The 72,089-nt window shown below is 47.2% G+C and overlaps 1 long non-coding RNA gene across 2 annotated transcripts; it reads right to left on the bottom strand.

Moving 5' to 3' along the window:
- Positions 1-14,030: 14,030 nt before the first annotated feature.
- LOC137347532 (uncharacterized) lies at positions 14,031-36,557 on the bottom strand. Of its 2 annotated transcripts, none has more exons than XR_010968973.1 (3): positions 36,452-36,557; positions 14,961-15,134; positions 14,031-14,335 (listed from the first exon to the last, which is right to left on the bottom strand). It is a non-coding gene; the product is annotated as an uncharacterized lncRNA (long non-coding RNA). The 2 variants fall into 2 exon arrangements; XR_010968972.1 differs by lacking the exon at positions 14,031-14,335 and adding an exon at positions 14,385-14,623.
- Positions 36,558-72,089: the final 35,532 nt, after the last annotated feature.

The raw sequence follows: 72,089 nt of genomic DNA, 5'->3' as shown, positions 1-72,089 counted from the left end.
TACTTTTGCGCCAGACAGGAATAAACAATGATTGCAGTTCATCCATGCGCACTTTGAATGTTTGCCATTGCCTATCCACCGTCATCCTTTAAGTAACATTTCCCACTCCATCATAGCCAACTCGCGCCTCACATCTTTGTAGTTTCCTTTAATAAGATTCAGGACCCTAGTCTCAGAATCAACTACGTCACTCTCCATCCTGATGAAGAATTCTATCATATTATGGTTGCTCATCCCCAAGGGGTCTCACACAACTAGATTGTCAATTATTCCTCTCTCATTGCACAATACCCAGTCTAGGGTAGTTTCACAATATCCATTCCCTGGGTCTTCTAACTTTCCAAAGAAAGTCTCAAACAGACAGACCTCATGATCATCTGTCTGCAGTGCCAATTCAGTCTCCTCTGGGGGAGCTAGTTTGGTCATGGCCCAATTCACCACACGTTTAGGGGAACTGCAGGGGACCGTCTCCTGCCACTTCCCTGTATCTCTGACCGCCTGCATTCTCCCTGTCACTGCTGGGGAAGCTACCACCTTCGCCCCTGCCAGATCATTACCTCGGAGCAGGTCAACCCCGTCTACAGGCAAACTAGGGACAATCCCTGCCGTCACCAGTCCTGAAACTAGGTCGCACTCCAGGTGCACCGGTACAGGCATACACTGCCCTCCAATACCGTTCCCCACCATTCTAGTATTTACTGAACTCTCGGGGGGAATATCAGGCCTTTCCCAATCAAAGAGATCTGGTGATCCCTTTATCCCTGAGTATGACTATGGGCTTGCTTGCCCCACTAGAGGGGTGTGGGGTTACTCTCCCTTCAAATACAAAATCCTGATAACCTTCAGGGATCCTATTAAATTTTCTTGCACCCACAGCAGTATTTTTTCTGCTACTGCTGCTGCAATTAAAGCCACAGCCTGCTTGGCTGTGCTTTCCTTCGGGGTCCCTTCTCCTGCACTGAGCGGGTGTGCCCTGATTAACTATACAGGCTTTCCCCATAGTTTCCAGCAGTCAGCTCTGAGGTGACCTGCCTTATTCAATGGAAGCACACAGGCCTCCGGGTCTCACTCCTACTTTCAGCACTATCTCTTTTGGCTTGAGGAGGGCCCCCTGTGTGTCCTGCTTTTCTTTCTCTCCCAGGACTGCTCGGGCTCCTATCACCATCCCACCGTTTGTCCTTTTCGGGTTTGTGGGGGTGACTAGGAAACATTTTCCCCTGGGGAACTGACTTGTATGTTAGAGCAAACTCATCAGCCAGAACTGCGGCTTGCCTGGCTCTATGTGCTTTTTGTTCCTCAACATGGGTCTTTATAGAGAGTGGAAGAGAGTTTTTAAATTCTCCTAGCAAAATCACCTCTCTGAGGTTTTCATACGTGGGCTGTACTTTAACAGCCCTCAACCACTGGTCAAAAGCCAGCTGCTCACTTCTCTCAAACTCCAAGTAAGTTTGATCAGCTTGTTTCCGGAGGGTTTGGAACTTCTGGCAGTAAGATTCCAGTACTTGCTCATCTGTCCAGAGGATAGCATTTTCAGTCTGTTCATAATTTGATGAACTATCATCTGGCAACAGGGAATAAACCTCATCGGCTTTTCCTGTTAACTTGCTTTGCAGCAGGAAGGTCCAGCTTTCGGCCAACCATTTTAACTGCCTTGCAAGTTTCTCAAAAGTTACAAAAAATGTTTCCATGTCTCCCTCATTGAACTTTGGGATCAATTGGGAAAATTTCAAAAGCTCAGCACACGGCCCCAAATTACTTGTACTCTCTGCACTGGCCATGTTTTCACTGGGGTTACTCTGTCACCCCCTAGCTAACACAAGCCGTTGTAGCTCCGTTTCTGCCTCTTCCTTCTGGAAAATTCTTTCTCTCTCTCTCTCTCTCTCTCTCTCCTGTCTCTCTTTCTCTCTCTCTTGTTGCTCCCTTTTCCTGTCTTCTGATTCAGGTTTTTTCTGTTTCAGTTGTATCTTTGATAATGTTACCCTGTCTGGCTCTAATTCTAACCCTGCCTCTGATTCTTCAGGTTTGAGGAAAAAATGGTTGGTCACTAGTCTTAGGAGTTCCAATTTACTAGCTTTGGCATGTACAGTGATCCCACACTGCTCAGCCATATTCCTCAACTCCTCCATAGATAGTGCCTTTAACTTATCCCAAGTTACTTCACCCTGGCTTGGGAAGGTACTGGCTTCAGTCGCGGACATGTTAGTATTCTAGCAACACAAACCACGCGAAAACCTGTATTGCAGTCTTTTCTCTTTTTGATTGGTATCAATTTAATTTCCCACTTCCAATTTCTCATATGTCCATGGTCCACTGTCAGATGAGAGCTGCCAAATTTCTGTTATGACCGGGTGAGGAAGAGGTCTCAGGCTCCCCTTTTGCCCCTTTCCTGGTTTGGCCGTAACAGGGTTTATCTTTTAAAACACAATGATTTTAGCTTACCCCCTCAGTGAGCCCTTTCTCACTGCACTCTCATTGCAATTGCAAATGAACCAATCAGACAGGTTTTCTTGAGCTTAAACAAGCTGTAAGTTTATTAGACTTACCACTCTAACCCGGTAAGAATTTCTAAAATACGTGACACAACCATGCTCACATGCATACAAGAGGCACACAAACACAAAAGGATACTGAGGGGAAGAAAGAATTAGGGGGGTTGAAGTAGAGTTTGTAATAAATGCAATACAGATATGGTTCTTAGTGTCCTTGCGGTAGTGTCCTTGATTGAAGTGAAGGTCTTGTCGTCCTTTCTGGGACCAGGTGCACAGTTTCAGGCTTGCTTCTCTGGTACCACAAGGCCAAAGAGGGGCTTTGTCTGTAGTCTTCATGTTAAGCTGCCACCATAGGTTCCCTGGGACATTGTTGCAGAGAGAGACTTGTTCTTGAGATTCAGAATTTCAGTCTCTTTCCTTTCTGTGAGGCACAATTCAAAAGCCCCAGTCTTACCAGCAGGTAGGTCATGTGACCATCTCATTGAAACAGCAGCTTCTTGGAGGGTTGATGTATTTCAAAGTCTTTCATCCATACTTGGTGGGGTGGGGAGGGGTGGGGTTTTGGAACTTACAAAGTCAACGGGCATTGATCACCACTATTGCCCAGAACAATCTTGCTAATTGAATCAAGTAGCAGCCCCATTGTCTCTCTATTCATGTCTCTCAGTCAGGCCTTGTCTTCTCAGAATGCAAATGTGCAACCATGTTTTCAGCTGTTCAGTTCTGCTTTTTTAAACAAGTTATTTGCAATGTCCAGGAAAAAAAGTTTCAAGCAGTGCCCCATATGACATAATTAATCTGTTTCCATTTGGCAGGTGTGATTTCCATCACAATTTTTGAAAATTTTGATGAATAAAATAGATTTTGGAAAAAAAATGGTCAGGAAGCACACAGCATGGACATTACATTGCGGCTGGGATATGTGAGGAATAGGTCATTCAGCCTCTTGAGCCTGCTCTGCCATTCAATAAGTTCATGGCTGAGCTGATTACTCCACATACCCACCTACTCCTGATAACCTTTCACCCACTTGCTTATCAAGAATCTATTTACCTCTGTCTTAAAAATATTCAAAGACTCTATTTCCACTGTCTTTTGATGAAGAGAGTTCCAAAGACTCACAACACTCTGAGAAAAAAATTTCTCCTCAACACTGTCTCAAATGGGCATCAGGTTGAGAGAGCAGTTAATAATGCATACACAATATCCTGGGATTTATTAATAAGAGCAAGGAGGTTCTGTTAATCTTATATAAGACACTAGTTCAGCCTCAGCTGACGTATTACATCCAGTTCTGGGCACCTCACTTTTGGAAAGAAGTGAAGGTCTTGGACAGAGTGCAGAAAAGATTCACAAGAATGGTTCCAGGGATGAGGACCTTTAGGTATGAAGACAGATTGGAGAAGCTGGGTCTGTTTTCCTTGAAGAAGAGAAGGCTGAGAGGAAATTTGATAGTGATATTCAAAATCATGAGGGGTCTGGACAGAGTGGATAGGGAAAAAACTTCCCACTAGAGAAAGGATTGTGAATGAGAGGGCACAGATTTACAGTGATTGACAAAAGAAGCAATAGTGATATCAGGAAAAACTTCTTCACATAGCGAGTGGTTATGATCTGGAATGCACTGGCTCAGAGTGTGGTGGAGGCAGGTTCAATCGAAGCATTCAAAAGGGAATTAGACTGTTAAATGAAAAGGAAGAATGTGCAGCGTTACAGGAAGAAGATGATGGAATGGCATTAGGTGAATTGCTTATTCAGAGAGCCAGTGCAGACACGATGGGCCAAATGGCCTCATTCTACACTGTAACAATTCTGTGATTCTGTGAATCGCCCTTGAGAAGGTGGTGGTGAGCTGCCTTTTAGTTTTTAGGTTTTTTTTTAGTTTTAGAGATACAGCACTGAAACAGGCCCTTCGGCCCACTGAGTCTGTGCCGACCATCAACCACCCATTTATACTAATCCTACACTAATCCCATATTCCTACAACATCCCCACCTGTCCCTATGTATTTCCCTACCACCTACCTATACTAGGGGCAATTTATAATGGCCAATTAACCTATCAACCTGCAAGTCTTTGGCATATGGGAGGAAACCGGAGCACCTGGAGGAAACCCACGCAGACACAGGGAGAACTTGCAAACTCCACACAGGCAGTACCCAGAATTGAACCTGGGTCGCTGGAGCTGTGAGGCTGCGGTGCTAACCACTGCGCCACTGTGCCGCCTTCTTGAACTGCTACAGTCCATGTGGGGTAGGTACACAAAAAATGCTATTAGGAAGGGAGTTCCAGGGTTTTGACCAAATGGCAGTGAAGGAAAGATGATATAGTTCCAAGTCAGGATGGTGTGTGACTTGGAGGGGAACTTGCAGGTGGTGGTGTTCCCATGCAATTGCTGCCCTTGTCCTTCTAGGTGGTAGAGGTTGCAGGTTTGGAAGGTGCTGTCGAAGGAGCCTTGGTGAGTTGCTGCATTGCATCTTGTAGATGGTATACACTGCTGCCACTGTGCGTCGGTGGTGGAGCGAGTAAATGTTGAAGGTTGTGGATGGGGTGCCAATCAAATGGACTGTTTTGTCCTGGGTGGTGTTGAGCTTCTTGAGTGTTGTTGGAGCTGCACCCATCCAGGCAAGTGGAGAGTATTCCATCACACTCCTGACTTGTGCCTTGTTTTGGTGGACAGGTTTTGGAGAGTCAGGAGGTGAGTTACTCGCCGCAGGATTCCTAGCCTCTGACCTGCTCTTGTAGCTACGGTATTTATATGGCTACTCCAGTTCAGTTTCTGGTCAATGGTAACTCGCAGGATGTTGATAGTGGGGGAATTCAGTTATGGTAATGTCATTGAATGTCAAGGGAAGATGGCTGGATTCTCTTGATGCAAATGCAATGGGCTTGCCTTTCTGCAGGATACATGCTCTTAATCCTTTCTGGGATGTGTCCACTTCAGGAGTGGTCAGCTCTCTGGGGTCATAGAACTGTAACAACGATGCTTTCAATATTGACTTCTTCAGTTCCTGGAAAATAGGTTGGTGGTCTTCGTGACAATGAAAAGAATCATAAAATCATAGAAAGTTCATGACATTGAAAGAGGCCACTTGGTCCATCATGTATGCACCGACCAAAATAAAACAAAAAAAGCCACCCAGCCGAATCCCACTTTCCAGCTTTTGGTCTGTAGCCCTGCAGGTTACAATACTTCAGCTGCACATCCAGGCACCTTTTAAATGAGATGAGGTTTTCTGCCTCGAACACCCCTTCAGGCAGTGAATTCCAAGCACTTTGTACTTCAATAATTCTCATAGAGACAATGCTTTCTGCACAAAATTTGGGATATGCCAAGATATACGATCCATATACACCTGAAAGAGATCTTGGCTAATTGATAGCCCAAATGGAAGACATTGAAAACAATAACAACCGAATGAGGTGCAGAATCTAGTCAGCTCTGAGACCTCTCAGCCAAATGTGCCGACCAATTCTTCAAATCAAATTTTGAGAAATTTGGCTCCTGCAAACTTCAGGTTGAGCTCTTCCAGTCTGGGAATCTTGTGTGGACAATGCTTGAGTGCTTTGTTTAACCTTCTCAGGTCCAGGCAGACTCTAAGTCCGACTTTCTTGACTAGACTTGTGATTGGGCTGCATCAATCCATGTGTTCTTGCACTTTTCTGATGATCCCACCGGTTTCCATCTTGTCCATTTCGACTTTCAACTTGGACTGAATGTGATGCAGCATTTGCATTGTGGGTTGATGGGTGGCATGTTGCCCTCTGATACATGTACAGTTGCAGCTTCCTTGAAACTGCCAATTCTCTCAAAGCAATCTGGGTACTGTGCTGTTACATTACTGACTGAAGTGATGGGTGTATCTTCTGATACTGGTTTGCCCACGGCACCTGGTTGATGCCATGTATCGTCACCAAGGTTAAATCTCGGCATGCCAGTGGATCCACAATTACTGGGCCTTTTGTCTCTATGGTGTAGAATGTTTGCAGCGTCCAGGATGACTGGTTATATTTACATTCTATCACAATAGATAAGCATGGAATGGCTGATCCGTTGTATGCAAAGAATTTTACAGCAGTTGGTTTCACCATGACCTTCCATTTCTTTGGGCACATTTCTTGTAGAATCCACAGTGGGAGTACGTTTGTGCTGCTTCTTGTTCTGTGCCCCAATACTACTGCATGTCCTTGGCAGTGAGTTGGCATAATGGTTCACACTCCAATGACAAATTGGGCAAGAATTTTGCTGAATAGTTGACAAGTCCAACAAATCATTGCACTGCTTTTACAACTGTAAGTCACCGCATTGCTGCTACTGCTCTCACCTTTTCAGGATCTGGGCGAAGACCTTTTGCTGTCAGTACATCACCTCTGTACTTGACTTCAAGCATCTTTAATTGCAATTTTTTTCTTGTTCAGTTTCAGGTTCATCTGATGAGGTCTGTCCAGCAGTCGCACTAGATATTGATCATGATCAGCAATGGCTTCTTCCATTGAGTCTCCATAAACTATAGCAGATCATCCACTATAGCTTCCACTCCGGGAAGATCACTAACTATCTCATGCTGTCTGCATCGGTAATGTCGTGGAAATGTCAAACAGCATGCACAACCATCTGTATCTCCCGAACGGTAAACGGAATGTGGTTAGAAAGCTGCTGCTTTCGTCCAGCTTCACTTGCCAGTAACCATCCTTCACATCTCGGGTAGTGAAGATTTTTGGCTTTGGAAGTTGTGGCAAAATTCCTTCGATGGTTGGCCTGGGGTAGTGAGATCTCTTCAGAGCTTTATTTAGATCCTTTGAGTCGATACATACTCTCAGCTTTCCAGGTTGTTTCACTGCTACCATGCTGCTAATTCATTCTTTTGGGGTTGTCACTTTCTTGATCACTTTCTTCTTTTCCAGCTCTTCTATCTTGTCTTTCAGGTTAGTCTTGAGGCCAGCTGGAACTTTCCTTGGCAGATGCTGAATTGGTCTTACCCTCTCATCTACTTCAAAATGATATTCTCCAGGAAGACATCCTAAACCTGTAAACACATCGTTGTACTCCTCTGGGATCTGTTCTGTAGTCAATGGTTTAGTGTGCTGTGACATGTTGCAAATCTCTTTTTGCATGTTGAGGGATACCAGTCCAAGCTTTAAACTTTCTTCCACTGAGATGAGTGGCTTTTGCTTGCCAGCTATGATCTGGAACTCCAGATCTTTGTTCTTGTCATTGCATTGGGCTCTCAGAGTAACTTGTTCTCTTGGCACTAGTATGGTGCTGTCATATAGCCTCAACCTTACTTTCGAGGGCTTCATTTTTGGATCGCCATGTTGAGCCACTTCGCACAGGTCTGTGAAGGTCACGATGTTGCATGACACACTGGTGTCTATCTGACACTTTATGTTGACTTGATATTCTCCTTCTGCAGTCATCATTCCAACAGTCACAAACCATTTATCACCTGTACCAACCTGTTGTATGGTGTATAGTGATTCGACAGAATCTTCAGCTGATATCTCTCCAGTGGTCATCTGTACCTGCTTGTTGTACTTCCTTCTAGTCAAAAGCGTGTGTGCAAAATGATTTGGCTTTTTTTTCCTTTGTGTGATGTCCTCCGCAGTATTTGCATCCTGCCCTTTACCTGTGATCTTTCTGTCCTTTCGACCTGGAATGTCTATCAGCATAATGCAAGGCCTGGTCTGTTCTACCAGGAATATGATCTAGCTACTGATTTACAACCTCCACGCTTCTGCACATGTTGATTGCTTTCCTGAGAGTAGGTTTGTCCTTTCTCAGTAGATGTGCACTCACTGCAGGATCTCTTGTGCCTAATACAATCCTGTCTTTAATTAGATCATCTTATAGTTGTGCAAGTTCACAGGATTTTGCGAGCTGTGTTAATGCAGTCACATATCAGTGGACTGTTTTTTACCTTGGGCCCTAATATTGAGCACACACCTTCACATACGTTGTGGTCACTTGGAGTTTAAAGCATGCCTTCGAGTCTTTCAAAATATTTGTTGTCTTTTCTTTTGTTCTTCGGAGAGATTTGGGGTGGTATATATTTTGTAACAGTCTCTCCCCAACAGTGATAACAGTGTAGCTACTCGTAACTGCTCTGGTTTGTTTCATAAATCTGTTGCAATTTCATAATTTTGCCATTGTGAATGGAAAAACTGCCAATTCTGCTTCATATCACCTTTCATTTCAAATGGTGCAGGGAGAGAAAAATTTGCAGCCATTGTGTCTTACCCAATGTTTTCAGCTGTGGCCTGCTTCTTTGTTCCTTTTCTGCAGCTGCTTGTGGCTTTTAGCAGCTCTGAACATTTCTGTGTTCTTCTCTTAGTTCCTGTGCTTTTATACAGCTCTTCAACACTCAATCTCAACTCTAGTCTAACACCATGTTATGTGCTCACAGGACAACAATCTTGCTTGTACTCTAACTTTATTGAACTGAGCCTGTGATGGCTGCCTGTAGTGAGTGGCTCATGGTAGAAGTCACATGAGGAGAGCAAGTCAGGGGGCACATTAGTACAGTACTGCATTTCTACCCCAAACAGGGAGCAAGGAACCATCCTGCAAGAATACAGAGATGCTTCCATTGCCAACCTATACAAGCAGAAAGGAACTCACCAATCTTGTGACAATCACAGAAGAATCTCACTCCTCCACATCGTCAGCAAAATCTTCACCAGAATCACTCTGAACCATTTAGTGCAACATCTCGACCAGGACCTGTTACTCGAGAGACAGTACGGTTTCAGAACAGGTCGAGGAATCACTGATATGGTGTTTACAGGAGAAATGCCAAGAACAGAACATGGATCTCTGCCCCTGACCAAGGCCTTTGGCACAGCCAGTCATGACTGCCTTTGGAAGGTAATGGAGAAATTCAGCTCCCTGAGAAATACATCACAATGGATTGACAATTCCATGACGGCATGCTCGAGTATGTCCTGGATAATGGTGAGTCTTCTGACCCATTCGCAGTTAATAATGGAGTTAAACAGGGCTGTGTACCAGTGCCAACCCTCTTCAGCATGTTTTTCATCTCCATACTCTCCGGTGCCTTCCATGATGGTTTTCCTTGCATTGAAATCAGATATTGTATGGACAGGAAGCTGCTCGATCTGAGGCAAAATCCAAGGTCTCCAAGGACATACTTCACGATTTCCTGTTTTCTGATGACTGTGCACAAGTTGCTGGTTCAGAGCTGGACATACAATGTAGAATGGTCTTGTTCTCCAATGCATGAGACAATTTTGACCTTAATGAGCAGCATAAAGAAAACAGAAGTCATGTACCAGCCTGCTCCAGGAAAACCCTATCTCGAGTCCATGACCAGAACCTGACACCTCTCTCAGCAGCACACTCTCTCGAGCTGTCTATACCGCTGATGAGACACATGAAAGAATTACCAAAGCAAATGCCTTTGGCAGACTTCAATCATCAATCTGGGAATGCACAGGAGTAAATCTGCCTAAAACTGGAAGTCTATAGAGCAATAGTCCTGCCCACTGTGCTCTACGCATATGGAACTTAGACTGTGTACCAGCGTCATGCCAAGAGGCTCAACCACTTTCACCTGAGCTGCCTTCGGAAGCTTCTGAAGATCCAATGGCAGGACAAAATACCAGACAGTGAGGAGCTCACGCAAGCTGGCATACCAAGCATCCACACCATAGTGAGACAGTCACAGCTGAGCTGAGTTGTTCATGTCGCCAGAATGCTCGACACTCGCTCACCAAAGTGAATCTTCAGTGGAGAGCTAGAGTCTGGGGTACACTCTCATGGCAGTCAAAGGAAGCGCTACAAGGACACTCCGAAGGCTTCACTTAGGGATTTTGATATCGACCCCGAGTCCTGGGAGAAGCTCACCCAGGATCACTGCACCTGGCGCAAACAAGTAAAAATGAGTCTGGCCTCCTTTGAAAGCAGGCGCATATTCAGAGGCAGAGAGAAAACACAAAGAGAGGAAATCCCACGCCAGCAGCTCGTCTAAAACTCAGTTGTCTGCAGTATCCTGCCATATTTACAGTAGAACCTTCCGGGAGCAGATGGCCTTAGTAGTCATCTACATACCCACCGGAACCCTACCCAAACACCCCAGAAAATAGACATGGTTGTCTTCATTTCGAAGGACGATCAACTACAACCACATATTATTGGTGAGCTGTAAATCATATCTCTTTATTATCAGAGCTGTAAATCAGTGCCTGTATTATTAATGAGCTGTAAAACAGTTCTTATGTTATCAGTGTCCTATAGTTCAGTCCCTACATTATCCATGAGATGTAAATCAATCTCTATATTAGTGTGCTCTAAATCAGTCTTTATATCATCAGTGAGCAGAAAATCAATTCTTACATTATCAGTGAGCTTTCAATCCTTCTTTGTATTGCAAGTTTATTTCTTTCAAGTGCCCATCTAATTTCCTTTTCAAATCATTCATTGGTTCCGTTCCCACTACCGTCATAGACAGCAAGTTCCAGGTCATTAACACTCACTATTTAAAAATGTTCTTCCTCATATCCCCCTGTATCTCTTGTCCAAAACCTTAAATCTGTGTCCCCTGATCCTTGTACCATCAGCTAATGGGAGCAGCTTTTCTTTGTCTATCTTGTCTAAACCTGTCGTAATCTTGTACGTTTCTATCAGATCTCTCCTCAATCTCCTTTGCTCCAAGGAGAACAAATCCAGCTTCTCCAATTTAACCTTGTAGCTAAATCCCCTCATCCCTGGAACCATTCTGGTAAATCTCCTCTGCACCCTCTCAAGGACCCTCACATCTTTCCTAAAGTGTGGTGACCAGAACTGGACACAATACTTTATTTGTGGCCTAACCAGAGCTGTAAACAGGTTCAGCATAACTTCCTTGCTTTTGTACTCAATGCCTCTATCTACGAAGCCAAAGATCCCATATGTTTTGTGAACTATTCTCTCAATATGTCCAGTCACATTCAAAGATCTATGCACATGCATCCCCATCAATCTCTGTCACTGCACATTCTTTGCAACTGTGTAATTAAGTATATATTGCCTTTTCCTATCACTTCTGCCAAAATATATCACCTCAAACTTCTGTTACGATCCGGTATGAAAGGTACCTAGGGGTCTTTTGCTGTCTTTACCTCTTCTTATTTTGTGTTTTGAGCTCCCTTTTTGTGAATCCTTGTTCACAGTTTTCCAATGATAAGGCAAAGAAATTAGCACAAACAGGCTTTTCTGTGGTTTAAAAAAGAAAAGTGAGATTTATTAAACTTTAAACTTAAACTCTAATACAGTTCAGACCTACAGATATATGCCGTTCCCATGCTCGTATGCACATGTGATATATACATGCAGATAGGGACAGAAAAGAGAAGAAACAATAGTAGAACAGTTTGAGGTAATATCTTGTTACTGTTTCTCGAGCTTGCTGTAGTCCTTGCTTGATGATATGGTCTTGTGTTTCGTTGGGGCCCAGTAGTCTTCTTAATACCTTGTTCATGTAGAAAACCTTTCTTTTTTGAGTTTCATGTATTTTCACAAGATTTAGTTCCATGTTAAGAGATGAAGACAGGCAGACAGGAGGAGAGATGTTCTCAGTCCATGAGCACACAGTGTTGTCTGTTCAAAACTCTTTGTTGGGAGTTCAGATTTTTAAAAAAAACCCAAGTTGCTCAGCAAGTTAATCATGTGACTAGCTCCTTGTATGAAACAGTCTCTTCAACATCCTTTGTTGGAAGTTCAAATTCTCTGCAACAGCCAGTTAGTCATGTGACTAAAACTGGTCTGACCACTTCTGTGTATTGGGGAAGCAACTGCTGAGTCCCCATTGTTTCAACGTTGTCTGGTGCTATGCAAATGTCCTTCCAGTCAGGGCTTGCAATGTTAAGTTTTTGTTCATGTGGCAAAATAATGTGTGTCTCAATCTTGGGCAGGTTGGGACTTTCCCTGACACTTCTCTGTATTAAATTCTATGTGCTACTTGTCTGCCCATTCTGCTCACCTATTTACGTCCTGTTGCAGTTGATTGGTATTATCCTCACTGTCTGCTACACCTCCAAGCTTGGTATCATTGACACATTTTGAAATTTCACTCTGTATTCGAATATCCAACTCATTTGCATATATCTAAAAAAGCATTGATCCTAGCACTGACCCTTTGGAACACCACTGTATACCATCCTCCAGTCTGAAAAACAACCATTTACCATGTCTTGCTGTTTTCTGATCTTAAACCAATTTTTTTATCCAAGCTGACACTGATCCTCCTATTCCATGTGCCTCAATTTTGTGAACCAGCCTTTTGTGTGGTACTTCGTCAAACCATTGACAAGAAACATAACTGGAGCAGCCATATAAATACTGTGGTGACAAAAAAAGGTCAGAGGCTTGGAATTCTGCAGCAAGCAACTCACCTCCTGACTCCTCATAGCCTGTCCACGTGGAGTGTTATGAAATAATCTCCACTTGCCTGGATAAGTGCAGCTCCAACAAAACTCAAGTAGCTTGATGCCTTCCAGGATAAAGCTATCTACTTGATTGGCATCCCATCCACCACCTTAAACATTCACTCCCTCCTCCACCGGTGCACAGTGGCAGCAGTGTGTACCATCTACAAGATACACTGCAGCAACTCACCAAGGCTTTTTTCACAGCTCCTGTCAAGCCTACGACCTCTACCACCTCGAAGGACAAGGACAACAGGTGCATTGGAACACCACCATTTGCAAGTTCCTCTCCAAGTCACTCACCATCCCTGACTTGAAAATATTTCGCTGTTTCTTCACTGCCACTGGGTCAAAATCCCAGCGTTCACAGGAACTGTTCAAGGCGGCCGCTCACCTCCACCTTCTCAAGGGCAATGTGGAATAGGAAATGATTGCTGGCCATGAATAAAGAATAAAAAATAAAAGAATTAAAGAGTAGAAACTAAACAAAATATAAGGTGAAGTTGGGGTTGTTCTCCTTAGAGCAGAGAAGGTTAGGGGGAGATTTAATAGAGGCATTCAAAATTCTGAAGCTTTTTGATAGAGGAAATAGGGAGAAACTGTTTCATTGGCAGACACAGGTTTAAAATCATTGGCAAAAGAACCAGAGGGGACATAAGTTTTATTTTTTTACACAGCAAGTTGTTATGATCCAGAATGAACTGTCTGAAAGGGTAGTGCAAGCAGATTCAATAATAACTTTAGGAAGGAAATGGACAAATATTTGAAGGGAAATAATTGCAGGGTTACAGGAACAGAGCAGGAGAGTGGGACTAATTAGATTGCTCTGTCAAAGAGCTAGCACAGGCATGATGGGTTGAATGGCCTCCCTCTGTGCTGTAGGATTCCGTGGGGTAGAGTTTCTGCTTTGGGAAAGATCAGCAATTCCAGTGCAAAATGCGCCCAAAATGACATTTGTTTTTCCCTGGGATTCCACTCAAACTCATCTGCATTTTAAAATCACAGTCAGTTCAACACCTTGGAATAACCAAATTTAAATTGCTGAAAATGACTTTGAAGAAAATATACAAAACTATTTTCTAGTTAGATTAGGGTACAGTGGTCAGTTTCTCAGTAAGTTTAAAAGATAATTTCATTCAAAACCTTTCACAATGTTTTTATGAGTCTCCGTGTGTCCAGAAGATCCAACTTAATCTTTGGCGCCTCCTTGAAGGTCCACAAATGGGTGCAGTTTGTGAAAACTTGCCGTGGTGATTTATTCACAATGGGGTGTGGCCAGTTTGTGGGCAGGGTCTGCTTCCAGTGCTTAAAATTCCACATTCTTTTGCACTAATTATGCTGATATCAGGCAAATTGTTCCAGAACAATCGCGCAATCGAGCAGCAATTCCAGACCTATGAGTCTATGAGAGGGTCTGTGAATTCCTGTGCAGAATAGAGCATTGTACATTTAGTAATCTGGAGACTCAAGGCAAATGATTGATTTATGTAGTCTTATTGATCAATTTGTTTGAAAGCATCATCACAAAATTGAGTTGAATTTGTTAAACTCCCTCCCTTCTGCCCATTGTGTTTACAATCAGACCGATGTGATGTGTCTGACAGATTATTTTAAGCATCACTTCTAATGATTATTTCCATCGTTGCATTCAACTTTTTCTTCTTTCATTTTCGGCTACACTTTCTTTGCAACAGCCAGAAGGTCATCCTCTCCTGGAAAAAAAGAGTAAGATCAGTCACTTCACAACCCATTACAGGCTAGTGCCACAGTGCAACATCTTTCTGTCCTGTCCTGCCCTCTGTCTCTGTCCTTTTAACAATATTTAGCCCTCATCCCATGAAAGGCATGACCCCTCAGATTTCTACATCCATTTCTTCCTTTGAGCACCTGTGGTCTCACTTCAGCCACCAGCAGAGCTTTGGTTGGTGACTGAGAGTTCTACCATGTCCAACCCCATGAAACTGAAGTGATCAGGATGTAGAGCTACTCCCAGCTGTCATATACCAGGGGTTCAGCTGGGACAGAGATTCAAAGGAACATTTCCTGTACCTTCCGGGATGACATCACAGTACTCTTCACACTCCTTCCTGGTGTAGAACCTGTTTCCATTTCCTTGGCACCCACTGTACTTGAAGGCAACACATTTACCGATAACCGAGTCAAATGCCCAGAGATTAACAATGGATCTACATGGTCCAGCTTCTATGGGCAATCTACAGGCAGCTGCAACAGAGGAACAAAAGACATGGTGGAAAGAGGATCAGTAAGTCTAGTTAAACAGAGGTTGTGGGCAGCGAGACTGAGAATCTCCAACATTGGTTAAGTTCACGATTAGAATTGCTCTGAAACTTGCATGTTGGAATGGCCTGGCAACATTCACTGTTTAGACACAGATGTGAAACTGACCGAGGACCAGGTACCAGATGCCTATCAGCACAGTTAGAACCTGGAATTTCATGACCATGAGGAGCAACAGGGAAGAAATTGGAGGAAAATATTATCTGCCTCCCGAGCCAGGGTTAGTGTTGTGCAGCTTTTCTCCCCCATTTGTCTGGAGCAGTCACTGTGTCTATTGGCTCATAACGCACCTGTTCATAGGTGTATCCCATCTGAGAGTTTGCACAGACTAGCGTAACCGACCTAGATACTCATGGGCTGGTGTAGCCTGACTGTATTATAAGGATGTAAAGGGTTAATGCTGAAGACAGTGAGAGCAACCCCTCCACTGTTAGAGTGATAATATCATAGTCACACGAGGTTAGGCTGAAGAGGAGAGAGCAGCACGAAGGATGCTAGCTTAGGAGGCTTGATGAGAGTGTATATCATATAACATAAATAATAAACCGTTCTTAGTTGACCTTATCCCAAGTCTGAGACTTTCTCCAGAACATCCCTGTTAAGCTACTAAATACAACAACCACACAACACCGACCAACATGCAGACAAAGTGGTGTACCCAAACAAAGAGTATACACAGACTCATGTACCCCAACCAGTATATGCACAGACTGGATCACCCCAACCAAGATAAATACACATACTAGTTTACCCCAACTGATACATATGCAGACTGGTCTACCCCTACTGATGTAGCCTGACCAACAGACACACAGACTGGTGTACCAGGATCCAGATACACATAAACTCATGTACTCTGACTGACGTACACACAGATGGGTATACTCCACCCCAGATATACACACAGGCTGGTGTAACCCAACTGAAAGACACAGACTCTGCATCAAATTGAGAACTGGGACAGACTTATAGGAATATACACTCACTGCAGGAGCCCAGGTGTGCACGCCCACTGCAGGGGCACAGAAAGGTAAACTCACTGTAGGAAGAGGAATGTTCAATCACTGTAGGGGGAGAAAGCTACATTCATTGCAGGGAAGGAGTTTATGCTCATCTGGAAACAAAGGAATGCACAGTATGGGCAGAAATGTACACTCAATATGGGGACACATGTATGTTAACACAACACACACTGTAGGGATACAGAAATGTACACTCACTGTAGGGACAGTGGAACATCCACTTACTGTAGGGAAACAGGAATGCAAACGCACTGTGGGGATAGAGTAATGTACACTCTTTGTAGGAAGATGAATGTATACATTCTAGGGTCACAGGTATGTATACTACAGGGGCACAGCAATGTACGCTCAGTGTAGTGACAGAAATGTATACTCAGTGTAGGAACACAGGAATATGCCATTCTGGCCCCTCGAGCCTGCTCAACCATTTAATAAGATCACAGCTGATCTGATTGTGGCCTGAACTCCACTTTCCTGCTGGCCCCCCATAATCCTTGACTCCCTTGTGGATCAAAAATCTGTCTAACTCAGCCTTGAATATATTCAATGACCCAGCATCCACTGCTCTCTGGGGATGAGAATTCCAAAGATTAACGACACTCTGGGAGAAGAAATTCCTCCTCGTCTCTGTCTTAAATGGAAGACCCTTATTTTGAAACTGTGCCCCCTTAGTTCTAAATTCTCTGAAGGGAATCATCCTCTCAGCATCTACCCTGTCAAGTCCCTGCAGAATCTTATTGAAATATATAAGATCACCTCTCATTCTTCTAAAGTCCAATGAAAATAGGCCCAACCTGCTCAACCTTTCCTCATAAGACAACCCCTTCATCCCAGGAATCAATCCAGTGAACCTTCCCTGAACTGCCTCCAATGCAATATATCCCTCCTTAAATAAGGTGACCAAAACTGTACACAGTACTCGAGGTGCAGTCTCACCAATGTCCTGTACAATTGTAGCAAGACTTCCCCACATTTGTACTTTGAGCTCTTGTTTGTACTGTGCCTTTATTGAACTGCCCTCTAATGGATGCCTGCAGTGAGTGCCTCATGGTAGAGGTTACATGACTACAGCAATCCAGGAGGCACATTCGTACAGTATTGCATTTCTCTCCCAAACATCCCCCTTGATAGACCAAAAGAAAAATTTTCAAGCATTATCATTTGCACTGTGAGTTGCCCTAGTTACCCATTATGCACATTCATTCATTAGCAGTTTGTTATTTGTCAGTCTCTGCACATGCATTGCACACAGTGTTTAAATCATGCCAGTCTCTTAATAGTGTGCGTGCACATTGTCATTGGCTGTTCATCTGGTCGATTTTCCTTCTCCGGGCTGTCGTTCCCATGTCACATGTTGTTGCCGCAGTAACTGTTGTTGTTCCATTTCCGTTGTTGGGGTGCTGTGGACTCTGGGACTGATGGTTGATCTGTGGTCTGTGCAGATGGTGAGTTCACATCTTCCTGATCGGCCACCTGCAGTGAAGGAACAGCTTCTCCAGTTGTGTGTATGTGCCTGTGGTTGTGACGGTATATCTGGTTGTTCACTTCCAACGCATCCGGTTGAGGTGACAACTGCACTACGCAGGTCCCAAGTTACCACTTGGGCTGACTCTTCTTGTGAGCGTTGAAGGTTTGTACCCTGACTGGATCTCCAATGCTCAATTCTGATAATGGTTTGACAGTTTTGTCAAAATGAAATTTGGCTTTCTGCTGTTTCATCTTGATTTTGTCACTCACACCTGTTACTACTTCTGCCTTCAGTAGCTTTTTTGCTGTTGGAAGAGTAGTTTGGGGTGTAGTGTGACATTAGTCATTGTACTGGACTACTTTCCTTGCCTTCAGTTGATGTTTCTCCACTCAAGGATTGCCTTGTATATATCTGTGCTGGATTTGCTTGATTTCTTTAGGATTCCTTTGGTCACTGATACCTCAGCCTTCCCATTGGTCTGGGGATAGTGTGGCGATGAGGTATGGTGTTGAATTTCCCAATCCTTTATGAAGCGGCTAAATTCTTCACTTGTGAACTGAGGGCCATTGTCACTCATTACAATTAGATTAGATTCGATTAGAGATACAGCACTGAAACAGGCCCTTCGGCCCACCGAGTCTGTGCCGAACATCAACCACCCATTTATACTAATCCCATATTCCTACCAAACATCCCCACCTGTTCCTATATTTCCCTACCACCTACCTATACTAGTGACAATTTATAATGGCCAATTTACCTATTAACCTGCAAGTCTTTTGGCTTGTGGGAGGAAACCGGAGCACCCGGAGAAAACCCACGCAGACACAGGGAGAACTTGCAAACTCCACACAGGCAGTACCAGGAATCGAACCCGGGTCCCTGGAGCTGTGAGGCTGCGGTGCAATGTCTGGACCAACAGACCTCTATTGGTTACAAGTAGATAAAGCCATGAATGAGGACCCATGCAGACATAGGCATAGATTTTAGCAGGAATTAACAGTGTCTAATACAGGAGGGAAACGCTGGTCATCTTCAGTAAATAGGACTGACAGATACTGTTATGAGCTCACAGGACAACAGACTTGCTTGTACTGTGTCTTTATTGAACTGCCCTCTAATGGATGCCTGCAGTGAGTGCCTCATGGTAGAGGGCACATATCTATGGCAAGCCAGGAGGCACAATAGTACAGTATTGCATTTCTCTCCCAAACATACTCCATCCTCCTTGCAATAAAGGCCTACGTTCCATTTGCCTTCCAAATTACTTGCTGTAACTGCGTGCTAACTTTGCGATTCATGTACAAAGACACTCAGATCCTCTGTACCACAGAATTCTGCAGTCTCTCTCCAAGTAAATAATATTTAGCTTTTCTATTCTTTCCACCAGACAACCTCACATCTTTCGACATTATCGAACCATAGAACCATGGAAAAATTACAGCACAGAAGGAGGCCATTCAGCCAGTCGTGTCTGTGCCAGCCAAGAAGAAAAACAAATAGAATCCAGCCGTCCAATCTAATCCCACTTTCCGGCACCTGGTCCATAGCCTTCCAGCTTGCAGCACTTCAGATACATGTCCAGGTACCTTTTAAAAGAATTGAGGGTTTCTGCCTCTACCACCTTCCTGTCTACTCTATCTAGACCTGTCATAATTTTGTACACCTCAATTAAGTCACCCCTTAGCCTCCTCTGTTCTAAGGAAAACAACCCTAGCTGATCCAATCTTTCCTCATAGCTGCAACTTTCAAACCCTGGCAACATTCTTGTAAATTTCCTCTGTACTCTCTCCAAAGCAATTATGTACTTTCTGTAATGTGGTGACCAGAACTGTACACAATACTCCAGCTGTGGCCTAACCAGCGTTTTATACAGTTCCAGCATTACATCCCTGCTTTTGAATTCTATACCTCGGCCAATAAAGGAAAGCATTGCATGTGCCTTCTTCACCACTCTATCTACCTGTCCTGCCACCATCAGGGACCTGTGGACATACACCCCAAGGTCCCTCACTTCTTCTATCCCTCTCAATATCCTCCCATTTATTGTGTATTCCCTTGCTTTATTTGCCCTCTCCAAATGCATTACATCACACTTCTCTGGATTGAATTCCATTTGCCACTTTTCTGCCCACTCAACCAAACCATTTATATCATTCTGGAGTCTACAGCTATCCTCCTCACTATCAACTACACGGCCAATTTTTGTGTCATCAGCAAATTTCCCAATCATGTCTCCCACATTTAAGTCCAAATTATTAATATATACCACAAACAGCAAGGGACCCAACACTGAGCACTGTGGAACGCCACTGGAAACAGCTTTCCATTTGCAAAAACATCCTTTGTTTCCTGTCCCTGAGCCAATTCTGGATTCAACCTGCCACATTCCCCTGTATCCCATGAGCTTTTATTTTACTGACCAGTCTGCCATGTGGGACCTTGTCAAAAGCCTTACTAAATTCCATGTAGACCACATCCGCTGCACTACCCTCATCAATTCTCCTTGTTACTAACTTAATTGAGTTGTTAGAGGAAGTAAGACATGACCTTCCCTTAACAAATCCATGCTGACTATCCCTGATTAATCCATGCCTTTCTAAGTGGCAGTTTATCCTGTCCCTCAGAAATGATTCTGACAATTTTCCCACTACTGAGGTCAGACTGACCGGCCTATAATTATTTGGCCTATCTCTCGCACCTTTTTTAAACAATGGTACAACATTCGCAGACCTCCAATCGTCTGGTACCTCACCTGTATCTAGTGAGGATTTGAAGATGATCCTCAGTGCATCCACTATTTCCTCCCTGGCTTCCTTTAATAATCTGGGATGTAATCTGTCCGGCCCTGGCGATTTATCCACTTTCAAGGATGTCAGACCCATTAGTACTTCCTCTCTCATTATGCTTATCGTATCTAATATTTCACTCCTTCTCTTTAACTACAATGTCGATATCAACCTTCTTTGTGAAGACAGAGACAAAAAACTCATTATGAACCCTGCCCACTCCTTCTGCATCCACGCATAAGTTCCCTTGTACATCTCTGATATCCTCTTGCTCTTAATGTACAGATAAAACATCTTCAGGTTTTATACTCCATCTGCCAAATTTTTCCCACTCACTTTACATATCTATATCCAAATAGTCATCGTACTGAACTGGAGTATTACTGAAAATAGAGACATGTTGTCGAAGCTTTTTGCCTTGCACTCATCAGCACAATCAGCAAGCATACCAATGTAAGGGAAAGCAAGAGTGTTGAGAGAGTGCTGATTGATTAGTAGAGGTGTTGCCATGGAGAATGCATCGGTTTATGGTGACTGACAGTTAACTGTCAAGCATTGTTTGAAATTTAAACCAGGCAGCTTGATTCTGATTGGTCAAGGCATTGCCCTGAGGAATGGTTGTCACATACTTTGTTTAGCTGAAACAGGTGCAATGTGTACATGTTCTTTCTGTCTGTAAAGAACAGGGCCAGTGTATTAATATATGTAGCTTCCAGGACTCTCAACTGCACCACACTGCGAGTCCTACTGACAATTGTAAATTGGTTGTCTGCATAATTCTTAGCACAATTCGGATTATTTAGCAAATGTTGTCAGCCTTTAATCCCATTGTTTTCCTAGTACTTTTTTCTTTGTGATAGGTGTTGTTTTAAGTTCCTTCCTCCCTTTTGCCTCTTGATTTTTTACTATTCTTGGGATGCTTTTAGTATCTTCTACTGTGAAGACAGACACAACATATTTGTTCAAAGTCTCTACCATATCCTTGATCCCATTATTAAATCCCCACTCTCTGTCTAAGGGACCAACATTTACTTTCGCTACCCTGTAGAAGCTCGTACTGTCTGTTTTTATATTTCTTGCTAGTTTACTCTCACATTCTAATTACTCCCTTTTAAAAAAAAAGTCATCATTTGCTGGATTCTAAAATTTTCTTTATCTTCTGGCCTACCACTGATCTCTGCAAAATTGTAAGCCTTTTCTTTCAATTTGATACCATCCTTAACTTCCTTAGTTAGCTACAGATGGTTCATCCTTCTCAGAGTTACCTTGCAACCAAGTCTCTGTAATGGTTATCATATCAGACCCATTTATTTCTATTTGTGCCATTAATTCATCTATCGTGTTATGAATGCTGTGTGCCTGCAAAAATAAAGCTTTTAATTCTGTCTTTAACATTTTTCCCTACTCTGACCCTGTTTGCTGGGACACTCATGTTTGTCTGCTCTTCCCTTCCTGTCACATTCTGGTTATCATTACTCATATCCCTACCCTGCACTATTACCTTGTCCTTTCTCTTAAACTTTTTAAATTTCACCTGAACCCTCCACCCCACTATTTAGTTTAAAGCCCTCTCTATGCCCTAGTTATATGACTAGTCAGGACACTGGTCCCAGCTCAGTTCAGGTGAAGCCCCGTCCCAACAGGACAACTCCCTCTTTCCCCTGTACTGGTGCCAATGCCATATGAATTAAAACCCATTTCTCCCACACCAATCTTTGAGCCACGCATTCAACTTTGATTTTATTTACCCTACGCGAATTTTCTCCTGGCTCAGGTAGTAATTCAGAGATTATCTTTGTGGTTCTGCTTTTTAATTTAGCCCCTAGCTGCTCAAACTCCCTCAGCAGAACCTCTTTCTTAGTCCTACCTATGTTGTTGTTACCTACGTGGACCACAACAACTGGATCCTTCCCCTCTCACTCCAAGTTCCTCTCCAGCCCCAAGGAGATGTCCTTAACCGGGCAGGCAACACAAACTTCAGAACTCACGCTCTCTATTGCAGAGAACAGTATCTATCCCTCGAACTATACAGTCCCTTACTACTACATTCCTTTTTATTCCTCAATTGAATGGCTGCCTGCACCACAGTGCTGTATTCTGTTTGCTCATCCTTGCTGCCGTCCTCTCTCTCATCCACACAGTCTGCAAGAACCATGAACCTGTTGGGCAAGTGTAAGAGCGGAGGCTCCTCCAGTGATGCCTTCTGGATCCCCATACATACCTCAATCAGTTACACTCTCCTGTCCCTGGCCACAGACCAAATCTGAAGTATTTAACCCAAGGGATGTGACTCCCTCCTGGACCAAAGTGTCCAGGTAACTTTCTCCCTCCCAGATACATCACAGGGTCTGAAGCACAGAATCCAGCTCATTTTAAAAAATTCTTTCATGGGATGTGGGAAAGGCCAGCATTTGTTACTCCTGGATGACTGTGTGGCTTGCTAGGCCATTTCAGAGGGCAGTTAAGAGTCAACCACATTGTGGATCTGGAGTCACATGTAGGCCAGACCAGGTAATGATGGCAGATTCCCTACCCTGAAGGACATTAGTGAACCAGATGGGTTTTTACTACAATCGATGATAGTTTCATGGCACTATTACTGAGACTAGCTTTCATTTCCAGATTTTATTAAAAATAAATTATTATATTATTAAATTATTTGGATGCCTGCAGTGATGCCTCTCATGGTAGAGGTCACGTGACTATGGAAAGCCAGGAGGCGATTCTATCGTGTCCCGAGGGCATTAGTCTGGGCCTCTCAGTTACTTGTCGAGTGACATTACCACTACGCAAGTGTCTCCCCTCAACTCTGAGCTAAAGTGCCTCGAGCTGCAGACACTTACTGCAGATGTGGTCGCTGTGGATCACATCAACTACCCTGTCATCTCTACTGTATTTTCTTTAACTAATCAGGATTTCTAGTTTTGAAAAGTCACTCAATTATTTGTAGCTATATTAAGTAATTTAACTGGTTAAGCTATAAAGTATTCATATCTCCCAAGTCCTAGTTTAAACTAGTGCCCCAGCTTAGAGAAAAAAATCCATAAAACTCACCAATCTGCTCACCTAAATAATGCACCCAGACTTCAGTTGTCAGGTCTCACTGTCTCACTCCCTCTCTTCGACTGCTCCTTGTTTTGTAAAAGACCAGAATTACGCCTCTTCCCTCCACTGTGCCAAATTCCCTCACTCAGCTAATTCTCAAGTTATGTACTCTGTGGACACGTCTTCAGTGGAAATGGACTCCATGCTACTTACTCCATGAATTAGCAAAGGCCTCCTGTATTTATTCTTTTCTTTTGGGCCTCCTTATCTCGAGAGACAATGGATACGCGCCTGGAGGTGGTCAGTGGTTTGTGAAGCAGCGCCTGGAGTGGCTATAAAGGCCAATTCTGGAGTGACAGGCTCTTCCACAGGTGCTGCAGAGAAATTTGTTTGTTGGGGCTGTTGCACAGTTGGCTCTCCCCTTGCGCCTCTGTCTTTTTTCCTGCCAACTACTAAGTCTCTTCGACTCGCCACAATTTAGCCCTGTCTTTATGGCTGCCCGCCAGCTCTGGCGAATGCTGGCAACTGACTCCCACGACTTGTGATCAATGTCACACGATTTCATGTCGCGTTTGCAGACGTCTTTATAACGGAGACATGGACGGCCGGTGGGTCTGATACCAGTGGCGAGCTCGCTGTACAATGTGTCTTTGGGGATCCTGCCATCTTCCATGCGGCTCACATGGCCAAGCCATCTCAAGCGCCGCTGACTCAGTAGTGTGTATAAGCTGGGGATGTTGGCCGCTTCAAGGACTTCTGTGTTGGAGATATAGTCCTGCCACCTGATGCCAAGTATTCTCCGAAGGCAGCGAAGATGGAATGAATTGAGACGTCGCTCTTGGCTGGCATACGTTGTCCAGGCCTCGCTGCCGTAGAGCAAGGTACTGAGGACACAGGCCTGATACACTCGGACTTTTGTGTTCCGTGTCAGTGCGCCATTTTCCCACACTCTCTTGGCCAGTCTGAACATAGCAGTGGAAGCCTTACCCATGCGCTTGTTGATTTCTGCATCTAGAGACAGGTTACTGGTGATAGTTGAGCCTAGGTAGGTGAACTCTTGAACCACTTCCAGAGCGTGGTCGCCAATATTGATGGATGGAGCATTTCTGACATCCTGCCCCATGATGTTCGTTTTCTTGAGGCTGATGGTTAGGCCAAATTCATTGCAGGCAGACGCAAACCTGTCGATGAGACTCTGCAGGCATTCTTCAGTGTGAGATGTTAAAGCAGCATCGTCAGCAAAGAGGAGTTCTCTGATGAGGACTTTCCGTACTTTGGACTTCGCTCTTAGACGGGCAAGGTTGAACAACCTGCCCCCTGATCTTGTGTGGAGGAAAATTCCTTCTTCAGAGGATTTGAACGCATGTGAAAGCAGCAGGGAGAAGAAAATCCCAAAAAGTCTGGGTGCGAGAACACAGCCCTGTTTCACACCACTCAAGATAGGAAAGGGCTCTGATGAGGAGCCACCATGTTGAATTGTGCCTTTCATATTGTCATGGAATGAGGTGATGATACTTAGTAGCTTTGGTGGACATCCGATCTTTTCTAATAGTCTGAAGAGACCACGTCTGCTGACGAGGTCAAAGGCTTTGGTGAGATCAATGAAAGCAATGTAGAGGGGCATCTGTTGTTCACGGCATTTCTCCTGTATCTGACGAAGGGAGAACAGCATGTCAATAGTCGATCTCTCTGCACGAAAGCCACACTGTGCCTCAGGGTAGACGCGCTCGGCCAGCTTCTGGAGCCTGTTCAGAGCGACTCGAGCAAAGACTTTCCCCACTATGCTGAGCAGGGAGATTCCACGGTAGTTGTTGCAGTCACCGCGGTCACCTTTGTTTTTATAGAGGGTGATGATATTGGTCAGAATTCCAAAGACCTGAGTCAGCCCCTGCTGACCAGGTAACCAGTTCTAACTAGCTACCTAATTAACTATGCAGCTGCAACTAGCAGGCAGCTTGTTTACCACTGACTAACACTGTGAGAGAGACAACAACTTAAAGTTAAGTTGAGTTAAATGACAATTGCAAAACCCTAAAAACTTTGAATTCCCTCATTCATTCACCAAATTCCCGAGTTTTAGTGTGTAGATACGTATTCTGTAGAAGATGACTCCATGCTACACAGGAATGTATGCTCCTTGTAAAGACAAACATGTACACTCACTGGAGAGAGAGGAATGTATACTCATTGTTGGGACACAGGAATGTACACTCACCACAGGGACAGGAATCTACACTCACTGCAGGGGCACAGTGTACACTCACTATAGGGTCACAGGAATGTTTCCTCCGCCTGCTGCACGATCACATGCAAGCTGTAATCCTTGCCAATGGATCTGCCACTGACCCAATCCGAGTGCAAACTGGGCTCAAGCAAGGCTGTGTCATCACACCAATGCTCTTTACCATCTTCCTCACTGCAACACTCCACCTCATTTCCTTGAAGCACCCAGCCGGAGTATATCTACTCTACAGGACAAGCAGGAAACTATTTAACCTACATCACCTCCAGTCCAAAACCAAGGTCACTCCAACCTCTCATCGTGCTGCAGTATGCTGACAATGTTTGCGTATGCGCACAGAGGCCGAGCTTCAAACCCTCATTGATGTATTCACTGAGGCATATGAAAAAATGGGCATTAAGCTAAACATCCAGAAGGCAAAGGTCTCTTGCAGCCTGCTTCTGTAGTGCAACACTGCCCCCTGACTATCAAGATCCACGTCGAACCACTGGACAATGTGGATCACTTCTCATACCGTGGGAGCCTCCTCTCAGCAAGGGCAGACATCAACGATGAAACTCAGTATTGCCTCCAGTGTGTCAGCGCAGCCTTCGGTCAGCTGAGGAAAAGAGTGTTTGATGACAAAGACTTCAAACCTGGCACTAAAGCTCATGGTCTACAAGACCGCAGTATTACCTGCCCTCCTGTATGCATCAGAAACATGGACACTGTACAGCAGACATCTCAAAGCCCTGGAGAGATATCACCAGCGGTGCCTCCGCAAGATCCTGCAAATTCAGCGGCAGAACAGGCGCTCCAATATCAGTGACCTCTCTCAGGCCAACATTCCCAGTATTGAGGCATTGGTCATGGCGAGTCAGTTACGCTGGTCTGGCCACATCATCCACGTGCCAGACACAAGACTTCCAAAACAAGCTTTCTACTCCAAGCTCTGTCACAGCAAGAGGCTACCAAGAGGGTAGAGGAAATGCTACAAGGATGTCCTTAAAGCCTCCCTAAAAAATGTGACATCTCCACTGATTCGTTGGAATGTCTTACCCGAGACCATCTAAAATGGAGAAGAAGCGTCCATGATGATGCCAGCCAGTTCGAACAACGTCAATGTGCTCAGGCAGCGACCAAGTTCAAACAGCAGAAGGGGCATTTGGAAATTCGAGCATCCCATTCACTCACATCACCAAACACCACCTGCCCCACTTGTGGCAGAATATGCAGATCCAGAATTGTACTATTCATTCACCTAAAGACCCACAACCCCGGAGTGGGAGAAAGTCATCCTCATTCCCGAGGGACTGCCTAAGAAAGCAGGAATTTACACTCACTGGAGGGACAGGAATGTACACTCACTGATGGGGAAAGGAATGTACACTCACTGTAGGGGACAGGAATATACACTCACTGTAGGGGACAGGAATGTACACCTACCGTAGGGACAGGAATGTACACTCACTGAAGGGGAGAGGAATGTACACTCACTGAAGGGGAGAGGAATGTACACTCACTGAAGGGACAGGAATGTACACTCACTGGAGGGACAGGAATGTGCTTTCAATGTGGAATGTGCATCCATTGCAGGTTGGGGATTGTACATTTACAGTCGGGACATAGGAAGGTACAGTTTCAAAGGTGTTGCTGTTTTGCATTTAAAAGAGGATGCAATTCCTTCAATTGACCCACTCTAGGAAGTACAGTGTCCACATCCAGGAAAAGCTAAAAACTGAATTAGATGATATGGAACGAAATGGCAACATTTGTTATAAACCAGGGAACAGGATGGTTACATCAGACACATTGAGCCGATTGTTAAATCCAATGAAACAGCGGATATTTCATTAAACCTACAAGTTGACATTATGGATCTTGAGGTCGAAGACGTAATTAATATCGACTTTATGAGATTTGGATGGCACAGGTGCATCCAACTTAGAGTAGAAACAGTCAAAGATCCATTGCTGAAGGAATTGTGGCGAGTTATTGTTGATGGTTAGTCTGATATGATACAGGAGGTTCAAGATAACCAAAGATCTGTTTGGCTGTATAGAGACGAGTTAGATATCTCAAGAGGAATAATAGTCAAAAGGAAGACAGGCACTGATTCTGAATCTCTGTCAGGATATATTGTTACAACAGGGCCACATGGGCATCAAGTGAACGAGACGTCTGGCGAAGGAAACTGTGTACTGGCCTGGGATTAACTGATCAAGAGCACTCTGAGGATGTGCAAGGTGTGCCAAGCGCATCAGCCAAACCAGCACAGGGAACCACTCCACCCTCACGAGGTCCCATCACACCCTGGTTGAGGATTGCAATGGATCTGTCCACCATTCATGGAGACGATGTCCTCTTAATCACAAATTTAATGTCAAAATTCCCAATCAGATAGTTGAGGGATACATCGAACACATCTGTAGCCAATACAATGAGTGCTATATTTAGTCTTTTTGGCACACCGGAATACATTGTATCAGATAATAATCCACAATTATACAAGCAAACCATTTCAGGATCTGTTTGCCAAGTGGGGTATATGTTAAACAGGCAGATGTTCAGTCACCAGAATGAGGAAGCAAATGACAGTCTCTGATCTACAACTGTTTTATTGGCAATTCCTCGTTCAGTCCAAATATCAGTTCCCACTCTTTCCTTCTGGACAAACTCTGTCCCGAGGTAACACCCCCACTGGGCAAAAACCCAGCCCTGAAATACAAAACTATAATGAGCATCACCTGCTCTCTATTAACACTGAAATGAGTCCTGTTTAATTAAAGGGACCAACATTTTCAATATTGTCAGCATAAACCATGTAACAGCATTTCCACATTTTCCTCGATCCAAGAGTCTTGCTGACAGAATGGTTCATTCGGTTAAATCACTGATTGTGAAATGCAGGCAACAAAGCAAAATTTCCAGGTTGCTATGTTGCATTTGTGGGCAATACCATTAGACATGGGATTCCCATCACCAGCCGAATTCAAGTTCAGGAGGCAGATCAGAACAACACTTCCGAGTCATCATCTGTCCAGGTTTGTATCAGTGCAGGAAATATACTGGAGAAGTAGGAGAAGATGAAGTCAACACACGATCAACATGCAGGTGTGGAATTGCCTAGTTTACATGTGGGGCCAAAGGTTCAAGTCATTCACCCAACAGAAGGAACCGGGTTCCTCACTGAGGTATCTAAGATTTGCAGCGAGCCAAGATCATATGAAGTCACAACATCTAATGGAACAACATTGAGGAGGAACAGATGTCAATTAAAGGAATTGTCCAGCTGTATCTTATCCAATACTCCAATAGCATTGAGAGCATGTTCACAGATGATGTCTGAGAGTGAAACTGTGGAAGACACTGTGAAGACAATCAGCACAACGCTAATGTGCAGGATATCCAAAAATCGACATTGATAAGTCAAGAACACCGTATGATGACTCTAGATCTCAGAAGAGTTTTACTATTACAAGGTCTGATGTATTAGTAAACCACCTATTCATTTTAGAGACTCTGAAATGATGGATGAAGGTCTAACTTTTATGTAAATAGTGTTCACAGCAATCCTGTTACGTTATGTGATTTATTCTTATTGTGTAATTTTCTACTCAGCAGTAAAAGGGGATGTTGTGATATCACTTTAAGGGAAATAGTGAATGTGTATCATCACTGCAGGAAGTGATGTCATACAGCAGTGGCATGGGAGTTGGAGCTGTGTTGATTGTTGTGTTGTGTATATAGAGTTCTCCTGTACTTGTAAATAGTGTTGTGAATCTTCAATAATAAAAGAACCCAAAGTATTTATTACCATTTATTGGTGTGTGTTTGGTAAGTTTATGTGAAGAAACAAGTAACACAAGCACACTCACTTTAGGGACAGGGGATAGTACACACATTTTGGGAACAAAGGAATCTACAAACATTGAAAGAACAGGGGATTGTACACATTATAGGCAGACAGGAATGTACAGTCACTGTAGGGAGAGGGGCCTGTACACTCACTCTAGGATCCAGGGGATCTACAGTCATTGCAGGGACAAAGACATATACGCTCACGATAGGGACAGCAATGTACACTCATTGTAGAGACAGGAATGTACACTCATTGTAGGAACAGGAATCAACACTCACTGTAAAAACAGAAATGTACACTCAGTGTATGGACAACAGCAACAATTTATGTTTATATAGTGCCTTTAATGTAATGAAACATCCCAAAGTGCATTACAGGAGGATTATAAAATAAAATTTGACACCAAGTCACAAAAGGAGATATTAGGTCAGATGACCAACAACTTGGTCAAAGAGGTCGGTGTGAAGGAGTGTCTAAAAGGAGGAAAGCAAGGCAGAGAGGGTATTTCAGAGCTTAGAGTCTAGGCAACTGAAGGCACGGCCACCAATGATGCAGCAATTAAAATCAGGGATGCAAAAGGCCACACAATTAGAAGAGTGCAGGTCTCGGAGGGTTGTGGGGCTGGAGGAGATTACAGAGATAGGGAAGGGTGAGACCTTGGAGGGATTTGGAAACAAGGATGAGAATTTTAAAATCAAGACGTTGCTTGACTGGGAGCTAATGTAGTTCAGCAAGTAAAGGGGTGATAATGGAATGGGACTCAGTGTGAGTCAGAACACGGGCAGCAAAGTTTTGAATGACCTCAAGTTTACAGAGGGTAGAATGTGGGAGACCAGCCAGGAGTGAGTTAGAATAGTCAAGTCTCGACTTAATAAAGGCAGAATGAGGATTTCAGAGCTGACATAGGGGGTGAAGTCGGGCGATATTATGGAGGTGAAAATAGGCGGTCATAGTGATGGTGCGAATGAGGTCAAAAGCTCATCTCGGGGTCAAATGTGACACCAAAGTTGTGAACAGACGGGCTTAATCTCAGATTGTTGCCAGGGAGAGGAATGGAGTAGACAGCTAGAGAATGGAGTTTAGATTGGAGATCGAAAACAATGACTTCAGTCTTCCCAATATTTAATTGCAGGAAATTTCTGCTCACGTAGTATTGGGTGTTGAATAAGCAGTCTGATAATTTAGCAACAGTGGAGACGATGATGGTGATGAGGAAGAGCTGAGTCGTCAGTGTACATGTGAAAACTAACGCCATGCTTTCGGATGATGTCACCGAGGAGCAGCATGTCGATGAGAAATAGGAGGGGCCAAAGATAGATCCTTGGGGACACCAGAGGTAACAGTACAGGAGCAGGAAGAGAAACCATTGCAGGTGATACTCTGACCATGATTAGATAGATAAGAATGGAACCAGGTGAGAGCAGTCCCACCCAGCTGGATGAGAGGGGAGAGGTGTTGGAGGAGGATGGTGTGGTCAACTATGTCAGAGGCTGCAGACAGGTCGAGAAGGACGAGGAGGGAAAGTTTACCTTTGTCACAGTCACATAGGATGTCATTTGTGGTTTTGATTAGAGTTATTTTGGTACTGTGGCAGCGGCGGAGACCTGTTTGGATGGATTTAAACATGGAGTTTAGGAAAGATGGGAATGGATTTGGGAAATGAGAACATGTTCAAAGACATTGGAGAGGAAGGGAAGGTTGGAGATGGGACGATAGTTTACAAGGGCAATGGAGTCAAGGGTAGGTATTTTGAGGAAAGGGGCGATAACAGCAGATTTAAAGGAGAGAGGGACAACACCTGAAGAGAGAGAACTGTTTACAATATTGGCTAACATGGAGACCAGGAGAGGAAGTTGGGTGATCAGCTGTTTAGTGGGAATTGGATCGAGGAACAGAAGTGGATCTCACGGACAAGATGAGCTCAGAGAAGGCTGGAGGGGAGATAGGAGAGAAACTAGAGAAAGAAGTGAATTCAGGACTCGGGTCAGGGGGAGCATACAGGAAATTTGGCACATTAGGTATCCACAGTTGCCAGCATTCGCCAGAGCTGGCGGGCAGCCATAAAGACAGGGCTAAATTGTGGCGAGTCGAAGAGACTTAGTAGTTGGCAGGAAAAAAGACAGAGGCGCAAGGGGAGAGCCAACTGTGCAACAGCCCCAACAAACAAATTTCTCTGCAGCACCTGTGGAAGAGCCTGTCACTCCAGAATTGGCCTTTATAGCCACTCCAGGCGCTGCTTCACAAACCACTGACCACCTCCAGGCGCGTATCCATTGTCTCTCGAGATAAGGAGGCCCAAAAGAAGAAGGTATCCACACTATTGGGACACAGCAGTGTACACTCACTGTGGTGACAGGGGAATGTATACTCACTATAAAAACACAAGAATGTACACTCACTGTATGGAGAGTAATGTATACTCACTGTACGGACAGGAATGTACACTCACTACAAGGACAGCAATGTATGCTCATTGTAGGGACTAGAATGTAAACACACTGCAGGGACTGCAATGTACACTCACTGTTGGGACTGGAATGTACACTCACTATTGGGACTGGAATGTACACTCACTGTCGGGACTGGATGTACACTCACTATCGGGACTGGATGTACACTCACTATCGGGACTGGATGTACACTCACTATCGGGACTGGATGTACACTCACTGCAGGGACTGCAATGTACACTCACTGCAGGGACTGCAATGTACGCTCATTGTAGGGACTAGAATGTAAACACACTGCAGGGACTGCAATGTACACTCACTGTTGGGACTGGAATGTACACTCACTATTGGGACTGGAATGTACACTCACTGTCGGGACTGGAATGTACACTCACTGTCGGGACTGGAATGTACACTCACTGTCGGGACTGCAATGTACACTCACTGTCGGGACTGCAATGTACACTCACTGTCGGGACTGGAATGTACACTCACTGTCGGGACTGGATGTACACTCACTATCGGGACTGGATGTACACTCACTATCGGGACTGGATGTACACTCACTATCGGGACTGGATGTACACTCACTGCAGGGACTGCAATGTACACTCACTGCAGGGACTGCAATGTACACTCACTGCAGGGACTGCAATGTACACTCACTGTCGGGACTGGATGTACACTCACTGTCGGGACTGGATGTACACTCACTGTCGGGACTGGAATGTACACTCACTGTCGGGACTGGATGTACACTCACTATCGGGACTGGAATGTACACTCACTATCGGGACTGGAATGTACACTCACTGTCGGGACTGCAATGTACACTCACTGTCGGGACTGCAATGTACACTCACTGTCGGGACTGGAATGTACACTCACTGTCGGGACTGGATGTACACTCACTATCGGGACTGGATGTACACTCACTATCGGGACTGGATGTACACTCACTGCAGGGACTGCAATGTACACTCACTGCAGGGACTGCAATGTACACTCACTGCAGGGACTGCAATGTACACTCACTATCGGGACTGGATGTACACTCACTATCGGGACTGGATGTACACTCACTATCGGGACTGGATGTACACTCACTATCGGGACTGGATGTACACTCACTGCAGGGACTGCAATGTACACTCACTGCAGGGACTGCAATGTACGCTCATTGTAGGGACTAGAATGTAAACACACTGCAGGGACTGCAATGTACACTCACTGTTGGGACTGGAATGTACACTCACTATTGGGACTGGAATGTACACTCACTGTCGGGACTGGAATGTACACTCACTGTCGGGACTGGAATGTACACTCACTGTCGGGACTGCAATGTACACTCACTGTCGGGACTGCAATGTACACTCACTGTCGGGACTGGAATGTACACTCACTGTCGGGACTGGATGTACACTCACTATCGGGACTGGATGTACACTCACTATCGGGACTGGATGTACACTCACTATCGGGACTGGATGTACACTCACTGCAGGGACTGCAATGTACACTCACTGCAGGGACTGCAATGTACACTCACTGCAGGGACTGCAATGTACACTCACTGCAGGGACTGCAATGTACACTCACTATCGGGACTGGATGTACACTCACTGTCGGGACTGGATGTACACTCACTGTCGGGACTGGAATGTACACTCACTATCGGGACTGGATGTACACTCACTATCGGGACTGGAATGTACACTCACTATCGGGACTGGAATGTACACTCACTGTCGGGACTGCAATGTACACTCACTGTCGGGACTGCAATGTACACTCACTGTCGGGACTGCAATGTACACTCACTGTCGGGACTGGAATGTACACTCACTGTCGGGACTGGAATGTACACTCACTATCGGGACTGGATGTACACTCACTATCGGGACTGGATGTACACTCACTATCGGGACTGGATGTACACTCACTATCGGGACTGGATGTACACTCACTGTCGGGACTGGAATGTACACTCACTATCGGGACTGGATGTACACTCACTATCGGGACTGGAATGTACACTCACTATCGGGACTGGAATGTACACTCACTGTCGGGACTGCAATGTACACTCACTGCAGGGACTGCAATGTACGCTCATTGTAGGGACTAGAATGTAAACACACTGCAGGGACTGCAATGTACACTCACTGTTGGGACTGGAATGTACACTCACTATTGGGACTGGAATGTACACTCACTGTCGGGACTGGAATGTACACTCACTGTCGGGACTGGAATGTACACTCACTGTCGGGACTGCAATGTACACTCACTGTCGGGACTGCAATGTACACTCACTGTCGGGACTGGATGTACACTCACTATCGGGACTGGATGTACACTCACTATCGGGACTGGATGTACACTCACTATCGGGACTGGATGTACACTCACTGCAGGGACTGCAATGTACACTCACTGCAGGGACTGCAATGTACACTCACTGCAGGGACTGCAATGTACACTCACTGTCGGGACTGGATGTACACTCACTGTCGGGACTGGAATGTACACTCACTATCGGGACTGGATGTACACTCACTATCGGGACTGGAATGTACACTCACTATCGGGACTGGAATGTACACTCACTGTCGGGACTGCAATGTACACTCACTGTCGGGACTGCAATGTACACTCACTGTCGGGACTGCAATGTACACTCACTGTCGGGACTGCAATGTACACTCACTGTCGGGACTGGAATGTACACTCACTGTCGGGACTGGAATGTACACTCACTATCGGGACTGGATGTACACTCACTATCGGGACTGGATGTACACTCACTATCGGGACTGGATGTACACTCACTATCGGGACTGGATGTACACTCACTGTCGGGACTGGAATGTACACTCACTATCGGGACTGGAATGTACACTCACTATCGGGACTGGAATGTACACTCACTATCGGGACTGGAATGTACACTCACTGTCGGGACTGCAATGTACACTCACTGTCGGGACTGCAATGTACACTCACTGTCGGGACTGCAATGTACACTCACTGTCGGGACTGCAATGTACACTCACTGTCGGGACTGGAATGTACACTCACTGTCGGGACTGGAATGTACACTCACTATCGGGACTGGATGTACACTCACTATCGGGACTGGATGTACACTCACTATCGGGACTGGATGTACACTCACTGTCGGGACTGGAATGTACACTCACTATCGGGACTGGATGTACACTCACTATCGGGACTGGAATGTACACTCACTATCGGGACTGGAATGTACACTCACTATCGGGACTGGAATGTACACTCACTGTCGGGACTGCAATGTACACTCACTGTCGGGACTGCAATGTACACTCACTGTCGGGACTGCAATGTACACTCACTGTCGGGACTGGAATGTACACTCACTGTCGGGACTGGAATGTACACTCACTATCGGGACTGGATGTACACTCACTATCGGGACTGGATGTACACTCACTATCGGGACTGGATGTACACTCACTGCAGGGACTGCAATGTACACTCACTGTTGGGACTGGATGTACACTCACTGTTGGGACTGGATGTACACTCACTGTTGGGACTGGATGTACACTCACTGTTGGGACTGGAATGTACACTCACTATCGGGACTGGAATGTACACTCACTGTCGGGACTGCAATGTACACTCACTGTCGGGACTGCAATGTACACTCACTGTCGGGACTGCAATGTACACTCACTGTCGGGACTGCAATGTACACTCACTGTCGGGACTGGAATGTACACTCACTGTCGGGACTGGAATGTACACTCACTATCGGGACTGGATGTACACTCACTATCGGGACTGGATGTACACTCACTATCGGGACTGGATGTACACTCACTGTCGGGACTGGAATGTACACTCACTATCGGGACTGGATGTACACTCACTATCGGGACTGGAATGTACACTCACTATCGGGACTGGAATGTACACTCACTGTCGGGACTGCAATGTACACTCACTGTCGGGACTGCAATGTACACTCACTGTCGGGACTGCAATGTACACTCACTGTCGGGACTGGAATGTACACTCACTGTCGGGACTGGAATGTACACTCACTATCGGGACTGGATGTACACTCACTATCGGGACTGGATGTACACTCACTATCGGGACTGGATGTACACTCACTGCAGGGACTGCAATGTACACTCACTGCAGGGACTGCAATGTACACTCACTGTCGGGACTGGATGTACACTCACTATTGGGACTGGAATTGGAACTCACTGCTGGGACAGGAATGTACACTCACAAGAGACAGAGCAATATATGTTCCTTGCAGGGACAGAAATGTAGAAACTATCGAGACAGAGGAATGTCCACTCTGATTGAGCTTGTTATCTCACCTACAGTCCGGCAGGTCTGCAAACATTCCCGTTCAGTTATAAAGTTGTTCCTATTTCCAAAACAGCCGCCGTAATTAAACCTCTCAGGTCATCGAGGTGTGGTTATAGTAGAATCTCGAAACATGGCCAAAGCAGGGTCCAGCATCAGGAATCACTTGGCAGGATTCTGAAAAAAAGAAACAAAATTAATTTATTAATTGATACACGAAAGCTCCAAGCATATAACAGCACACTCAGTAACACATTCCCTCACACTCCATAGCACGGGAATCAGGAACACATTCCCTCACACTCCAATATCACGGGAATCAGAAAGACATTCCCTCACACTCCAATGACACAGGAATCAGGAACATGAACCCTCACACTCCATAACACGGGAATCAGGAACGCATTCCCCAGCACACCATAATGTGGGAATCAGGAACACATTCCCTCACAGTCCAATAACATGGGAATCAGTATCCCATTCCCCTCAGACAGTTACTCTCAGTGCACAGTGCTGTTTAAAGTGTCTAACCCAGTGTTGTACCCAGTTTTGCTCTCAGTAACATAGCTGGTGCTGTACACTGTTCAGAGCCCAGTGCTGGACCTAGAACTCGACTCACTGATTCATTCTGTGCCATTGCAGTGCCATGCCAGTGCAGTACCAGTGATTTATTCAATGCTATACCCAGTGATTTGCACTGCTGTACCCATTGTCTAACCAGTGCTGCAGCAGAGATTTGCCAAACCCAGTGCCAGAGCCAGGCATATACCCAGTTCTATACCCAATAATTTTCCTGTGCTATTTCAATACTGACTCTGCTGTATTGAGAGCTCCACCCAGAGCTGTAACTAGTGCATGTATTCAGTGCTGTACTCTGTACTGTATTCAGTATTGTTCTTAAAACTGTATCCCATACTGTTCCCACCTGCACTACGGGTTTTGTTCATGACAGGCTCAAAGGCAGACCCTTCCTCATCCTCTGCTCCGAGTGTTCTCCGTGCACGATCCTAATACAGAGAGAGGGTGGAGAAAACATATCAGTAATCACATCATGACCAGAAACATGAAATATCTGTCGATTTAAGCTCGTAGTGCTTCTCTAATTCAGTTAAACAATATTCAATCTGGAGCGAAAAAGCAACTGCACTTATAATCAGGACCCTGACAAACTTCATACAAATATTCCAATAATTTCTTTCAGGCTCATGGATTGAGGAAAGGACTGAAACAAACAAATTCAAACACAATGCAATTATTTGATTTGTTGGTTATGAGACAGATAGAACCAGTGTTTATAGAACCGATCCCTGAGACACCCCACTCAGGACATCATCCAGCAACGATCCCTGAGACACCCCTCTCAGTAAATCATTCAGCACCGATTCCTGAGACACCCCTCTCAGTACATCATCCATGCACTGATCCCTGAGACATCGCTCTCAGTACATCATCCAGCACTGATGCCTGAGACATCCCTCTCAGTACTACATCCAGCACTGATCCCTGAGACACCCCTCTCAGTACATTATCCAGCACTGATCCCTGAGACACCCATCTCAGTACATCATCCAGCAGTGATCCCTGAGAGACCCCTCTCAGTACATCATCCAGCAACGATCCCTGAGACACCCATCTCAGTACATCATCCAGCACTGATCCCTGAGACACCCCACTCAGTACATCATCCAGCGCTGATCCCTGAGACCCACCTCTCAGTACATCATCCAGCACTGATCCCTGAGACACCCCACTCAGTACATCATCCAGCACAGATCCCTGAGACACTCCTCTCAGTACATCATCCAGCACTGATCCCTGAGACACCCCACTCAGTACATCATCCAGCATTGATCCGAGACACCCCTCACAGTACATCATCCTGCACCGATCCCTGAGACACCCCTCTCAGTACATCATCCAGCACCGATCCCTGAGACACCCCACTAAGTACATCATCCAGCACCGATCCCTGAGACACTCCACTCAGTACATCATCCAGCACTGATCCCTGAAACACTCCACTCAGTACATCATCCAGCAACGATCCCCAAGACACCCCTCTCAGTACATCATCCAGCACTGATCCCTGAGACACCCCACTCAGTACATCATCCAGCATGAACCCTGAGACACCCCACTCAGTACATCATCCAGCATGAACCCTGAGACACCCCACTCAGTACATCATCCAGCACTGATCCCTGAGACACCCCAGTCAGTACATCATCCAGCACCGATCCCTGAGACACCCCACTCAGTACATCATCCAGCACTGATCCCTGAGACACCCCACTCAGTACATCATCCAGCATGAACCCTGAGACACCCCTCTCAGTACATCATCCAGCACTGATCCCTGAGACACCCCAGTCAGTACATCATCCAGCACCGATCCCTGAGACACCCCACTCAGTACATCATCCAGCACCGATCCCTGAGACACCCCTCTCAGTACAACATCCAGCACCGATCCCTGAGACACACCACTCAGTACATCATCCAGCACCGATCCCTGAGACACCTCTCTCAGTACATCATCCAGCACTGATCCCTGAGACACCCCACTCAGTACATCATCCAGCACCGATTCCTGAGACACCCCACTCAGTACATCATCCAGCACCGATCCCTGAGACACCCCTCTCAGTACATCATCCAGCACTGATCCCTGAGACACCCCAGTCAGTACATCATCCAGCACTGATCCCTGAGACACCCCACTCAGTACATCATCCAGCACCGATCCCTGAGACACCCCACTCAGTACATCATCCAGCACCGATCCCTGAGACACCCCTCTCAGTACAACATCCAGCACCGATCCCTGAGACACACCACTCAGTACATCATCCAGCACCGATCCCTGAGACACCTCTCTCAGTACATCATCCAGCACTGATCCCTGAGACACCCCACTCAGTACATCATCCAGCACCGATCCCTGAGACACCCCACTCAGTACATCATCCAGCACCGATCCCTGAGACACCCCTCTCAGTACATCATCCAGCACCGATCCCTGAGACACCCCACTCAGTACATCATCCAGCACCGATCCCTGAGACACCCCACTCAGTACATCATCCAGCAGCGATCCCTGAGACTCCTCTCTCAGTACATCATCCAGCACTGATCCCTGAGATTCCTCTCTCAGTACATCATCCAGCACTGATCCCTGAGACACCCCACTCAGTACATCATCCAGCACTGATCCCTGAGACACCCCACTCAGTACATCATCCAGCACTGTTCCCTGAGACACCCCACTCAGTACATCATCCAGCACTGATCCCTGAGACACCCCACTCAGTACATCATCCAGCACTGATCCCTGAGACATGCCACTCAGTACATCATCCAGCACTGCTCCCTGAGACACGCCACTCAGTGCATCATCCAGCACTGATCCCTGAGACAACCCTCTCAGTACATCATCCAGCACCGATCCCTGAGAGACCCCACACAGTACATCATCCAGCACTGATTCCTGAGACACCCCTCACAGCACATCATCCAGAACCTATCCCTGAGACACCCCTCTCAGTACATCATCCAGCACCGATCCCTGAGACACCCCGTCAGTAAATCATCCAGCACCGATCCCTGAGACAACCCTCTTAGTACATCATCCAGCACCGATCCCTGAGACACCCCACTCAGTACATCATCCAGCACTGATCACTGAGACACCCCACTCAGTACTTCATCCAGCACTGATCCCTGAGACACCCCTCTCAGTACATCATCCAGCACCGATCCCTGAGACTCCCTACTCAGTACATCATCCAGCACCGATTCCTGAGCCACCCCTCACAGTACATCATACAGCACTGATCCCTGAGTCACCCCACTCAGTACATCATCCAGCACCGATCCCTGAGACACCCTTCTCAGCAGATAATCCAGCACCGATCTCTGAGACACCCCACTCAGTACATCATCCAGCACTGATCCCTGAGACACCCCACTCAGTACATCATCCAGCACTGATCCCTGAGACACCCCACTCAGTACATCATCCAGCACCGATCCCTGAGACAACCCTTCTCAGCACATAATCCAGCACCGATCCCTGAGACACCCCACTCAGTACATCATCCAGCACTGATCCCTGAGACACCCCACTCAGTACATCATCCACCACCGCACCTTGAGACACCCCACTCAGTACATCATCCAGCACTGATCCCTGAGACACCCAACTCTGTATATCATCCAGCACCGATCCCTGAGACACCCTTCTTCGCACATCATCCAGCACTGATCCCTGAGACTGCCCACTCAGTACATTATCCAGCAACGATCCCTGAGACGCCCCACTCAGTACATCATCCAGCACCGATCCCTGAGATACCCCTCGCAGTACATCATCCAGCACTGATCCCTGAGACACCCCTCTCAGTACATCATCCAGCACCGATCCCTGAGACACCCCTCTCAGTACATCATCCAGCACTGATCCCTGAGACATCCCTCTCAGTACATCATCCAGCACCGATCCCGGAGACACTCCACTCGGTACATCATTCCGCACAGATCCCTGAGACACCCCTCTCAGTACATCATCCAGCACCGATCCCTGAGACACCCCTCTCAGTACATCATCCAGCACTGATCCCTGAGACACCCCTCTCAGTACATCATCCAGCACTGATTCCTGAAACACCCCACTCAGTACATCATCCAGCACTGATTCCTGAAACACCCCACTCAGTACATCATCCAGCACTGATCCCTGAGACACCCCTCTCAGTACATCATCCAGCACTGATTCCTGAAACACCCCACTCAGTACATCATCCAGCACTGATTCCTGAAACACCCCACTCAGTACATCATCCAGCACTGATCCCTGAGACACCCCTCTCAGTACATCATCCAGCACCGATCCCTGAGACAACGCTCTCAGTACATCATCAAGCACCGATCCCTAAGACACCCCACCCAGTACATCATCCAGCACACTGTTCCATCAGTTCCACACAGTGCACACTGTACCATCAGTTCCACACAGTGCACTCTGTACCATCCGTTCCACACAGTGCACTCTGTACCATCAGTTCCACACAGTGCACACTGTACCATCAGTTCCACACGGTGCACTCTGTACCATCAGTTCCACACGGTGCACACTGTACCATCAGTTCCACACGGTGCACACTGTACCATCAGTTCCACACGGTGCACACTGAACCATCAGTTCCACACAGTGCACACTGTACCATCAGTTCCACACATTGCACTCTGTACCATCAGTTCCACACAGTGCACTCTGTACCATCAGTTCCACACATTGCACTCTGTACCATCAGTTCCACACATTGCACTCTGTACCATCAGTTCCACACAGTGCACACTGAACCATCAGTTCCACACAGTGCACACTGAACCATCAGTTCCACACGGTGCACACTGAACCATCAGATCCACACATTGCACACTGTACCATCAGTTCCACACATGCACTCTGTACCATCAGTTCCACACAGTGCACTCTGTACCATCAGTTCCACACATTGCACTCTGTACCATCAGTTCCACACATTGCACTCTGTACCATCAGTTCCACACATTGCACTCTGTACCATCAGTTCCACACAGTGCACTCTGTACCATCAGTTCCACACAGTGCACTCTGTACCATCAGTTCCACACATTGCACTCTGTACCATCAGATCCACACAGTGCACACTGAACCATCATTTCCACACAGTGCACAATGCACCATCAGATCCACACAGTGCACACTGTACCATCAGTTCCACACAGTGCACACTGTACCATCAGTTCCACACAGTGCACACTGTACCATCAGTTCCACACAGTGCACACTGTACCATCAGTTCCACACAGTGCGGACTGTACCATCAGATCCACACATTGCACACTGTACCATCAGTTCCACACATTGCAGACTGTACCATCAGTTCCACACATTGCAGACTGTACCATCAGTTCCACACAGTGCAAACTTTATCATCAGTTCCACACAGTGCACACTGTACCATTAGTTCCACATAGTGCACACTGTACCAACAGTTCCACACAGTGCACACTGTACCAACAGTTCCACACAGTGCACACTGTACCAACAGTTCCACACAGTGCACACTGTACCAACAGTTCCACACAGTGCACACTGTACCATCAGTTCCACACAGTGCACACTGTATCATCAGATCCACACATTGCACTCTGTACCATCAGATCCACACATTGCACACTGTACCATCAGATCCTCACAGTGCACACTGTACCATCAGTTCCACACAGTGCACACTGTACCATCAGTTCCACACAGTGCACTCTGTACCATCAGAGCCACACAGTGCACTCTGTACCATCAGTTCCACACATTGCACACTGTACCATCAGATCCTCACATTGCACTCTGTACCATCAGTTCCACACAGTGCACACTGTACCATCAGTTCCACACAGTGCACACTGTACCATCAGTTCCAAACAGTGCACACTGGACCATCAGATCCACACAGTGCACACTGGACCATCAGATCCACACAGTGAACACTGGACCATCAGATCCACACAGTGAACACTGGACCATCAGATCCACACAGTGAACACTGGACCATCAGATCTACACAGTGAACACTGGACCATCCGATCCACACATTGCACACTGTGCCATCAGTTGCACACAGTGCACACTGTACCATCATTTCCACACAGTGCACACTGTACCATCAGTTCCAAACAGTGCTCACTGTACCATCAGATGCACACAGTGCACACTGTACCATCAGATCCATACATTGCACACTGTACCATCAGTTCCACACATTACACTCTGTATCATCTGCTCCACACATTGCACTCTGTAACATCAGTTCCACACAGTGCACACTGTACCATCAGTTCCACACTGTGCACACTGTCCCGTCAGTTCCACACAGTGCACACTGTACCATCAGTTCCACACGGTGCACACTGTACCATCAGTTCCACACATTTCACACTGTACCATCAGTTCCACACATTGCACTCTGTATCATCTGATCCACACATTGCACTCTGTAACATCAGTTCCACACAGTGCACACTGTACCATCAGTTCCACACATTGCACACTGTACCATCAGTTCCACACATTGCACACTGTCCCATCAGTTCCACACATTGCACACTGTCCCATCAGTTCCACACAGTGCACACTGTACCATCAGTTCCACACAGTGCACACTGTACCATCAGTTCCACAGATTGCACTCTTTACCATCCCTTCCACACAGTGCACAGTGTACCATTAGTTCCACACATTGCACTCCTTCCCATCAGTTCCACACAGTGCACACTGTACCATCAGTTCCACACACTGCACGCTTTACCGTCAGTTCCACACACTGCACGCTGTACCATCAGATCCACACATTGCACACTGTACCATCAGATCCACACGGTGCACACTGTACCATTAGTTCCACACATTGCACTCTGTACCATCTGTTCCACACAGTGCACACTGGACCATCAGATCCACACAGTGCACACTGGACCATCAGATCCACACAGTGCACACTTGACCATCAGATCCACACAGTGAACACTGGACCATCAGATCCACACAGTGAACACTGTCCCTCAGATCCACACATTGCACACTGTACCATCAGTTGCACACAGTGCACACTGTACCATCATTTCCACACAGTGCACACTGTACCATCAGATCCACACAGTGCACACTGTAACATCAGTTCCACACAGTGCACACTGTAACATCAGATCCACACATTGCACACTGTACCATCATTTCCACACAGTGCACACTGTACCATCAGTTCCAGGCAGTGCACACAGTAACATCAGTTCCACACAGTGCACACTGTTCTGTCAGTTCCACACATTGCACTCTGTTCTGTCAGTCCCACACATTGCACTCTGTTCTGTCAGTACCACACATTGCACTCTTTACCATCCCTTCCACACAGTGCACACTGGACCATCAGTTCCACACACTGCACGCTTTACCATCAGTTCCACACACTGCACGCTGTACCATCAGATCCACACACTGCACACTCGACCATCAGTTCCACACACTGCACACTGGACCATCAGTTCCACACATTTCGCACTGTTCCGTCAGTTCCACACAGTGCACACTGTACCGTCAGTTCCACACAGTGCACACTGTACCGTCAGTTCCACACAGTGCACACTGTACCGTCAGATCCACACATTGCACACTGTACCATCAGTTCCACACAGTGCACACTTTACCATCAGTTCCACACAGTGCACACTGTACCATCAGTTCCACACAGTGCACACTGTACCATCAGTTCCACACAGTGCACACTGTCCCATCAGTTCCACACAGTGCACACTGTACCGTCAGTTCCACACAGTGCACACTGTACCGTCAGTTCCACACAGTGCACACTGTACCGTCAGATCCACACATTGCACACTGTACCATCAGTTCCACACAGTGCACACTTTACCATCAGTTCCACACAGTGCACACTGTACCATCAGTTCCACACAGTGCACACTGTACCATCAGTTCCACACAGTGCACACTGTACCATCAGTTCCACACAGTGCACACTGTACCATCAGTTCCACACAGTGCACACTGTACCATCAGTTCCACACAGTGCACACTGTACCATCAGTTCCACACAGTGCACACTTTACCATCAGTTCCACACAGTGCACACTGTACCATCAGTTCCACACAGTGCACACTGTCCCATCAGTTCCACACAGTGCACACTGTCCCATCAGTTCCACACAGTGCACACTGTCCCATCAGTTCCACACATTGCAGTCTGTACCATCAGTTCCACACATTGCACTCTGTACCATCAGTTCCACACATTGCACACTGTACCATCAGTTCCACACATTGCACTCTGTACCATCAGTTCCACACATTGCACACTGTACCATCACATCCACACAGTGCACACTGGACCATCAGATCCACTCAGTGAACACTGTCCCATCAGTTCCAAACAGTGCACACTGTCCCATCAGTTCCAAACAGTGCACACTGTCCCATCAGATCCACACAGTGCACACAGTACCATCAGATCCACACAGTGCACTCTGTACCATCAGTTCCACACAGTGCACGCTGTACCATCAGTTCCACACGGTGCACACTGTACCATCAGTTCCACACGGTGCACACTGAACCATCAGTTCCACACGGTGCACACTGTACCATCAGTTCCTCACGGTGCACACTGTACCATCAGTTCCACACGGTGCACACTGTACCATCAGTTCCACACGGTGCACACTGTACCATCAGTTCCACTCGGTGCACACTGTACCATCAGTTCCACACGGTGGACACTGTACCATCAGTTCCACACGGTGCACACTGTACCATCAGTTCCACACGGTGCACACTGTACCGTCAGTTCCACACAGTGCACACTGTACCATCAGTTCCACACGGAGCACACTGTACCATCAGTTCCACACGGTGGACACTGTACCGTCAGTTCCACACGGTGCACACTGTACCGTCAGTTCCACACGGTGGACACTGTACCGTCAGTTCCACACGGTGCACACTGTACCATCAGTTCCACACGGTGCACACTGTACCATCAGTTCCACACATTGCACACTGTACCATCAGATTCACACATTGCACACTGTACCATCAGATCCACACAGTGCACACTGTCCCATCAGTTCCAAACAGTGCACACTGTCCCATCAGATCCACACAGTGCACACTGTACCATCAGATTCACACAGTGCACACTGGACCATCAGTTCCACACAGTGCACACTGGACCATCAGTTCCACACAGTGCACACTGGACCATCAGTTCCACACATTGCACACTGTACCATCAGTTCCACACATTGCACTCTGTACCATCAGTTCCACACATTGCACACTGTACCATCAGTTCCACACATTGCACACTGTACCATCAGTTCCATACATTGCACACTGTCCCATCAGATCCACACAGTGCACACTGTACCATCAGATCCACACAGTGCACACTGTACCATCAGTTCCACACAGTGCACACTGTACCATCAGTTCCACACAGTGCACACTGTACCATCAGTTCCACACAGTGCACACTTTAACATCAGTTCCACACAGTGCACACTGTACCATCAGTTCAACACAGTGCACACTGTACCATCAGTTCCACACAGTGCACACTGTCCCATCAGTTCCACACAGTGCACACTGTCCCATCAGTTCCACACAGTGCACACTGTCCCATCAGTTCCACACAGTGCACACTGTACCATCAGTTCCACACATTGCACACTGTACCATCAGTTCCACACAGTGCACACTGTACCATCAGTTCCACACAGTGCACACTGTACCATCAGTTCCACACAGTGCACACTGTACCATCAGTTCCACACAGTGCACACTTTACCATCAGTTCCACACAGTGCACACTGTACCATCAGTTCCACACAGTGCACACTTTACCATCAGTTCCACACAGTGCACACTGTACCATCAGTTCCACACAGTGCACACTGTACCATCAGTTCCACACAGTGCACACTGTCCCATCAGTTCCACACAGTGCACACTGTCCCATCAGTTCCACACAGTGCACACTGTCCCATCAGTTCCACACAGTGCACACTGTCCCATCAGTTCCACACATTGCACTCTGTACCATCAGTTCCACACATTTCACACTGTACCATCAGTTCCACACATTGCACTCTGAACCATCAGTTCCACACATTGCAAACTGTACCATCACATCCACACAGTGCACACTGGACCATCAGATCCACTCAGTGAACACTGTCCCATCAGTTCCAAACAGTGCACACTGTCCCATCAGATCCACACAGTGCACACAGTACCATCAGATCCACACAGTGCACACTGTACCATCAGATCCACACAGTGCACTCTGTACCATCAGTTCCACACAGTGCACGCTGTACCATCAGATCCACACATTGCACGCTGTACCATCAGATCCACACAGTGCACACAGTACCATCAGATCCACACAGTGCACACTGTACCATCAGATCCACACAGTGCACACTGTACCATCAGATCCACACAGTGCACTCTGTACCATCAGTTCCACACAGTGCACGCTGTACCATCAGTTCCACACGGTGCACGCTGTACCATCAGTTCCACACGGTGCACACTGTACCATCAGTTCCACACGGTGCACACTGTACCATCAGTTCCTCACGGTGCACACTGTACCATCAGTTCCACACGGTGCACACTGTATCATCAGTTCCACACGGTGCACACTGTACCATCAGTTCCTCACGGTGCACACTGTACCATCAGTTCCTCACGGTGCACACTGTACCATCAGTTCCACACGGTGCACACTGTAGCATCAGTTCCACACATTGAACACTGTACCATCAGATTCACACATTGCACACTGTACCATCAGTTCCACACATTGCACACTGTACCATCAGTTCCACACAGTGCACACTGTACCATCAGTTCCACACAGTGCACTCTGTACCATCAGTTCCACACATTGCACTCTGTACCATCAGTTCCACACATTGCACACTGTACCATCAGTTCCACACATTGCACACTGTACCATCAGTTCCATACATTGCACACTGTACCATCAGATCCACACAGTGCACACTGTCCCATCAGTTCCAAACAGTGCACACTGTCCCATCAGATCCACACAGTGCACACTGTACCATCAGATTCACACAGTGCACACTGGACCATCAGATCCACACAGTGCACACTGGACCATCAGTTCCACACAGTGCACACTGGACCATCAGTTCCACACAGTGCACACTGGACCATCAGTTCCACACAGTGCACACTGGACCATCAGTTCCACACAGTGCACACTGTACCATCAGTTCCACACATTGCACACTGTACCATCAGATCCACACATTGAACACTGTACCATCAGATTCACACATTGCACACTGTACCATCAGTTCCACACATTGCACACTGTACCATCAGTTCCACACAGTGCACGCTGTACCATCAGTTCCACACGGTGCACACTGTACCATCAGTTCCACACGGTGCACACTGTACCATCAGTTCCTCACGGTGCACACTGTACCATCAGTTCCACACGGTGCACACTGTACCATCAGTTCCACACGGTGTACACTGTATCATCAGTTCCACACGGTGCACACTGTACCATCAGTTCCTCACGGTGCACACTGTACCATCAGTTCCTCACGGTGCACACTGTACCATCAGTTCCACACGGTGCACACTGTAGCATCAGTTCCACACATTGAACACTGTACCATCAGATTCACACATTGCACACTGTACCATCAGTTCCACACATTGCACACTGTACCATCAGTTCCACACAGTGCACACTGTACCATCAGTTCCACACAGTGCACTCTGTACCATCAGTTCCACACATTGCACTCTGTACCATCAGTTCCACACATTGCACACTGTACCATCAGTTCCACACATTGCACACTGTACCATCAGTTCCACACATTGCACACTGTACCATCAGATCCACACAGTGCACACTGTCCCATCAGTTCCAAACAGTGCACACTGTCCCATCAGATCCACACAGTGCACACTGTACCATCAGATTCACACAGTGCACACTGGACCATCAGTTCCACACAGTGCACACTGGACCATCAGTTCCACACAGTGCACACTGGACCATCAGTTCCACACAGTGCACACTGGACCATCAGTTCCACACAGTGCACACTGGACCATCAGTTCCACACAGTGCACACTGGACCATCAGTTCCACACAGTGCACACTGGACCATCAGTTCCACACATTGCACACTGTACCATCAGATCCACACATTGAACACTGTACCATCAGATTCACACATTGCACACTGTACCATCAGTTCCACACATTGCACACTGTACCATCAGTTCCACACAGTGCACACTGTACCATCAGTTCCACACAGTGCACTCTGTACCATCAGTTCCACACAGTGCACTCTGTACCATCAGTTCCACACAGTGCACTCTGTACCATCAGTTCAACACATTGCACTCTGTACCATCAGTTCCACACATTGCACTCTGTACCATCAGTTCCACACATTGCACTCTGTACCATCAGTTCCACACATTGCACTCTGTACCATCAGTTCCACACATTGCACACTGTACCATCAGTTCCACACATTGCACTCTGTACCATCAGTTCCACACATTGCACACTGTACCATCAGTTCCACACATTGCACACTGTACCATCAGTTCCATACATTGCACACTGTACCATCAGATCCACACAGTGCACACTGTCCCATCAGTTCCAAACAGTGCACACTGTCCCATCAGATCCACACAGTGCACACTGTACCATCAGATCCACACAGTGCACACTGGACCATCAGTTCCACACAGTGCACACTGGACCATCAGTTCCACACAGTGCACACTGGACCATCAGATCCACACAGTGAACACTGTACCATCAGATCCACACATTGCACACTGTACCATCAGTTGCACACAGTGCACACTGCACCATCAAGTCCACACATTGCACTCTGTACCATCATTTCCACACATTGCACTCTGTACCATCAGTTCCACACATTGCACACTGTCCCATCAGTTCCACACAGTGCACACTGTCCCATCAGTTCCACACTGTGCACACTGGACCATCAGTTCCACACATTGCACACTGTCCCATCAGATCCACACAGTGCACACTGTACCATCAGATCCACACAGTGCACACTGCACCATCAGATCCACACAGTGCACACTGTACCATCAGATCCACACAGTGCACACTGTACCATCAGATCCACACAGTGCAGACTGGACCATCAGTTCCACACAGTGCACACTGGACCATCAGTTCCACACATTGCACTCTGTACCATCAGATCCGCACATTGCACACTGTACCATCAGATCCACACATTGCACTCTGTACCATCAGATCCACACAGTGCACTCTGTACCATCAGATCCACACAGTGCACACTGTACCATCAGATCCACACAGTGCACACTGTACCATCAGTTCCACACAGTGCACACTGTACCATCAGATCCACACAGTGCACACTGTACCATCAGATCCACACAGTGCACACTGTACCATCAGTTCCACACATTGCACTCTGTACCATCAGTTCCACACATTGCACACTACCATCAGTTCCACACATTGCACTCTGTACCATCAGTTCCGCACATTGCACACTGTACCATCAGATCCACACAGTGCACACTGGACCATCAGATCCACACAGTGAACACTGTCCCATCAGTTCCAAACAGTGCACACTGTCCCATCAGATCCACACAGTGCACACTGTACCATCAGATCCACACAGTGCACACTGTACCATCAGATCCACACAGTGCACACTGGACCATCAGTTCCACACAGTGCACACTGGACCATCAGTTCCACACAGTGCACACTGTACCATCAGATCCGCACAGTGCACTCTGCACCATCAGATCCACACATTGCACTCTGTACCATCAGATCCACACAGTGCACACTGTACCATCAGTTCCACACAGTGCACACTGTACCATCAGTTCCACACAGTGCACATTGTACCATCAGATCCACACAGTGCACACTGTACCATCAGATCCACACAGTGCACACTGTACCATCAGATCCACACAGTGCACACTGTACCATCAGATCCACACAGTGCACACTGTACCATCAGATTCACACATTGCACTCTGTACCATCAGATCCACACAGTGCACACTGTACCATCATTTCCACACAGTGCACACTGTACCATCAGATCCACACAGTGCACACTGTATCATCAGTTCCAAACAGTGAACACTGGACCATCAGATCCACACAGTGCACACTGGACCATCAGATCCACACAGTGAACATTGTACCATCAGATCCACACATTGCACACTGTACGATCAGTTGCACACAGTGCACACTGTACCATCATTTCCACACAGTGCACACTGTACCATCAGATCCATACAGTGCACACTGTACCATCAGGTCCATACAGTGCACACTGTACCATCCGTTCCACACAGTGCACACTGTAACATCAGTTCCACACATTGCACACTGTAACATCAGATCCATACAGTGCACACAGTACCATCAGATCCAAAAAGTGCACACTGTACCATCAGTTCCACACAGTGCACACTGGAACATCAGATCCACACAGTGCACTCTTTACCATCAGTTCCACACAGTGCACGCTGTTCTCTCAGTTCCACACATTGCACTCTGTTCTGTCAGTTCCACACATTGCACTCTTTACCATCCCTTCCACACAGTGCACAGTGTACCATTAGTTCCACACATTGCACTCCTTCCCATCAGTTCCACACAGTGCACACTGTACCATCAGATCCACACGGTGCACGCTGTCCCATCAGATCCACACGGTGCACACTGTACCATCAGATCCACACAGTGCACACTGGACCATCAGTTCCACACAGTGCACTCTGTACCATCAGTTCCACACATTGCACACTGTACCATCAGTTCCACACATTGTACACTGTACCATCAGATCCACACAGTGCACACTGTCCCATCAGTTCCACACAGTGCACACTGGACCGTCAGTTCCACACACTGCACACTGTACCATCAGTTCCACACACTGCACGCTTTACCATCAGTTCCACACAGTGCACGCTGTACCATCAGATCCACACAGTGCACACTGTACCATCAGTTCCACACACTGCACACTGTACCGTCAGTTCCACACTGTGCACACTGTACCGTCAGTTCCACACTGTGCACACTGTACCATCAGTTCCACACTGTGCACACTGTACCATCAGTTCCACACTGTGCACACTGTACCATCAGTTCCACACTGTGCACACTGTACCATCAGTTCCACACACTGCACGCTTTACCATCAGTTCCACACGGTGCACACTGTACCATCAGTTCCACTCGGTGCACACTGTACCATCAGTTCCACACGGTGCACACTGTACCATCAGTTCCACACGGTGCACGCTGTACCATCAGATCCACACAGTGCACACCGGACCATCAGTTCCACACATTTCGCACTGTACCATCAGTTCCACACGGTGCACACTGTACCATCAGTTCCACACGGTGCACACTGTACCATCGGTTCCACTCGGTGCACACTGTACCATCAGTTACACACGGTGCACACTGGACCATCAGTTCCACACGGTGCACACTGTACCATCAGTTCCACACGGTGCACACTGTACCATCAGTTCCGCACGGTGCACACTGTACCATCAGTTCCACACTGTGCACACTGTACCATCAGTTCCACACATTGCACACTGTACCATCAGATCCACACATTGCACTCTTTACCATCAGTTCCACACATTGCACTCTGTACCGTCAGTTCCACACATTGCACACTGTACCGTCAGTTCCACACAGTGCACACTGTACCGTCAGTTCCACACAGTGCACACTGTACCATCAGTTCCACACAGTGCACACTGTACCATCAGTTCCACACAGTGCACACTGTACCATCAGTTCCACACATTGCACTCTGTACCATCAGTTCCACACATTGCACACTGCACCGTCAGTTCCACACAGTACCGTCAGTTCCACACTGTGCACACTGTACCGTCAGTTCCACACTGTGCACACTGTACCGTCAGTTCCACACTGTGCACACTGTACCATCAGTTCCACACTGTGCACACTGTACCATCAGTTCCACACTGTGCACGCTGTACCATCAGTTCCACACTGTGCACACTCTACCTTCAGTTCCACACATTGCACACTGTACCATCAGTTCCACACAGTGCACACTGTACCATCAGTTCCACACATTGCACACTGTACCATCAGTTCCACACAGTGCACACTGTACCATCAGTTCCACACAGTGCACACTGTACCATCAGTTCCACACAGTGCACACTGTACCAACAGTTCCACACAGTGCACACTGTACCAACAGTTCCACACTGTGCACACTGTACCAACAGTTCCACACAGTGCACACTGTACCATCAGTTCCACACTGTGCACACTGTCCCATCAGTTCCACACGGTGCACACTGTACCATCAGTTCCACACATTTCGCACTGTACCATCAGTTCCACACTGTGCACACTGTACCGTCAGTTCCACACTGTGCACACTGTACCTTCAGTTCCACACATTGCACACTGTACCATCAGTTCCACACTGTGCACACTGTCCCATCAGTTCCACACGGTGCACACTGTACCATCAGTTCCACACATTTCGCACTGTACCATCAGTTCCACACTGTGCACACTGTACCGTCAGTTCCACACTGTGCACACTGTACCTTCAGTTCCACACATTGCACACTGTACCATCAGTTCCACACATTGCACACTGTACCATCAGTTCCACACAGTGCACACTGTACCATCAGTTCCACACATTGCACACTGTACCATCAGTTCCACACAGTGCACACTGTACCATCAGTTCCACACAGTGCACACTGTACCATCAGTTCCACACAGTGCACACTGTACCATCAGTTCCACACAGTGCACACTGTACCATCAGTTCCACACTGTGCACACTGTACCAACAGTTCCACACTGTGCACACTGTACCAACAGTTCCACACAGTGCACACTGTACCATCAGTTCCACACTGTGCACACTGTCCCATCAGTTCCACACGGTGCACACTGTACCATCAGTTCCGCACGGTGCACACTGTAACATCAGTTCCGCACGGTGCACACTGTACCATCAGTTCCACACATTTCGCACTGTACCATCAGTTCCACACTGTGCACGCTGTACCATCAGTTCCACACTGTGCACACTGTACCTTCAGTTCCACACATTGCACACTGTACCATCAGTTCCACACAGTGCACACTGTACCATCAGTTCCACACATTGCACACTGTACCATCAGTTCCACACAGTGCACACTGTACCATCAGTTCCACACAGTGCACACTGTACCATCAGTTCCACACAGTGCACACTGTACCATCATTTCAAACAGTGCACACTGTACCATCAGTTCCACACAGTGCACACTGTACCATCAGTTCCACACTGTGCACACTGTACCAACAGTTCCACACTGTACACACTGTATCAACAGTTCCACACAGTGCACACTGTACCATCAGTTCCACACTGTGCACACTGTCCCATCAGTTCCACACGGTGCACACTGTACCATCAGTTCCGCACGGTGCACACTGTACCATCAGTTCCGCACGGTGCACACTGTACCATCAGTTCCACACATTTCGCACTGTACCATCAGTTCCACACTGTGCACACTGCACCATCAGTTCCACACATTGCACACTGTACCATCAGATCCACACATTGCACTCTTTACCGTCAGTTCCACACATTGCACTCTGTACCGTCAGTTCCACACATTGCACGCTGTACCGTCAGTTCCACACAGTGCACACTGTACCGTCAGTTCCAAACATTTCGCACTGTACCATCAGTTCCACACGGTGCACACTGTACCATCAGTTCCACACATTGCACACTGTACCATCAGATCCACACATTGCACTCTTTACCATCAGTTCCACACATTGCACTCTGTACCATCAGTTCCACACATTGCACACTGTACCGTCAGTTCCACACATTGCACACTGTACCGTCAGTTCCACACAGTGCACACTGTACCGTCAGTTCCACACTGTGCACACTGTACCGTCAGTTCCACACTGTGCACACTGTACCGTCAGTTCCACACTGTGCACACTGTACCATCAGTTCCACACTGTGCACACTGTACCATCAGTTCCACACTGTGCACACTGTACCATCAGTTCCACACATTGCACACTGTACCATCAGTTCCACACAGTGCACACTGTACCATCAGTTCCACACATTGCACACTGTACCATCAGTTCCACACAGTGCACACTGTACCATCAGTTCCACACAGTGCACACTGTACCATCAGTTCCACACAGTGCACACTGTACCATCAGTTCCACACTGTGCACACTGTACCAACAGTTCCACACTGTACCAACAGTTCCACACAGTGCACACTGTACCATCAGTTCCACACAGTGCACACTGTACCATCAGTTCCACACTGTGCACACTGTACCATCAGTTCCACACATTGCACACTGTACCATCAGTTCCACACAGTGCACACTGTACCATCAGTTCCACACAGTGCACACTGTACCATCAGTTCCACACATTGCACACTGTACCATCAGTTCCACACAGTGCACACTGTACCATCAGTTGCACACTGTGCACACTGTACCATCAGTTCCACACGGTGCACACTGTACCATCAGTTCCACACGGTGCACACTGTACCATCAGATCCACACATTGCACGCTGTACCATCAGATCCACACGGTGCACACTGTACCATCAGTTCCACACGGTGCACACTGTACCATCAGTTCCACACGGTGCACACTGCACCATCAGTTCCACACGGTGCACACTGCACCATCAGTTCCACACGGTGCACACTGCACCATCAGTTCCACACGGTGCACACTGTACCATCAGTTCCACACGGTGCACACTGTACCATCAGATCCACACACTGCACGCTTTACCATCAGTTCCACACAGTGCACGCTGTACCATCAGATCCACACATTGCACGCTGTACCATCAGATCCACACACTGCACGCTTTACCATCAGTTCCACACGGTGCACACTGTACCATCAGTTCCACACAGTGCACGCTGTACCATCAGATCCACACACTGCACGCTTTACCATCAGTTCCACACAGTGCACGCTTTACCATCAGTTCCACACACTGCACGCTGTACCATCAGTTCCACACGGTGCACACTGTACCATCAGTTCCACACGGTGCACACTGTACCATCAGTTCCACACAGTGCACACTGTACCATCAGTTCCACACGGTGCACACTGTACCATCAGATCCACACATTGCACGCTGTACCGTCAGTTCCACACTGTGCACACTGTACCGTCAGTTCCACACTGTGCACACTGTACCGTCAGTTCCACACTGTGCACGCTGTACCGTCAGTTCCACACTGTGCACGCTGTACCGTCAGTTCCACACTGTGCACGCTGTACCATCAGTTCCACACTGTGCACGCTGTACCATCAGTTCCACACTGTGCACAATGTACCTTCAGTTCCACACATTGCACACTGTACCATCAGTTCCACACAGTGCACACTGTACCATCAGTTCCACACATTGCACACTGTACCATCAGTTCCACACAGTGCACACTGTACCATCAGTTCCACACAGTGCACACTGTACCATCAGTTCCACACAGTGCACACTGTACCATCAGTTCCACACAGTGCACACTGTACCATCAGTTCCACACAGTGCACACTGTACCATCAGTTCCACACAGTGCACACTGTACCATCAGTTCCTCACAGTGCACACTGTACCATCAGTTCCACACTGTGCACACTGTACCATCAGTTCCACACTGTGCACACTGTACCAACAGTTCCACACTGTGCACACTGTACCAACAGTTCCACACTGTGCACACTGTACCATCAGTTCCACACGGTGCACACTGTACCATCAGTTCCACACGGTGCACACTGCACCATCAGTTCCACACGGTGCACACTGCACCATCAGTTCCACACGGTGCACACTGCACCATCAGTTCCACACGGTGCACACTGCACCATCAGTTCCACACGGTGCACACTGCACCATCAGTTCCACACGGTGCACACTGCACCATCAGTTCCACACGGTGCACACTGTACCATCAGTTCCACACTGTACCATCAGTTCCACACGGTGCACACTGTACCATCAGTTCCACACTGTACCATCAGTTCCACACGGTGCACACTGTACCATCAGTTCCACACAGTGCACACTGTACCATCAGTTCCACACATTGCACTCTGGACCATCAGTTCCACACATTGCACTCTGTACCATCAGTTCCACACATTGCACTCTGTACCATCAGTTCCACACATTGCACTCTGTACCATCAGATCCACACATTGCACTCTGTACCATCAGATCCACACATTGCACTCTGTACCATCAGATCCACACAGTGCACACTGGACCATCAGATCCACACAGTGAACACTGTCCCATCAGTTCCAAACAGTGCACACTGTCCCATCAGATCCACACAGTGCACACTGTCCCATCAGATCCACACAGTGCACACTGTACCATCAGATCCACACAGTGCACACTAGACCATCAGTTCCACACAGTGCACACTAGACCATCAGTTCCACACAGTGCACACTGTACCATCAGTTCCACAAATTGCACTCTGTACCATCAGATCCACACATTGCACTCTGTACCATCAGATCCACAGATTGCACTCTGTACCATCAGATCCACACATTGCACTCTGTACCATCAGATCCACACATTGCACTCTGTATCATCAGATCCACACAGTACCATCAGTTCCACACAGTGCACACTGTACCATAAGTTCCACACAGTGCACAGTGTACCATCAGTTCCACACTGTGCACACTGTACCATCAGTTCCACACAGTGCACACTGTACCATCAGTTCCACACAGTGCACACTGTACCATCAGTTCCACACAGTGCACACTGTACCATCAGATCCACACAGTGCACTCTGTAACATCAGATCCACACATTGCACACTGTACCATCATTTCCACACAGTGCATACTGTACCATAAGTTCCACTCGGTGCACACTGTACCATCAGTTCCAAACAGTGCACACTGGACCATCAGATCCACACAGTGCACACTGGACCATCAGATCCACACAGTGCACACTGGACCATCAGTTCCACACATTGCACTCTGTACCATCAGTTCCACACATTGCACTCTGTACCATCAGATCCACACAGTGCACACTGGACCATCAGATCCACACAGTGCACACTGGACCATCAGATCCACACAGTGAACACTGTCCCATCAGTTCCAAACAGTGCACACTGTCCCATCAGATCCACACAGTGCACAGTGCACCATCAGATCCACACAGTGCACACTGTACCATCAGAACCACACAGTGCACACTAGACCATCAGTTCCACACAGTGCACACTGGACCATCAGTTCCACACAGTGCACACTGTACCATCAGTTCCACACATTGCACTCTGTACCATCAGATCCACACATTGCACTCTGTACCAACAGATCCACACATTGCACTCTGTACCTTCAGATCCACACATTGCACTCTGTACCATCAGATCCACACATTGCACTCCGTATCATCAGATCCACACAGTACCATCAGTTCCACACAGTGCACACTGTACCATCAGTTCCACACAGTGCACACTGTACCATCAGTTCCACACAGTGCACACTGTACCATCAGTTCCACACAGTGCACTCTGTACCATCAGATCCACACAGTGCACTCTGTACCATCAGATCCACACAGTGCACTCTGTAACATCAGTTCCAAACAGTGCACTCTGGACCATCAGATCCACACAGTGTACACTGGACAATCAGATCCACACAGTGAACACTGTACCATCAGATCCACACATTGCACACTGTACCATCAGTTGCACACAGTGCACACTGTACCATCATTTCCACACAGTGCACACTGTACCATCAGATCCATACAGTGCACACTGTACCATCAGATCCATACAGTGCACACTGTACCATCAGTTCCACACATTGCACACTGTACCATCAGTTCCACACATTGCACTCTGGACCATCAGTTCCACACATTGCACTCTGTACCATCAGTTCCACACTGTACCATCAGTTCCACACATTGCACACTGTACCATCAGTTCCACACAGTGCACACTGTACCATCAGTTCCACACATTGCACTCTGGACCATCAGTTCCACACATTGCACTCTGGACCATCAGTTCCACACATTGCACTCTGCACCATCAGTTCCACACATTGCACTCTGTACCATCAGTTCCACACATTGCACTCTGTACCATCAGATCCACACATTGCACTCTGTACCATCAGATCCACACATTGCACTCTGTACCATCAGATCCACACAGTGCACACTCGACCATCAGATCCACACAGTGAACACTGTCCCATCAGTTCCAAACAGTGCACACTGTCCCATCAGATCCACACAGTGCACACTGTCCCATCAGATCCACACAGTGCACACTGTACCATCAGATCCACACAGTGCACACTGTACCATCAGTTCCACACAGTGCACACTAGACCATCAGTTCCACACAGTGCACACTGTACCATCAGTTCCACAAATTGCACTCTGTACCATCAGATCCACACATTGCACTCTGTACCATCAGATCCACACATTGCACTCTGTACCATCAGATCCACACATTGCACTCTGTATCATCAGATCCACACAGTACCATCAGTTCCACACAGTGCACACTGTACCATAAGTTCCACACAGTGCACAGTGTACCAGAAGTTCCACACTGTGCACACTGTACCATCAGTTCCACACAGTGCACACTGTACCATCAGTTCCACACAGTGCACACTGTACCATCAGTTCCACACAGTGCACACTGTACCATCAGATCCACACAGTGCACTCTGTAACATCAGATCCACACATTGCACACTGTACCATCATTTCCACACAGTGCATACTGTACCATAAGTTCCACTCGGTGCACACTGTACCATCAGTTCCAAACAGTGCACAATGTCCCATCAGATCCACACAGTGCACACTGTACCATCAGATCCACACAGTACCATCAGATCCACACAGTGCACACTAGACCATCAGTTCCACACAGTGCACACTAGACCATCAGTTCCACACAGTGCACACTGTACCATCAGTTCCACAAATTGCACTCTGTACCATCAGATCCACACATTGCACTCTGTACCATCAGATCCACACATTGCACTCTGTACCATCAGATCCACACATTGCACTCTGTACCATCAGATCCACACATTGCACTCTGTATCATCAGATCCACACAGTAAAATCAGTTCCACACAGTGCACACTGTACCATAAGTTCCACACAGTGCACAGTGTACCATCAGTTCCACACAGTGCACACTGTACCATCAGTTCCACACAGTGCACACTGTACCATCAGTTCCACACAGTGCACACTGTACCATCAGTTCCACACAGTGCACACTGTACCATCAGATCCACACAGTGCACACTGTACCATCAGTTCCACACAGTGCACACTAGACCATCAGTTCCACACAGTGCACACTGTACCATCAGTTCCACAAATTGCACTCTGTACCATCAGATCCACACATTGCACTCTGTACCATCAGATCCACACATTGCACTCTGTATCATCAGATCCACACAGTACCATCAGTTCCACACAGTGCACACTGTACCATAAGTTCCACACAGTGCACAGTGTACCAGAAGTTCCACACTGTGCACACTGTACCATCAGTTCCACACAGTGCACACTGTACCATCAGTTCCACACAGTGCACACTGTACCATCAGTTCCACACAGTGCACACTGTACCATCAGATCCACACAGTGCACTCTGTAACATCAGATCCACACATTGCACACTGTACCATCATTTCCACACAGTGCATACTGTACCATAAGTTCCACTCGGTGCACACTGTACCATCAGTTCCAAACAGTGCACAATGTCCCATCAGATCCACACAGTGCACACTGTACCATCAGATCCACACAGTACCATCAGATCCACACAGTGCACACTAGACCATCAGTTCCACACAGTGCACACTAGACCATCAGTTCCACACAGTGCACACTGTACCATCAGTTCCACAAATTGCACTCTGTACCATCAGATCCACACATTGCACTCTGTACCATCAGATCCACACATTGCACTCTGTACCATCAGATCCACACATTGCACTCTGTACCATCAGATCCACACATTGCACTCTGTATCATCAGATCCACACAGTAAAATCAGTTCCACACAGTGCACACTGTACCATAAGTTCCACACAGTGCACAGTGTACCATCAGTTCCACACAGTGCACACTGTACCATCAGTTCCACACAGTGCACACTGTACCATCAGTTCCACACAGTGCACACTGTACCATCAGTTCCACACAGTGCACACTGTACCATCAGATCCACACAGTGCACTCTGTAACATCAGATCCACACATTGCACACTGTACCATCATTTCCACACAGTGCATACTGTACCATAAGTTCCACTCGGTGCACACTGTACCATCAGTTCCAAACAGTGCACACTGGACCATCAGATCCACACAGTGCACACTGTACCATCAGTTCCACACATTGCACTCTGTACCATCAGTTCCACACATTGCACTCTGTACCATCAGTTCCACACATTGCACTCTGTACCATCAGATCCACACAGTGCACACTGGACCATCAGATCCACACAGTGCACACTGGACCATCAGATCCACACAGTGAACACTGTCCCATCAGTTCCAAACAGTGCACACTGTCCCATCAGATCCACACAGTGCACACTGCACCATCAGATCCACACAGTGCACACTGTACCATCAGAACCACACAGTGCACACTAGACCATCAGTTCCACACAGTGCACACTGGACCATCAGTTCCACACAGTGCACACTGTACCATCAGTTCCACACATTGCACTCTGTACCATCAGATCCACACATTGCACTCTGTACCAACAGATCCACACATTGCACTCTGTACCATCAGATCCACACATTGCACTCTGTACCATCAGATCCACACATTGCACTCCGTATCATCAGATCCACACAGTACCATCAGTTCCACACAGTGCACACTGTACCATCAGTTCCACACAGTGCACACTGTACCATCAGTTCCACACAGTGCACTCTGTACCATCAGTTCCACACAGTGCACTCTGTACCATCAGATCCACACAGTGCACTCTGTAACATCAGTTCCAAACAGTGCACTCTGGACCATCAGATCCACACAGTGTACACTGGACAATCAGATCCACACAGTGAACACTGTACCATCAGATCCACACATTGCACACTGTACCATCAGTTGCACACAGTGCACACTGTACCATCATTTCCACACAGTGCACACTGTACCATCAGATCCATACAGTGCACACTGTACCATCAGATCCATACAGTGCACACTGTACCATCAGTTCCACACATTGCACACTGTACCATCAGTTCCACACATTGCACTCTGGACCATCAGTTCCACACATTGCACTCTGTACCATCAGTTCCACACTGTACCATCAGTTCCACACATTGCACACTGTACCATCAGTTCCACACAGTGCACACTGTACCATCAGTTCCACACATTGCACTCTGGACCATCAGTTCCACACATTGCACTCTGGACCATCAGTTCCACACATTGCACTCTGCACCATCAGTTCCACACATTGCACTCTGTACCATCAGTTCCACACATTGCACTCTGTACCATCAGATCCACACATTGCACTCTGTACCATCAGATCCACACATTGCACTCTGTACCATCAGATCCACACAGTGCACACTCGACCATCAGATCCACACAGTGAACACTGTCCCATCAGTTCCAAACAGTGCACACTGTCCCATCAGATCCACACAGTGCACACTGTCCCATCAGATCCACACAGTGCACACTGTACCATCAGATCCACACAGTGCACACTGTACCATCAGTTCCACACAGTGCACACTAGACCATCAGTTCCACACAGTGCACACTGTACCATCAGTTCCACAAATTGCACTCTGTACCATCAGATCCACACATTGCACTCTGTACCATCAGATCCACACATTGCACTCTGTACCATCAGATCCACACATTGCACTCTGTACCATCAGATCCACACATTGCACTCTGTATCATCAGATCCACACAGTACCATCAGTTCCACACAGTGCACACTGTACCATAAGTTCCACACAGTGCACAGTGTACCATCAGTTCCACACTGTGCACACTGTACCATCAGTTCCACACAGTGCACACTGTACCATCAGTTCCACACAGTGCACACTGTACCATCAGTTCCACACAGTGCACACTGTACCATCAGATCCACACAGTGCACTCTGTAACATCAGATCCACACATTGCACACTGTACCATCATTTCCACACAGTGCATACTGTACCATAAGTTCCACTCGGTGCACACTGTACCATCAGTTCCAAACAGTGCACACTGGACCATCAGATCCACACAGTGCACACTGTACCATCAGTTCCACACATTGCACTCTGTACCATCAGTTCCACACATTGCACTCTGTACCATCAATTCCACACATTGCACTCTGTACCATCAGATCCACACAGTGCACACTGGACCATCAGATCCACACAGTGCACACTGGACCATCAGATCCACACAGTGAACACTGTCCCATCAGTTCCAAACAGTGCACACTGTCCCATCAGATCCACACAGTGCACACTGCACCATCAGATCCACACAGTGCACACTGTACCATCAGAACCACACAGTGCACACTAGACCATCAGTTCCACACAGTGCACACTGGACCATCAGTTCCACACAGTGCACACTGTACCATCAGTTCCACACAGTGCACACTGTACCATCAGAACCACACAGTGCACACTAGACCATCAGTTCCACACAGTGCACACTGGACCATCAGTTCCACACAGTGCACACTGTACCATCAGTTCCACACAGTGCACACTGTACCATCAGTTCCACACATTGCACTCTGTACCAACAGATCCACACATTGCACTCTGTACCATCAGATCCACACATTGCACTCTGTACCATCAGATCCACACATTGCACTCCGTATCATCAGATCCACACAGTACCATCAGTTCCACACAGTGCACACTGTACCATCAGTTCCACACAGTGCACACTGTACCATCAGTTCCACACAGTGCACACTGTACCATCAGATCCACACAGTGCACTCTGTAACATCACTTCCAAACAGTGCACTCTGGACCATCAGATCCACACAGTGTACACTGGACAATCAGATCCACACAGTGAACACTGTATCATCAGATCCACACATTGCACACTGTACCATCAGTTGCACACAGTGCACACTGTACCATCATTTCCACACAGTGCACACTGTACCATCAGATCCATACAGTGCACACTGTACCATCAGATCCATACAGTGCACACTGTACCATCAGTTCCACACATTGCACACTGTACCATCAGTTCCACACATTGCACTCTGGACCATCAGTTCCACACATTGCACTCTGTACCATCAGTTCCACACTGTACCATCAGTTCCACACATTGCACACTGTACCATCAGTTCCACACAGTGCACACTGTACCATCAGTTCCACACATTGCACTCTGGACCATCAGTTCCACACATTGCACTCTGGACCATCAGTTCCACACATTGCACTCTGGACCATCAGTTCCACACATTGCACTCTGTACCATCAGTTCCACACATTGCACTCTGTACCATCAGATCCACACATTGCACTCTGTACCATCAGATCCACACAGTGCACACTCGACCATCAGATCCACACAGTGAACACTGTCCCATCAGTTCCAAACAGTGCACACTGTCCCATCAGATCCACACAGTGCACACTGTCCCATCAGATCCACACAGTGCACACTGTACCATCAGATCCACACAGTGCACACTGTACCATCAGATCCACACAGTGCACACTAGACCATCAGTTCCACACAGTGCACACTAGACCATCAGTTCCACACAGTGCACACTGTACCATCAGTTCCACACATTGCACTCTGTACCATCAGATCCACACATTGCACTCTGTATCATCAGATCCACACAGTACCATCAGTTCCACACAGTGCACACTGTACCATCAGTTCCACACAGTGCACAGTGTACCATCAGTTCCACACAGTGCACACTGTACCATCAGTTCCACACAGTGCACACTGTACCATCAGTTCCACACAGTGCACACTGTACCATCAGATCCACACAGTGCACTCTGTAACATCAGATCCACACATTGCACTCTGTACCATCAGATCCACACAGTGCACACTGTACCATCATTTCCACACAGTGCATACTGTACCATAAGTTCCACTCGGTGCACACTGTACCATCAGTTCCAAACAGTGCACACTGGACCATCAGATCCACACATTGCACTCTGTACCATCAGTTCCACACATTGCACTCTGTACCATCAGTTCCACACATTGCACTCTGTACCATCAGTTCCACACATTGCACTCTGTACCATCAGATCCACACAGTGCACACTGGACCATCAGATCCACACAGTGCACACTGGACCATCAGATCCACACAGTGAACACTGTCCCATCAGTTCCAAACAGTGCACACTGTCCCATCAGATCCACACAGTGCACACTGTACCATCAGATCCACACAGTGCACACTGTACCATCAGATCCACACAGTGCACACTAGACCATCAGTTCCACACAGTGCACACTGGACCATCAGTTCCACACAGTGCACACTGGACCATCAGTTCCACACAGTGCACACTGTACCATCAGTTCCACACATTGCACTCTGTACCATCAGATCCACACATTGCACTCTGTACCAACAGATCCACAAAATTGCACTCTGTACCATCAGATCCACACATTGCACACTGTGCCATCAGATCCACACATTGCACTCTGTATCATCAGATCCACACAGTACCATCAGTTCCACACAGTGCACACTGTACAATCAGTTCCACACAGTGCACACTGTACCATCAGTTCCACACAGTGCACACTGTACCATCAGTTCCACACAGTGCACACTGTACCATCAGATCCACACAGTGCACTCTGTAACATCAGTTCCAAACAGTGCACACTGGACCATCAGATCCACACAGTGTACACTGGACAATCAGATCCACACAGTGAACACTGTACCATCAGATCCACACATTGCACACTGTACCATCAGTTGCACACAGTGCACACTGTACCATCATTTCCACACAGTGCACACTGTACCATCAGATCCATACAGTGCACACTGTACCATCAGATCCATACAGTGCACACTGTACCATCAGATCCATACAGTGCACACTGTACCATTAGTTCCACACATTGCACACTGTGCCATCAGTTCCACACATTGCACACGGTACCATCATTTCCACACAGTGCACACTGTACCATCAGATCCATACAGTGCACACTGTACGATCAGATCCATACAGTGCACACTGTACCATCAGTTCCACACATTGCACACTGTACCATCAGTTCCACACATTGCACACTGTACCATCATTTCCACACAGTGCACACTGTAACATCAGTTCCACACATTGCACACTGTACCATCAGATCCACACATTGCACACTGTACCATCAGTTCCACACATTGCACACTGTACCATCAGTTCCACACAGTGCACACTGTACCATCAGTTCCACACAGTGCACACTGTACCATCAGTTCCACACAGTGCACACTGTACCATCAGTTCCATACAGTGCACACTGTACCATCAGTTCTACACAGTGCACACTGTACCATCAGTTCCACACATTGCACACTGTACCATCATTTCCACACAGTGCACAGTGTAACATCAGTTCCACACATTGCACACTGTACCATCAGATCCACACATTGCACACTGTACCATCAGTTCCACACATTGCACACTGTACCATCAGTTCCACACAGTGCACACTGTACCATCAGTTCCACACAGTGCACACTGTACCATCAGTTCCACACAGTGCACACTGTACCATCAGTTCCACACAGTGCACACTGTACCATCAGTTCTACACAGTGCACACTGTACCATCAGTTCCACACAGTGCACACTGTACCATCAGTTCCACACTGTGCACACTGTACCATCAGTTCCACACATTGCACACTGTACCATCAGTTCCACACATTGCACACTGTACCATCAGTTACACACAGTGCACACTGTACCATCAGTTCCACACAGTGCACACTGTGCCATCAGTTCCACACAGTGCACAATGTGCCATCAGTTCCACACTGTGCACACTGTACCATCAGTTCCACACTGTGCACACTGTACCATCAGTTCCACACTATACCATCAGTTCCACACATTGCACACTGTACCATCAGTTCCACACAGTGCACTCTGTACCATCAGATCCATACAGTGCACACTGTACCATCAGTTCCACACATTGCACTCTGTACCATCAGTTCCACACATTGCACACTGTACCATCATTTCCACACATTGCACACTGTAACATCAGTTCCACACATTGCACACTGTACCATCAGATCCACACATTGCACACTGTACCATCAGTTCCACACATTGCACACTGTACCATCAGTTCCACACAGTGCACACTGTACCATCAGTTCCACACAGTGCACACTGTACCATCAGTTCCACACAGTGCACACTGTACCATCAGTTCTACACAGTGCACACTGTACCATCAGTTCCACACAGTGCACACTGTACCATCAGTTCCACACTGTGCACACTGTACCATCAGTTCCACACATTGCACACTGTACCATCAGTTACACACAGTGCACACTGTACCATCAGTTCCACACCGTGCACACTCTGCCATCAGTTCCATACAGTGCACACTGTGCCAACAGTTCCACACTGTGCACACTGTACCATCAGTTCCACACTGTGCACACTGTACCATCAGTTCCACACTGTACCATCAGTTCCACACATGGCACACTGTACCATCAGTTCCACACAGTGCACTCTGTACCATCAGATCCACACAGTGCACTCTGTACCATCAGTTCCACACAGTGCACTCTGTACCATCAGTTCCACACATTGCACTCTGTACCATCAGTTCCACACATTGCACTCTGTACCATCAGTTCCACACATTGCACTCTGTACCATCAGTTCCACACAGTGCACACTGGACCATCAGTTCCAAACAGTGCACACTGTCCCATCAGTTCCAAACAGTGCACACTGTCCCATCAGATCCACACAGTGCACACTGTACCATCAGATCCACACAGTGCACACTGTACCATCAGATCCACACAGTGCACACTGTACCATCAGATCCACACAGTGCACACTGGACCATCAGTTCCACACAGTGCACACTGGACCATCAGTTCCACACATTGCACTCTGTACCATCAGATCCACACATTGCACTCTGTACCATCAGATCCACACATTGCACTCTGTATCATCAGATCCACACAGTACCATCTGTTCCATACAGTGCACACTGTACCATCAGTTCCACACAGTGCACACTGTACCATCAGTTCCACACAGTGCACACTGTACCATCAGTTCCACACAGTGCACACTGTACCATCAGTTCCACACAGTGCACACTGTACCATCAGATCCACACATTGCACTCTGTACCATCAGATCCACACGGTGCACACTGTACCATCATTTCCACACGGTGCATACTGTACCATCAGTTCCACTCGGAGCACACTGTACCATCAGTTCCAAACAGTGCACACTGGACCATCAGATCCACACAGTGTACACTGGACCATCAGATCCACACATTGCACACTGTACCATCAGATCCACACATTGCACACTGTACCATCAGTTGCACACAGTGCACACTGTACCATCATTTCCACACAGTGCACACTGTACCATCAGATCCATACAGTGCACCCTGTACCATCAGATCCATACAGTGCACACTGTACCATCAGTTCCACGCATTGCACACTGTACCATCAGTTCCACACATTGCACACTGTACCATCAGATCCACACAGTGCACACTGTAACATCAGTTCCACACAGTGCACACTGTATCATCAGTTCCACACATTGCACACTGTACCATCAGATCCACACATTGCACACTGTACCATCAGATCCACACATTGCACACTGTAACATCAGTTCCACACATTGCACACTGTACCATCAGATCCACACAGTACCATCAGATCCACACAGTGCACACTGTACCATCAGTTCCACACAGTGCACACTGTACCATCAGTTCCACACAGTGCACACTGTACCATCAGTTCCACACATTGCACACTGTACCATCCGTTCCACACATTTCACACTGTACCATCAGTTCCACACAGTGCACACTGTACCATCAGTTCCACACTGTGCACACTGTACCAACATTTCCACACTGTGCACACTGTGCCAACAGTTCCACACAGTGCACACTGTACCATCAGTTCCACACATTGCATACTGTACCATGAGTTCCACACAGTGCACACTGTACCATCAGTTCCACACTGTGCACACTGTACCATCAGTTCCACACAGTGCACACTGTACCATCAGTTCCACACTGTGCACACTGTACCATCAGTTCCACACTGTGCACACTGTACCATCAGTTCCACACATTGCACACTGTGCCATCAGTTCCACACAGTGCACACTGTACCATCAGTTCCACACTGTGCACACTGTACCATCAGTTCCACACATTGCACACTGTACCATCAGTTCCACACATTGCACACTGTACCATCAGTTGCACACAGTGCACACTGTACCATCAGTTCCACACATTGCACTCTGTACCATCAGTTCCATACATTGCACACTGTCCCATCAGTTCCACACAGTGCACACTGTACCATCAGTTCCACACATTGCACTCTGTACCATCAGTTCCACACATTGCACTCTGTACCATCAGTTCCACACATTGCACACTGTACCATCAGTTCCACACATTGCACTCTGCACCATCAGTTCCACACATTGCACACTGTTCCATCAGATCCACAGAGTGCACACTGGACCATCAGATCCACACAGTGAACACTGTCCCATCAGTTCCAAACAGTGCACACTGTCCCATCAGATCCACACAGTAAAATCAGATCCACACAGTGCACACTGGACCATCAGTTCCACACAGTGCACACTGGACCATCAGTTCCACACAGTGCACACTGGACCATCAGTTCCACACAGTGCACACTGTACCATCAGATCCACACAGTGCACACTGTACCATCAGATCCACACAGTACCATCACATCCACACAGTGCACACTGTCCCAACAGATCCACACAGTGCACACTGTACCATCAGATCCACACAGTGCACACTGGACCATCAGTTCCACACAGTGCACACTGGACCATCAGTTCCACACAGTGCACACTGTACCATCAGTTCCACACAGTGCACTCTGTAACATCAAATCCACACATTGCACTCTGTACCATCAGATCCACACAGTGCACACTGTACCATCATTTCCACACAGTGCACACTGTACCATCTGTTCCACACAGTGCACACTGTACCATCAGTTCCAAACAGTGCACACTGGACCATCAGATCCACACAGTGCACACTGGATCATCAGATCCACACAGTGAACATTGTACCATCAGATCCACACATTGCACACTGTACCATCAGTTGCACACAGTGCACACTGTACCATCATTTCCACACAGTGCACACTGTACCATCAGATCCATACAGTGCACACTGTACCATCAGATCCATACAGTGCACACTGTACCATCAGTTCCACACAGTGCACACTGTAACTTCAGTTCCACACACTGCACACTGTACCATCAGTTCCACACACTGCACACTGTACCATCAGTTCCACACACTGCACGCTTTACCATCAGTTCCACACACTGCACACTGTACCATCAGTTCCACACACTGCACGCTTTACCATCAGTTCCACACAGTGCACACTGTACCATCAGTTCCACACAGTGCACACTGGACCATCAGTTCCACACATTGCACACTGTACCATCAGTTCCACACAGTGCACACTGTACCATCAGTTCCACACTGTGCACACTGTACCATCAGTTCCACACATTGCACTCTGTACCATCAGTTCCACACATTGCACTCTGTACCATCAGTTCCACACATTGCACTCTGTACCATCAGTTCCACACATTGCACTCTGTACCATCAGTTCCACACATTGCACACTGTACCATCAGTTCCACACAGTGCACTCTGTACCATCAGATCCACAGAGTGCACACTAGACCATCAGATCCACACAGTGCACACTGGACCATCAGTTCCACACAGTGCACACTGGACCATCAGTTCCACACAGTGCACACTGGACCATCAGTTCCACACAGTGCACACTGTACCATCAGATCCACACAGTGCACACTGTACCATCAGATCCACACAGTACCATCACATCCACACAGTGCACACTGTCCCAACAGATCCACACAGTGCACACTGTACCATCAGATCCACACAGTGCACACTGGACCATCAGTTCCACACAGTGCACACTGGACCATCAGTTCCACACAGTGCACACTGTACCATCAGTTCCACACAGTGCACTCTGTAACATCAAATCCACACATTGCACTCTGTACCATCAGATCCACACAGTGCACACTGTACCATCATTTCCACACAGTGCACACTGTACCATCTGTTCCACACAGTGCACACTGTACCATCAGTTCCAAACAGTGCACACTGGACCATCAGATCCACACAGTGCACACTGGATCATCAGATCCACACAGTGAACATTGTACCATCAGATCCACACATTGCACACTGTACCATCAGTTGCACACAGTGCACACTGTACCATCATTTCCACACAGTGCACACTGTACCATCAGATCCATACAGTGCACACTGTACCATCAGATCAATACAGTGCACACTGTACCATCAGTTCCACACAGTGCACACTGTAACATCAGTTCCACAC

The sequence above is a fragment of the Heterodontus francisci genome, chromosome 32 (assembly GCF_036365525.1).
Source record: "Heterodontus francisci isolate sHetFra1 chromosome 32, sHetFra1.hap1, whole genome shotgun sequence".
Lineage (NCBI taxonomy): Eukaryota > Metazoa > Chordata > Chondrichthyes > Heterodontiformes > Heterodontidae > Heterodontus > Heterodontus francisci.
This window is presented reverse-complemented; position numbering and strand designations above follow the sequence as displayed.